This window comes from Glycine soja, chromosome 5, assembly GCF_004193775.1.
Source record: "Glycine soja cultivar W05 chromosome 5, ASM419377v2, whole genome shotgun sequence".
NCBI classification, from domain to species: Eukaryota; Viridiplantae; Streptophyta; class Magnoliopsida; order Fabales; family Fabaceae; genus Glycine; species Glycine soja.
In genome coordinates this window covers 26485055-26557143 of record NC_041006.1, presented here as the reverse complement: position 1 = coordinate 26557143, position 72089 = coordinate 26485055, and the positions used below count along the sequence as shown (strand labels likewise).

The 72089-nt window shown below is 34.9% G+C and overlaps 3 protein-coding genes and 1 long non-coding RNA gene across 22 annotated transcripts; all 4 read left to right on the top strand.

Moving 5' to 3' along the window:
• The first annotated feature begins 2458 nt into the window (after nt 1-2458).
• On the top strand, nt 2459-7767 carry LOC114412418 (uridylate kinase-like). 10 transcript variants are annotated; one of them, XR_003666735.1, is made up of 13 exons: nt 2460-2661; nt 2926-3130; nt 3273-3310; nt 3647-3684; nt 4207-4346; nt 4444-4732; nt 5457-5487; nt 5608-5700; nt 6002-6156; nt 6252-6313; nt 6713-6854; nt 7223-7276; nt 7462-7767. XR_003666735.1 is itself a non-coding variant. In XM_028376310.1 (12 exons), exons 7-12 carry the CDS (start codon nt 5680-5682, stop codon nt 7468-7470), a joined length of 345 nt encoding a protein of 114 aa, XP_028232111.1. In that variant the 5' UTR covers nt 2474-2661; nt 2926-3310; nt 3647-3684; nt 4207-4346; nt 4444-4732; nt 5457-5487; nt 5608-5679; the 3' UTR covers nt 7471-7767. The 10 variants fall into 10 exon arrangements, 2 of the variants coding, with proteins under 2 accessions (XP_028232111.1, XP_028232113.1); XR_003666734.1 differs by lacking the exon at nt 3647-3684 and having other exon boundaries at nt 2461-2661; nt 2926-3310; nt 6002-6058; nt 6133-6180; XR_003666730.1 differs by lacking the exon at nt 3647-3684 and having other exon boundaries at nt 2462-2661; nt 2926-3310; nt 6002-6058; nt 6133-6156.
• Nucleotides 7768-34090: 26323 nt separating this feature from the next.
• LOC114412417 lies at nt 34091-39282 on the top strand. Its single transcript, XM_028376309.1, has 5 exons — nt 34091-34290; nt 34840-35590; nt 37521-37860; nt 38281-38362; nt 38771-39282. Exons 2-5 carry the CDS (start codon nt 34969-34971, stop codon nt 38969-38971), a joined length of 1245 nt encoding a protein of 414 aa, XP_028232110.1. The 5' UTR covers nt 34091-34290; nt 34840-34968; the 3' UTR covers nt 38972-39282.
• Nucleotides 39283-40230: 948 nt separating this feature from the next.
• Nucleotides 40231-45157, top strand: LOC114412414 (replication protein A 32 kDa subunit B-like). Of its 9 annotated transcripts, XR_003666726.1 has the most exons (7): nt 40231-40578; nt 40758-40816; nt 40965-41047; nt 41153-41196; nt 41396-41589; nt 44961-45023; nt 45115-45157. XR_003666726.1 is itself a non-coding variant. In XM_028376308.1 (6 exons), exons 1-6 carry the CDS (start codon nt 40555-40557, stop codon nt 45118-45120), a joined length of 279 nt encoding a protein of 92 aa, XP_028232109.1. In that variant the 5' UTR covers nt 40231-40554; the 3' UTR covers nt 45121-45157. The 9 variants fall into 9 exon arrangements, 3 of the variants coding, with proteins under 3 accessions (XP_028232109.1, XP_028232108.1, XP_028232107.1); XR_003666723.1 differs by having other exon boundaries at nt 40758-40806; nt 44961-45151; XR_003666724.1 differs by having other exon boundaries at nt 40758-40806; nt 40965-41057; nt 44961-45151.
• A 1134-nt stretch (nt 45158-46291) lies between these two features.
• Nucleotides 46292-62944, top strand: LOC114412416. 2 transcript variants are annotated; one of them, XR_003666728.1, is made up of 5 exons: nt 46292-47087; nt 49133-49190; nt 49676-49720; nt 49842-49908; nt 62911-62944. It is a non-coding gene; the product is annotated as an uncharacterized LOC114412416 (long non-coding RNA). The 2 variants fall into 2 exon arrangements; XR_003666727.1 differs by lacking the exon at nt 62911-62944 and having other exon boundaries at nt 49842-49912.
• Nucleotides 62945-72089: the final 9145 nt, after the last annotated feature.

Genomic DNA, 72089 nt, shown 5'->3' with positions numbered 1-72089 from the left:
ACTGTTGTCATGTTTTGCAAACAATTGTAGGAGCATAACATTTAATTTAAGTAGGTGCTCGTGTGATGAGGCGTGCGATTAATACAGGGATAAGGTGCATAGGATTTGGTTTGTAGCTTTCAATTTCAAAAATTTTGTATCTAATTAGTTGTTATGTGGCACTATAATTTGACATGCGAGATAGCAGACATATATTAATGTACACACTATTATTTTTTTAAAAAAAAAATTAATGCAGAGAAATCCATCATGTTAGCTGAAAAATGAAATTTAACCCTTATCGAATAAGACTATACGATGTTTCTATTATATATTATTATTATTTGTAAAAACTTTATTATTTTTTTAGAGATCAGAGATATTCTTTATTATGAATGATTTTTTTCTATCAAAATATTTAATACAGATATATATACAAAATTCAAATTCAAAAATTAAAGTAACACAACCCATGCCACACGCTTAGTGGTACATAAATTCTAGTTATGAACTAGTTACTTAAAAAATCAGAATAGATTGTCATGATATATGATTTTGTTGGAGATTAGATGACTGACCAAACTAGTAAAATGTTATTTACATTTTTGTGTGGATGTGAAAGAGAATAACCCGAGTTTTATCTTCCCCAGGTGATTAGACCAAAAAGTGCAAAAAGAAACAAAGCAATTCCAAAGTAGATAAATAAACAAAATCCAAAAGTAATCAATAATTTACGTAGCAAGAATCACACTTCCCATCTGCATTTGCATATTCATGTGCTACAAGAAAATAATTTATTTGTGAATATATTTAATGACAAATATGCAATACCCATCACTGATATAATTATCAGTGAAAATTTAATAACGAAATTTTAAAATTTACATATAAATTGATTGATGACTAAAGTTATTTTTTTAGTAGGCCATTGTCACCTTCCTCGTCCTAATCTCCTGAACCCAACCGCTAATACTTAATATTTGTCACAGGTCAATGATGTTCATGTGCATTCACTGTCACCTCCTCAAACCATCCTTTCTCTGCACGTACCTTGATGTGCATCGTTATTTGTTAAAATCTATACTGCAACATGTGATTTTTGTTATTTATTATTATTAGGTAGTTCAAGATATATATAATATATTTTTAAGTCTCTTTAAATATAATTATTTTTTTAATTTAAATTTTAATAAATTTCAAAATAATCTCCGTTGTTAGTTATTAATAACTTGTCAGTTTTTTAATAGCGTATTTAAACATACATAAAAATAATATTAACTGCAAATTTTTAGTCACATGTAGGTCACTAAACCATAAAAGAGTATATTCCATGTGCGTAGCTCATAACAACATACATTAAATTTGTAATAAATAATGTGGATTCGATATGCCACCATTAGGGACAAAAATAGAAAACTCTATTTGGGGCGGCGGGGTGTGGAAATTAACACATGAATCAATAAATGATCCATAGTTAGAAATTGCCAAATAGAAACACATTTAAAACCTAACATGTAATGAAAGAACCGCTAATTGAAAGCAATTAATTAATTCAAATTGTACCAAAAATACATAATTAAAAGCAATTAATGTATAATTGCTAAAACTGTATAGCAAACGAAATAATTAGTGTTTAATATAAAAAAATGAAACAGTTTATATAACAGCTAACATAAAATTAAAAGCAATTAACGTAAAATATAATAATTATAACTAAAATTTGTAAGCAATTAAATTCATATACCGATAAATTAAAAAACATATAGCGATTCATATAACTAAATATTTTATCAACCTAATGTATAAAATTATTGTTATTATTGGTATAATAAATAAAATGCATAAATGAAAAAAAAAAAAGCAAAATAAGGTCCAAGTAAAAGAAGAAGACATGTTGTTGATTGTTTTTATTGCTCTTACAGGCTTTGAAGATTAAAAATATTGTAATTATTTGAAAGATGAATATGACTCAACGCAAGGGGAGGATGAGAAGGAACAAAATGATGTAATATTTGAGAACATTGGTATTAGATATGACTTAATTCCTTCACATACCTTATACTTTTTTCAATCAATGAACTTTATGGTTTTATGTGTAGATCAGAGAATATAATTGTTTTTAATTAAAAAAAATTATGATTTTATATGTGTGTTTGATTAGAGAATAATTGTCTTGAGTCCTGTGGAAAATACTAAAATATCCATGGCTGAGAGCTTGATAGCTGTCCAATTTTTTGATTTTTTGGTCAAAATACCATAACTGAAAGCTTGACACCTGTCCAATTTTTTTATTTTTTGGTCATTTTAGATGTCCAATTCCTACTCCTCTGCTTGTGCCACGTGCTTGGTGCTTAAACCAGTTTTCATTTTTTGGGTGTGCCACGTTCTTTGATGGTTAAAGCTTTCCGGTGGGTATGTGCTACAGCGACACATGTTTTGCTTTTTTTCACTGCAGCAACACGTGTTTTTCTTTTTTTCTCCAAAATTATTTTATCTTTCCATTTCTCTCTTTGCAGTACACACGGGAACCTGGAGAATTCTAAAATACAAAAAAAAATCGGAAGTTGAGATTTTTTTTATTGTTCTTTGCATTTCTTTTGCACGTTTTCTAGAAGTTTTTTACTCACTTTGGTGGTGTTGATTTCATGGCCACCTCTTAGTCCCAGCATCGTTGCGTTTTTGGTATTCCTCTCTCTCTCTGTCTCTTACTTCTGGTGTTGTTGTTGTTTTTCATTTGGGGTGAGATAAAGGTTGGTTTTTTGGTTCTCGGGTTTTGTTTTTTTATTACCCTTTCATTTTTTCCAACATTCTCAACAGTTTGTGTTGTTTCCTTTCACTCTTCTTTCTATTCCTTTTGGGTTTTTTTCGCTTCTTCACGTTTTGCTTAGAAAATGCACCCCAAAAAAAGAAAAAGCAAAAAATTAACAGGTTTTATTTTTGTAACAGGCTACAGTAACAACAGCGGCTTTGGCAAAGAAGTTTTCGGAGAAATTAAGAGGAAGATAGAAGTTCTTTTATTTTGATTTTATTAAAATGGTGTTTATGTTTTTTTTGTCTGATTTTTTGTGGTTTTTTTGGATGCTTCGTTGTTATTTTTTCCTTAAACTCATATTTCTGATATTGTTCAGAGTTTTATGGGATAATCTACGAGGTAAGCTATAATTTTTATGTATTTTCCTCAGTGCTTAATTATCTGGATTTGCATGCAAGGGTGTCTATGGCTCAGTGGTATTTTTAGTGCTCCCAGTTATGCATTTTCTGATCATGTTCATTATGACATTTATTGGTTGCAGGTTATGTGTTTGATCAAATGTCAATATGATATTTTTGGGTATGTTTTCTTATTTCTTATTTTAATTTTAAATTTGTGGCACTTTAAAAATTATTTATTTTTCACATGGGATATATTTTCATTCCAGCATTTTAATAGATTTGTATTTAGAATTGTATATTTATATGTGTATAGTTTCTTTTTTAAATAACACTGATATTCGAGCACTATGAATTTATATATGAAATCCTCTTTTGACATGTCTATTCCCATTGTCTGTAGGATTATTTTTAGTGCTCACAGTTATGCATTTTATGATCATGTTCATTAGGACATTTGTTAGTTACAAGTTATGCATTTTTTGATCATGTTCATTAGGACATTTATTGGTTGCAGGTTATGTGTTTGATCAAATGTCAAGATGATATTTTTGGGTATGTTTTCATATTTGTTATTTTAATTTTAAGTGTCACTTTTAAAATTATTTATTTTTCACATGGGATATATTTTCATTCCAGCATTTTAATAGATTTGTATTTAGAATTGTATATTTATATGTGTATAGTTTCTTTCTTAAATAACACTCATATTCGAGCACTATGAATATATATATATATATATATATATATATATATATATATATATATATATATATGTATGTATGTATGTATGTATGTATGTATGTATGTATGTGTGTGTGTGTGTGTGTGTGTACTAGCAATGTCATGCAATGCAAGAGATGAGCTTGGATTTGTGTTTACCATTTTCGAAAATGCAGGAAGAGCAGTGAGCATAAGGTATTATTTTCTAGGTAGAGAATCTCATATTCTTATAGTCTATGTTTCTATTATGTTTTTGTTTTGTTTGGTATGTTTAAAAATAATTGAAATATCTTCATTTCTTTGATATTATGTCTCCTTGATGTGGTAGTGACTTCAAAGATATATTTGATGTAGATCATTTCATTACCTCCTTGAGAGATGAGGTTCGAATAATAAAGATATTGCCACCTAAGGTCAAGAAAAGAGTTGAACTAGGATTATTATACTCAATGCCACCCATTAGCTGGTCTAATATCTCATACTATGAAAATCAGGTATTTTGCTTGGTTCACATTATCTTTGCACTTATCAGATTTTGACTCAGTTCTTTATTCCAAGTTAGCAACTAATTGTCCTTAACTACTTAAACAGGTCCTTCCTCTATTGCTGAAACACAAGGTCATACAGCTAAATAGAACAGATGCTAGACTTGCAAATAATGGACTACCTAGTGAGATTCAGAAGCTATGATGCCGAGTAAACTTAATGCTCTGAGGTTTACTACTCAGATAGAAGAACTTGGCAGAATGATGGTCAAGGTTTTGAGGGAAAAGCGGCCTTTCCTTGCACTTCATCTTAGATATGAGATGGACATGTTGGCCTTCTCTGCCTGTGCTCATGATTGTTACAGCAAAGAGGAGGAGGAACTCACAAGAATGAGGTAATATGAATCTCTTGCATCTTTTGAAATCAACACTGTTCAATATATATATATATATATATATATATATATATATATATATATATATATATATATATTGTCCCGCAGCAAAACGTTTCTTTTTTTTTCCACTTTTTCCTTTTGTTTTTCTTTTCTCACTTTAAATTTTTTAAAAATCGTGCAAAGCACAGGTCCCACACCTAATTTTTTATTATAAAGTTAACAAAAATAGAAATAACGATATTTTCTTATACGTAAATTTTTGGATTCTAATGATATTGTGTATTTGATTATATAAATAAAATAAAGAAGACATGTACAATTTTTTTAATGTAATAGGAATTACTGATTTATCAAGTCTATTTTTGTTAGGTTTAGTCTGTTAACAATTACCATAAGCAATTACTAATTTTACTCCTTATGATATTGTTTGTATATGTAAATTTGTTTGGGCCCCTTGGGTGGAGTATCCTCAGGTATAGGGTATTTTGTTTTTTTGAATTATGATGGAAAAAACGCTGACTTGACTGATGGATAAGGTTGTGTTTGCAAAAATTGATTGTTCAAGTGCTTATGGTGTGAAGAATCCATGATTCACTTGGGGAGGATATCACATTTTTGTGTTAATTCCTCGCAATGTATTAGATTGTGCAAGTAGAAGATTCACTTTATATTAACTACAATTTTCTTTAATATCGCATTCTTTTTCTTTATTTTCTTTTAGGTGGATTTGACATAATGCATGCTGCAGCAAGGTAATTTGAATTTCGTGATTAGGTGTTTTTGGTTTTGTTTAAGCGTAAGAAATATTTCGTGCTATTATTATTATTATTATTATTATTATTATTATTATTATTATTATTATTTTGTTTCAGGGCTTATGATCGAGCTGTGATCAAGTTTCGTGGCGTTGATGCGGATATCAAAAGGAAATCGACCTTTCTAAAATGTCAATGACGATTCAACAGGTCTCTGAATCATTTGTAAATTAGTTAGTAATTTAATCTATTATTGTAAGATAAAATAAAATTATTGTATCATTTAATTATTTTAAAAATTCACAAATATTTATTGTTTAAGAAGTTTCATTCTTTTTTTTTTTTTACGATTTTGGTTTGGCTTTGAGGATGGGTTGGGTAGCCATGCTTTATCTCGCCGTCATTCCTGCCCTCAACCGAGTTTCCCTTTTTGTGCTTAGCTTTAGACTATAAATTTAGCCTCCGAGTTTAATTTGGGGTTTGGTTTGGTTTCAACGATTATCTGAACAAGCTTCTCCTAATCGGCGACTCTTCCGTTGGAAAATCCTGCTTGCTTCTCAGATTCGCTGTGAGTTATCACTTTATTTGCTTCTCCTAATCTCTCTTTTTGTTCACTTCTTTTGTTTCTTCGTTTCGTTTCAGGATGACTCCTAGGTCGACAGCTACGTAAGTACTATTGGAGTTGATTTCGTAATTATCACTCTTCTTCTCTTTTGTTATTTCTATTTATGGCCCAACACTCATTTTTATTTTATTTTCAGAAAATCAGAACCATGGACTTGGAAGGGAAAACCGTCAAGCTGCAGATAGTGAGTATTCTCAGGTAGTGGCGTTGTCAACGATCATATAGCAGTGTTAGGACTTTCCAAATGTTATCCCTCCCATGATTTGATTTATTATTATATTCAATCCCAGTAATTTACTATTATATAATTATTTACGTGTCCTTTCTGGCCATGAAGTCATGAACATCCAAATTGAACCGATAAATAGCGCCTTATTTTACATTTTACCGGAAGTATATAATACAAGGTTTACAAGTCTGTAATTGATTGTTTATTATTACTTTATTTTGTTGAAATTGAATTGCATTTGATTTTTTTATGTTTCATAATTAGATTATAGAATGTATTTAAATATTGTTTAATGAAAATAAATGTATGTTTCATAATAATAATCATAACTGTTTGTTATGGCTGAAATAAATAAAATTTGTTGGCAGGAAGTTCGAGATTCCGTCCATGTCTCACTTGAGACTCTCAATGAACGAAAGTAGCAAGCCTTCATTTAAATGGCGAAGGGTTTTGCTCAAAGTTAGCGGAGAAGCACTTGCTGGAGACCACTCTCAGAACATTGACCCTAAGGTTACATACCCTGCTTTGCTTTCCCACTCTATTTCTCTATTGAATTCTTCTTTTTTTAATAACTTCTCACTTGCAGGAGCTGCACATTTTTCTACTATTTTATTGTGCGTTACTGCCTTCATTATTTAAAATTAGTTTTCTAATTGTTAATTACAAGTTTACATAGATATAACACTGGCAATAGATCTTTGCTATAGCTTGATTACTTAAAGGGACATACATTTTAGGGAAATGAGAAAACAAGTTAATTAGAGTAGAGTGACAATACATAATTCCTGAAAACATAATAATTGAAATGAAATGAAATATTTTGATTTGTGTTGTTCTCGGCATCATTTCTGAAATTATTGTTTTATGGTTGGATACAGATAACCATGGCCATTGCAAGGGAGGTGGCAGCAGTGACACGCCTTGGCATTGAGGTGACTACAATGGATTCTTTTATTCTAATACTTTTTTGTTTCTTTTCATATTCATAGATCATCAGAGAAAAATTCAATTGAAGAAGAGATTGAAACTTAAACCGCTGAAGCACAAACGTAAGCTTATTATGCATATAATTTCAGTACCATTTTTGTTATATGATTTTGGTTCTTGGGTATGGCAGATTTTCTAGCAAAAAATGGGGAAGAAGAGAAAGCAGTGAGACAACTCATGACGAGGCACAACCCCAAAAGGAACAACTCATGATAAGGCACAGCCGGAAAATAAATTTCTTTGAATTGCTTTATTTTGCCCTTTTTTTTCTAAATCATGCACACATCTTGGTTTGATTCGTGCCTTAGCTGTACGGACAATTGCATGTGTTTATTTTGTTATCAATTTATAAAGCTTTAAAGTGAATTGTGGTCATATCAAAACAATCTCTTCTTAACATTAATCATTAGAAGACCGGTTGATGTTTTTTTTAATAGGTTTAATTGATATAATGCTCCTAATTAATTATGCATTGCGATGTTTGGTTACTTTTTTTTCTTATTGTACTTGGTAGTCAATCTCAATTTTCTCTCTTTCTTGGTAATGCATCACTGTTCTATTGCTTACAGAATCTCTAATTTTTTGGCAGCAAAATAGAAACATCATCTCTCGCTCCTAAGTTGTACATTTTTTTTTGCTACATAATTAGTACGATACAATTCAATAAAAAATTTAAATTGATTTCTTACATGATTCAATGATTAATTCGTAATTATCAATAATGCATGTTTGATAACTTACTGTTTACCGTGCGTCACCTTTGGCCAAATTGCAAAAATTGTGGATGAAGGGTGTAGTAGTTAGATCAGCGAAATAAGAAATAAACAAAATATTATATATAATTTCTATTTTACAATATATATTGTATTGATCATATTTAAGTTAGTTTGATCTGTGAGAGTGAAAGAGAGTTTCATATTGCAATGTAGTTTTTCGTTTTCCGGATGAAAATGAAATCATCAAGAAGGTGTCTGTGTCAGTTGATTACGATACTTAATGAATTATAATTAAATTGAAAACTCATGTTTTGGTGAACTGGATGTATAAAATAGGATATGTCAAGTAGTTTTTTTTTTCTGGTGGGGTTTGAAAATTTTTATATAAAAAGAATAAAGGGTTAGTCACCTTTTTCTTTTTCAGTTAATTAATAATATTTTTATTTTTATCTTGCTGATTTTAGTTATTTCTCTTTATATTTATGGGTGAAAACAAATTATACTCTGAATTTCTTATTTATTATAATTGAAAATACTCTACCAACTTTAATGTTGAGATTCACACGGGAGACAAATCACATCAGTAGTGCAATGAAAATTAAATTTTTTTTCTTACTTTCTCTTTTTGTATTTAATTAATTAATTTATTATTATTATTATTATTATTATTATTATTATTATTATTATTATTATTATTATTATTATTATTATTATTATGTGTTGTTGATTTAACTTTAGCAAGTGTGTTTATTTTTTATCTTATTAACTTTTCAACTTATTATATATCGTTTTTGATGTTTTATTTTTTAAATCACTTTTTTCTTTTTCAGTTAATTAATAATGTTTCTATTTTTATCTTGCTGATTGCTTCCTGCATTTTTATTTACATAATATATTTCTGATTTTCTGTGTATTTTAGTTATTTCTCTTTATATTTATGAGTGAAATCAAATTATACTCTGAATTTCTTATTTATTGTAATTGAAAATACTCTACTAACTTTAATGCTAAGATCTACACGGGAGACAAATCACGTCGGTAGTACAATGAAAAGTAGAAATTTTCCTTACTTTCTCTTTTTGTATTTAATTAATTAATTAATTTCTTTTGTTGTTATTATTATTATTATTATTATTATTATTATTATTATTATTATTATTATTATTATTATTATTATTATTATTATTATGTATTGTTGATTTAACTTTAGCAAGTGTGTTTATTTTTTTATCAGATTAACTTTTCAACATATTATATATCTTTTTTGATGTTTTATTTTTTAAATCACCTTTTTCTTTTTCAGTTAATTAATAATGTTTCTATTTTTATCTTGCTGATTGCTTCCTGCATTTTTATTTACATAATATATTTTTGATTTTCTGTGTATTTTAGTTATTTCTCTTTATATTTATGGGTGAAAACAAATTATACTCTGAATTTCTTATTTATTGTAATTGAAAATAATCTACCAACTTTAATGCTGAGATTCACACGGGAGACAAATCACGCCCGTAGTGCAATGAAAAGTAGCAATTTTCCTTACTTTCTCTTTTTGTATTTAATTAATTAATTAATTAATTTATTATTATTATTATTATTATTATTATTATTATTATTATTATTATTATTATTATTATTATGTGTTGTTGATTTAACTTTAGCAAGTGTGTTTATTTTTTATCTTATTAACTTTTCAACTTATTATATATCCTTTTTAATGTTTTATTTTTTAAATCAGACATATACAATAGTGAGTAATTATATAAAAAATTATCTATTTAGCACTTTAAAAATTAATAGTGAGTAATTTTAAATTTGTGGCACTTTAAAAATTATTTATTTTTCACATGGAATATATTTTTATTTCAGCATTTTAAATGGATTTGTATTTAGAATTGTTTATTTATATGTGTATAGTTTCTTCTTTAAATGTAGTTAATAGAACATGAACATAGATTTGAAATTGATAATTTTTCTCTCTTATTTCAGGGAATTAGAGAAAATAGTGTGGTCACTGTTGAGGTGCTTGAAATTCAAGTGTTTAACTGTAAATTAACAATTGTTATGTGACCTGACAAATGTAAATATGGAGTAATTTATATTATAATTGACATGCTATGATATATTTATAAAAAAAACTATTTGACTTATTTGAAATTTCAATTCTCAATTTAATTACACTTTTTTTTTACTTTTTAACCCTTTTAGTTTTAAACACTTATTTTGTTTATTATGTTTGAGCCTTATGAGATTCATCTTAATATAGTTTGTTAATTTTGTGATCTGAAACAATTGTTTTGCATGAACATCAAGTTTCCTTAATCAAGTGATTTATGTGTATGCATAGATTTTAAATTCGCATAAAGATCAACCTTTAAAGTCTCTAAATCAAGTGATCCATACATATGCACGGATTTCAAATTCACATGAACATCAATCTTTGAAATTTGGTTAATCGAGTGACCCGTGCGTATATACACGTTACTGACTAGTTTATATATATATATATATATATATATATATATATATATATATATATATATATATATATATATATATATAGGTAGGAAAGATTATAACTTTAGAATAAGCAGGGGGCAAATATATGCATTAAAAAACATGTTAAAGGGAATTTTGCGTTGGGGTGACTGCCCCTGTTCGCTACAACTTGGTTTCCTCATGTCCTAAAATACACACTTGAAAACGAGTGAAAAGTTTTAACTGTGATTAAGTTGTGATTAAGTTTTGATTAATTTCATAGTAAATTTAAAAGATCGAAATTTATGGGATACCTTGACCTTGAGTTCCATAGGAGGACCAAAGATCTTATTTATAGTGGTTATCAAATAATAAAAAAAAACCCATAAGAAAGTCGTTTGCTTATAACTGTGATTAATTATCATCTATTATTCTCTTACCGTGGTTACTTAGCTAGCTAGCAAGAGTTAGGTTTCAACATTCCATTAGGTTTAAATATAATTTTTATTTCTTGATCAAAATAATATATTTTCATCCTTAATAAATATTCAATTTTTATGTTTGATCTCTAATAAATTTTTATTTTACGTTAAATTATAATAAAATAACAATTTCGTTCAGTTATTATAAATCTATCCTTACAAAATTTCCTAAAACATTTACTAAGTTTTCAACGAATCCTAAAACATTTACTAAGTTTTCAACGAAACTTCTTTGCCTTGCGTGTAAACAGTATGGGCCTTAATTGTACTTTGCATTGACTTCTTCGGTTTTAAGATCTTTGGCTGGTTGTGTTCTAAACGTGGGTAGTTAGGGTTTATGAAACACGGTCGAGTACAAACATTACCTTGAATTTGGAAATTGCTAATGATTAGTTAGGATTTGAAAAATTGTAGATAAGTATCACATTTAGAGCGCTTTTTTTTATTTATTATTTTGTAAGGGAAGGGTAGAGTGTAAAAATTTTAAGGATTTTTTAGATTATCAATTATAAAAAATCAACAGGATCTTAAAATTTATGGTTCTCGCAAATAATAAATAAATAAATAATGCGACATTTTTTCATAAGAAGGCTTCTCTCCGCTGTACTTTGATCTTCTTGAAAGATGAGAGAAACAAGACTTCACTCCCTTAGATTATTCTTTCTGCTTCTCTATGTTTGTGATCACTATAGATAGTTAGAGATGACACTTTTCTATTAGAAATGAGACCTTATTTCATGTTAGTGGGTATTAATCTTCTTTTATAATCATCACTCTCATCAAGTAGCCGTTACCTCTAAAAACTTCTCCTATTTAACCCAATTATAATTTAGTCCTTAATTATTAATTATTTATTTATTAGTCTCTACATAAGTCACATGTCTCTCACATGAAACATTAATTCTAACATAGAGACCACGAACATCTATTAGTTTAGAAACTAATTAATCTTATGAGTTCCCTCGCTAAATAGACTGCTCTCTACATGTGAATACAACGGGTATGCCATTGCGACAATCCTATGAGTTGTATGTGTCTTATTTTTTTTTTTAATCTTAATCTTTCGGTTTATCAGGAGAACACTAATCCGGAATTTGTCCGATAGGTAAATAAAGTCTGACCAATAATTTGTTCCGCCAAGAATCAAACTCAAATACTATTAAACGATTCAACCTTAACTTTAATACATTAATCAGTATGACCAATCACTTAGTTATATGTGTTTTATTTAAACTTATAAAATAAATATAACTTTTGTATTTATTTTATTTTAAAACACGAAAATTAACTAAATGAAGGCTATGCGAAAGTATAGACCTTAATAGTTAATTGAGTTTTACAATTTTCAATCTTTTTTGTGTCTCCGAGCCTGCAAACACCCAATGAACATACCCATAGGGTCCACGCCCACCTGGACGTGCTACGTCTACATGTCTCTCTATTTAATTTGAACCCAGCCATTGATCAAGGGAGTGATCAGTACTGTCAGTGTTGTGTTGGAGATGACCATGAACGGTGGGAGTGAAGCTATGTCAAAGTTTTGTGTCATATGTGTCTGGTGTAGAGGGTCATGGTGGTCACCACTTGATCAATAATCTCATGCATGGGGAGACAATATCAGTTTGGTTTGGAAACTAGTGGGATCGAGTAGTTGAGATGTTGACCATATATATGTTGATGTATATCAAGGTAACCTTTCTTTTTAACTAGCTACGTATGTTGGTCTAAATTGTGCTTTAACCACTTATGGTTTGGGATTTTGCACGTCAATTTCACAACTGCGCATTAATGTAAATCAGCGTATGTGCTCGTGTAAAGAAATATAATAATGCTTATCCTCTTATAGAAATAACAAATTGGCCTACTATAGAACAAATTCCATGTTTTTACTTTTTTTGTCTTGTTTGATATTATGTGAAAATTAAAGATAAATATCAAGAAATTTACAATAATTCATGTACTTCCTTAACCAACTAAGCTCCTTGTAAGAAATTTTTGTTTTTTACTAACTTAGACTCCCTTTATATTTTCCTTTATAATCACAAAGGTACATGTTAAGCAGACTGACTTTGAAATCTCAAGTACTTTCGAGTTAGGAGTGCAATATAAATAGGTCACTCTCCCTCTTTTGGATTTTTATATCAGGAACATTGTTTTTACACTATCCTTTGTAAACTTAATTTTGAATTAATTTAATTTACAAACTTCGTTTTAGTTAAAATTATATTTATAATAACATGGTTTATGTTTATATACTTTTAAGTTTTATCTCAAAAATAATTTTGATAAAATAAATATTATTTAGATAATACTAGTATTAATAAAAATTATACACACTCTCTCTCTAAAATGGGTACATGTTTTATAATACTATTACTCTTTTATTTTATTTTATTATTATAAAATATATTTGAACAAACTATATATATATATATATATATATATATATATATCATAATTTATTTGAGATCGAAAGTTTGGTGGTAGCATTAAATTATAAATAAAATTGTTTTCATATGTCAATGACCGTCACCTAATAAATGAAAAACAATTACAACAATAACAACAACAACCACGCCTTATCCCACTAGGTGGGGTCGGCTACATGGATCAACTTCCGCCATAATGTTCTATCAAGTACTATACTTCTATCCAAATCATTAAGTTCGAGATCCTTTTTTATAACCTCTCTTATAGTCTTTTTGGGTCTTCCTCTGCCTCGAATTGTTTGTCTTCTCTCCATCTGGTCTACTCTCCTCACTACAGAGTCTACCGGTCTTCTCTCTACATGCCCAAACCACCTAAGTCTATTTTCCACCATCTTCTCTACAATAGGCGCTACTCCAACCCTCTCTCTAATAGCTTCGTTTCTAATTTTATCCTGTCAAGTCTTACCACACATCCACCGCAACATCCTCATCTCCGCTACACCTACTTTATTCTCATGTTGGCTCTTGACCGCCCAACATTCTGTTCCGTACAAAATCGCCGGTCTTACCGCAGTCCGATAAAACTTTCCCTTTAGCTTGATCGGTACCTTTGTATCACATAACACCCCCAATGCTTTTCTCCATTTCATCCATCCTGCTTGAATGCGATGATTCACATCCCCTTCAATTACATCACATATTTACATATAATGGTATTTTTTTAGATTACCATGACACTTGTATAAAATATCCACTATTACATATAGTGGTATTGTTTTACTTAAAAAAAAAAAAAACAATACCACTGTACGAAAACATATCTTCAAACAAGATTAAATTATAAATAAAATTGTTTTCAAATGTCAAATAAATCATGCTATCAGAGAATCTGTAAGGTTTGACTGCCACTAGCTAGCATTAAAAAAATAAAATACCCCTGCCCGTTTATAGAACATAATCCTATTATGTCAAAGAAAAACAGCGCATAGAAGAGAAAAAGGAAATGAATCAACTGTATTATATGACAACCCCCATCAAGATAAGATGCTAGACAAGAGATACAACGACAAGTAACTACATTTCTTTGTCTAATATAGGTGTGAGATATGGTTACATCGCTCCCTCGTGATGTTAGAAAAAATTAACGACAAAGTTTGGTTACACCATGAGGAGCAAAACTAAACAAAACCAATAATAAAATGGCAGATCCAACTCAAGAAGAGTTAGAAAGAGATTGGTGACATTTTTTTTTTCAACTGCAGAAATCAAATTTAAGTCACAGGAAGTTTACAACAACTTATGTATACTGTTCAACCTAATGACTTATATCCCCTTAGATAGGTGACAATTGAATTTTCTCTTCTTATATTGATAACTATACAATTTCATTTTGTAAATCACAATTAAAACTGAAAAAAATTCATAGCTAGGCATTGCTTACTCCATTCAACATTTATTACACGCGAGTTTATGTGTGTCATGTTATAAATCTAACTCTAACAAATTACATATGTCATAGACAAAAAGTATTGGAGTGGAGTAACAAATTTATACCCAAGAACTCCTCTTATAAGTCCAATAGGCATGTAACATGATCAGATCCTAAATGACTGAATCATTGTATAATGACACCCCACCCTAAAATAATGTAGATAGTACAATACAATTTCAAATTTGCGCTGTATAACTTTTCCAAAACTTACAAATTGCAACTGAACCGAATCAGTCATACTCCCTGCAAAGCTAGTGTGCTTTCATTCTCTGAGACTCTTGGAATGGATCTAATCACCTTAACACGGAACGAAACCTGCACATAACTAGGATGCTCAGACATCATAAGTAGTGCACCATTCAAAATTAAATTGCACATTTTAAGGCAAGGATAATTGATACTATGCGTAAAAGATTATATCTGTGAATCATTTGTCTCAGATAAATGAGAGGGGTGTTGGACATTTTAGTGTAATTGATCTCTTTATTATGTTAAAATAAAAGTGCACGCTTGTTTTAATGTAATAACGAGATGTTCGATTTAGGCAAATTTTGGAAATTACATGGGAGTGACTTTCAGGAAAAAGCAGTTTTTTAAAAAAATAAAACTTCCATCAACCGCCAAAAACCACGTGTTCATCAACCGCCAAAAACCACGTGTTCTTTGATCATAAATAATCATTCTGGTTCAGAAAGCATAACGGGTGACAAAACATACAAGACCAAAACAAAACTCTTGAATTATAATCTTCTGATTTTATCTGATTGAACAATTTTGGTTGAACCCCGAAATTTGATTCAATCTGAAAGTGTTATACATGACTTCAGATTTATCCAGTATTATCTCGATTTTCAAATTAACCAACAAAAGATTGAATCAAATTTTTCGAGATGACGAACGATAGTTCGAAGATGACAAGCAAGTTTGCGAAGTTGGACAAGTTTGAAAGGCAGGATTTCAGAAGATGGCAGAAGAAGATGCACTTTCTCTTGACAACATTGAAGGTGGTGTATGTGCTGAGTACACCAATGCCGGTGTTTATGGAAGACGAAACTCTGGATCAAACAAGGAAGCGTTCGAAATGGGAGAACGACGATTACATTTGTCGTGGACACATTCTGAACGGTATGTCTGACTCTCTCTTTGATATTTATCAAAATGTTGAGTCTGCTAAGGAATTATGGGACTCTCTTGAATCCAAGTATATGGCAGAAGATGCCTCAAGTAACAAATTCTTAGTTAGTAATTTCTTTAATTACAAAATGATTGATTCGAGGCCTGTTATGGAACAATATAATGAACTGCTGCGGATTTTGGGTCAGTTTACTCAACATGATTTGAAAATGGATGAATCCATTGCATTTTCATCTATAATTGATAAACTGCCTTCTTCTTGGAAAGACTTCAAGCATACCTTGAAACATAAGAAGGAAGAGTTGACTCTGGTTCAACTCGATAGTCATTTCATGATTGAGGAGTCGCTGAGGGCTCAGGAAATTGACAAAGTCAATGATAAAAACATAGCAGGTTCCTCTTCTGTTAATATGGTAGAGGAAAGTGGAACAGTTAAGCAAAATTACAATGCTAAAGGTAACAAACGAAAATTTCAAGAAAATAAGAACAAAGGTCCAAACAAACAGACAAAATTGTCATGTTGGAAGTGTGGGAAACCTGGTCATTTAAAGAGGGATTGTCGGGTGTTCAAAGGAAAGAACAATGCTGGTCCAAGTGGGTCTAATGATTCTGAAAAGCGACAAGGTCAGATTGTAGTGAATAATTTTAATTCGAATACGAATTCAAATTATGTATCACTAATATCTAATGCATTCTATGTGCAGGATGATGACGTTGCTTGGTGGTTTGATTCGGGAGCAACAAGCCATGTGTGCAAAGATCGTCGTTGGTTCAAGGAATTTAGACCAATCGATGATGGCTCTATTGTGAAGATGGGCAATGTTGCAACTGAACCAATCCTAGGATTAGATTGTGTGAATTTAGTTTTTACTTCCGAAAAAAGTTTGTATTTGGATAATGTCTTATTTGTACCTGGTATTCGTAAGAACTTATTGTCTGGTATGGTTTTAAATAATTGTGGTTTCAAGCAAGTACTTGAAAGTGACAAGTACATCTTGTCAAGACATGGTTCGTTTGTTGGATTTGGTTATCGTTGTAATGGAATGTTTAAATTAAACATTGATGTTCCTTTTGTTCATGAATCTGTTTGTATGGCCTCGTGTAGTTCTATAACTAATATGACAAAATCGGAAATTTGGCATGCTAGATTAGGACATGTTCATTACAAAAGATTAAAAGATATGTCAAAAACAAGTATGATTCCTCCTTTTGATATGAACATTGAAAAATGCAAAACTTGCATGTTGACCAAGATCACTAGGAAACCTTTTAAGGATGTTAAAAGTGAGACTAAAGTCTTAGACCTTATTCATAGTGATTTGTGTGATTTGCATGCTACTCCATCATTAGGTCATAAAAAATATCTTGTTACTTTTATTGATGATGCATCAAGGTATTGTTATGTATATTTATTAAATATAAAAGATGAAGCTCTTGATAAATTTAAAATTTATAAGAAAGAGGTAGAACTTCATCAAAATGGGCTAATCAAAACTCTTCGTACGGATAGGGGAGGTAAGTATTATGATCCGGTTTATTTTCAATCTACTGGAATAATACATCAAACTACAGCTCCCTATACACCACAACAGAATGGTATTGCCGAAAGGAAGAATAGAACCTTGAAAGAAATGGTGAATTCCATGTTATCCTATTCGGGTTTAAGTGAAGGATTTTGGGGTGAGACTATGTTGACAGCCTGTTACTTGTTGAACCGAATTCCTAACAGAAGGAATAAGGTTACCCCATATGAACTTTGGCACAAAAAGACACCAAATTTAAGTTATCTCAAAATTTGGGGATGTAGGGCTGTAGTCAGGCTTACAGAACCTAAAAGGAAAACCATAGGTGAAAGAGGTATAGATTGCATATTTATTGGATATGTTGAACATTCTAAAGCATATAGATTCTATGTGCTAGAATCTAATGATTCTGTTGCTGTGAACTCGGTTATAGAGTCACGGGATGCTATCTTTGATGAACAAAGGTTTACATCTATACCTAGGCAAAAGGACATGAATTCCATGTCGAAAGTCTCAGTTAATATTGAGGATATACCTTCAACTAGTACTGAAACTAGAAAGAGTACGAGAGTAAGAAAGGCTAAGTCATTTGGTGATGACTTTCAACTCTATTTGGTTGAAGGGTCAAGGAATGATATTGAATTTCAATATCAATATTGCCTTAATGTTGAGGAAGACCCAAAGACTTTTAGTGAAGCAATGGCTTCAAGGGATGTTGTATTCTGGAAAGAAGCAATCCAAAGTGAGATGGATTCCATCATGCAAAATAATACCTGGAAATTGGTTGACTTACCTCCTGGATGTAAGCCATTAGGATATAAGATGATCTTTAGGAGAAAGATGAAAGTGGATGGTACTGTTGACAAGTACAAAGCCAGATTGGTTATCCAAGGCTTTAGGCAAAAAGAGGGTATTGATTTTTTCGATACATATGCTCCTGTTGCTAGGATATCCACTATTAGACTGTTGTTAGCACTTGCTGTTATCCACAATCTGGTGATTCACCAAATGGATGTGAAAACTGCATTCTTAAATGGTGAATTGGATGAAGAGATATACATGAAACAACCTGAAGGGTTTGTTATGCCAGGAAATGAAAATAAGGTGTGTAAACTGATGAAATCTCTTTATGGCTTGAAACAAGCGCCTAAACAATGGCATCGAAAATTTGATGAGGTTGTGTTGTCTAGTGGTTTTGTTCTAAACCAAGCAGATAAATGTCTATATAGCAAGTTTGATACTCATGGCAAAGGAGTTATCATTTGTCTGTATGTAGACGACATGTTGATCTTTGGTACCGACCAAGATCAAGTTGATGAAACTAAGGCATTTTTGTCTTCTAAGTTTGATATGAAAGATATGGGGGAGGCGGATGTGATCTTAGGAATAAAGATCAAACGTGGAAACAATGGCATTTCCATCTCTCAATCACATTATATTGAGAAGATATTGGAGAAATTTAATTTTAAAGATTGTTCTCCGGTAAGTACTCCCATTGATCCTAACCTGAAGCTATTACCTAATAAAGGTGTAGCAGTGTCTCAACTTGAATACTCAAGGGCGATAGGATCACTCATGTATGCAATGATTAGTACTAGGCCTGATATAGCTTATGCTGTTGCTAAACTTAGTAGGTTTACAAGTAATCCCAGTTCTCATCATTGGCAAGTTATGAATAGAGTATTCAAGTACTTAAAGGGAACCATTGACTATGGTTTGACATATACTGGATTTCCTTCAGTTATTGAAGGTTACTCTGATTCAAGTTGGATAACCAATATGGAAGATTATTCATCCACAAGTGGTTGGGTATTCCTCCTTGGAGGAGGTGCTATCTCTTGGGCATCCAAGAAACAGACCTGCATTACAAATTCAACAATGGAATCTGAATTTGTAGCTTTAGCAGCAGCTGGTAAAGAAACTGAGTGGCTAAGAAATTTGATCTATGAGATTCCATTGTGGCCCAAACCTATACCTCCCATGTCTATCAGGTGCGATAGTCAGGCTACTTTGGCTAAGGCATATAGTCAAGTGTATAATGGGAAGTCTAGACACTTGGGTGTTAGACACAACATGGTTCGGGAGTTAATCATGCATGGTGTGATATCAGTGGAGTTTGTGAGAACTCAGCATAATTTGGACGATCATTTAACCAAAGGGTTAAGTAGAGATCTCGTGAAAAGGTCGACTGTGGGATTAGGATTAAAGTCCATCTGAAATCTCTTATGTTAAGATACCCAATTCCCATCTAATATGACATTAGGTGCTGAATTCAATGTGGAAAGCTTAACATGTAGAGATTGGAACACATCATCGAAAGTATCCCAAAAGGTATGTGTTCAGTTCTGTAAGTTAAGGAGGTTGAAGTATAACTCCTCAATGGTTCTTTTGAAAAATTGCATTTGCAGGTGCAAGAAAGAAAATGACTACCTATATAAGCATGAAGTTTAGCCGCTTCAAGAAGCTGGGACTTGGCTTTGATATGCTTATGAAGGATAGGGACACAGGCTAGTAAACTAGTGTCGAGCAAGAGTAATGTTATAAACTATTGTGCAGATTATCTTCATGTATTCATTATGAATAGAAAGAGTTCAATCCTTAGTGACACCCTGATATTCGAATATTTGAAACGTGTAATTTGCTAAGATGAAATTCAATCGTCACGATATTTCATCTATGCAGTAGTTTGTGGTATGTTATGACTTTGGTGATAAACTTTCTAAGAATCGTCTAAGAAGGATATCATTTTCTAAGATGGTTTTTATGAAACTGTCATAGAAAGTCTTTCTACGACGGTTAAATAACCGACGTCGTAGGTAACTTTTAACTAATGTAGACTGACTTTTTTTCTAGCAGTGTACACTGATCCCCCAGAGACGCCTCAGTGTACTCAGCATTGTCAGTACCTAAAAGTTCTGGTTGTAAGGGTGAGTCATCTGCTCCTCAAACACTACAAACAACAGACAATAGTAAAACAAAATTAAAACATACAATCTACATAACCATTGCATGTGGTTATCTAAGCAAACAACATTCTCGCATCCTAAGCGCATAACTATTACACTTAATTCACAATAAGGTCCAATCACTACCAGCAATCCTCCCAAGTCTTGATGGTCTTACAAAAATCATGTGAATGGTAGTTAGGAGTGATCACTACATACGGATACATCGTACACTGACCTCTCATCTTCCAACTCAAAAAGCATAGTCTCAGAGCTCATCAGGAGTAGCAAAGTGAGGTCTTATCTGCTCCAAATGAGTGCACCAAATGCTAGATATTCACCACTCACAAATTTCCCTAGATTCTTCGAACCTTTCCGCCCATTACACCCCAATGTATCTATGTCCATCATTCACTTCCTCAATGCAACCTTCTCATAGAAGGAAATAGAACCATTGGTTATTTTACTCTCTGTCCAGTCTTCTTGAATCTGCCTCCACATCGCGTGCAGCCCTCGTACCACATACATCAATAAACGCGTACAAACAAGCAAACAAGAAAGCAAGACGAGGCCCGGGCCTACGTACTTCTCTCTAGGAACTAGTTGTGATCCCTTAAGTGGTAGAAACCACTTGTCAAACAAACAACATAACGATAGTAATTATAGCCATCTAAGCAAACATAACAAACAATTTGTCAAGGGTCGAACACCCCCGAACCTAAACCATAGTGCGTACAAATAAAAATGAAAATATGCAGACATTATATATATATATATATATATATATATATATATATATATATAATAGAAAATAAATTTGCATGCCACATATATAATTGCTGGAGTTCACACTTCATTAGTCTTATCATTCAATAATCATAATACTAAAATACAAGCACATATTTTAGTAATTTTATCAGCAGAGAATCATCACAATTTCAGAACATGCATCGGTCATCAGATCTTGTAGATATCTCAGCCATACAATAGAAAATAAATCAGCAGTTCCTGAAAATAAATAATTCTAAGATGATTTATATGGATGAACAAATTCCTAGTGTCAAAAATCATTCCATCGCTCAGTTTTTTAAAGTTTTGCTCCTTACTTATTTTTAGTGCTCTCAATGCTTTAGGAGTCAGATTTTTGTATATCTTATATGCTATCCTACATTTTCAAACCTAAGAAACTCATTTTTAAGGTCAAAATTTTAATAAAAACAATCCATATGTTGTAACTCTCAGTCCAAATTCATAACAGATTTTTCATTTTTCTAAAGGTCCTTAAACTTGTTTTATTTGTAACTTTTGCTAGGAAACTCTGATTTAAGTGAAATGTGAGCCTAACTCTATGTTTTAACATGCAAAGAACTCATTTTTGGCATAAAAAATTCAAGTAAAATAGCTCAACACACAGATTCAGTACATGACAACAAGCTCAAAAATTTCAAAGCAACATGTTCCAAGAAATTCAACAACAAGCATATGGTTCAAGAATTGGAGAGACCCCCCTCTTACCTCTTGTAGGCTCCACAAAATTTAGAAGGAAGAATGATGGATTTTAGATTCAAGTTTCCAACCTTCAAGAGTGCAAAATAAGGTTTTGAAACTACAAGTGAGAATAAAGCAAGAAAATGAAGTGAAAATCAAGCTTAGAGTTGAAAATGAAGGTCACTTACCTAAGCTTGATGGAAGAAGAACTCAAGAACACTTGGTAAAACTTGGAAGAAGACGAAAAATATGGTCTCCACTTTCTCCAAAAGCTTCAGCAAAATGGGAGAACTGACCCAGACTTTGGATTTTAGAAAACAACACTTATTGTAGGTGAAATAATTGGAACAATGGAATTGCAAGGCCTAATCCTTATCTTCTTAGTTTAAGTGTGACACCCTCTACCTCAATATACATATTTATATAATATGGTAAGCACATAACACACTGGTCGAAAGGTTCGACTTGTTATGATACCACTAAATGTGACACCCTCTACCCCGATATACATATTCATATAATAAAATACATGAAAATATGGAATTACATAAAATGAAATTTTATTCAATGAACATAAAAGAGTTGACGAGGGTAAAAGATTCACATTCACTTCACTATTACCAACTAAAACGTGTCAGAAACATTTTTAGCTCAAAACATCATGTAATTAAACAAAAACTCATGCCCCAATGTCACATCTTATCAAAGTATTGTGTTTCAACATCCTCTAGCATGAGATTCTCCATAGCCTTCCACCTAATCATCTGCTTCCACGAACATAAGGTTTGAGATCATCATAGGATCTAAACACAAATAGCACACAGGGAGTGAGTTATCACATTCATAGCTAATAAAGAGAAATCAGACACATAGATATACATATCATATAAATAAAATACAACTTACTTAAACACAACTCATGTTATTTCACCATTTTTCGCGTAACATCACATCTCAACACAACACATCTCATTCATTTTTCACATCATTCACGTACTCAAAGATGAATCACAATATCACTCAACCAATCAATATCGATCAATACACAAGAATTATGCAACAGATATACTAAGACTCAATCCTATATGCAATGTGGTACCATGTCAGTGAAAAACCTCGTTGGGCGTCTAGGAGTACATGACGAGACAAACTACACACTAGTAAGTCAGGTCACTCTCACTAGGTAAAATCATAGGGAGACCAGTCAGGGTCACTCTGTTTTTAAGAATGCTCCAGCCACATGGGATCAACATAGGCTTCAAGGAACATTCAAACCGAGTGTATTTAACCCCAAGGCCTACACTCCGAAGTGTTCGTCAGGGCCTCTCCCTCCTAATTCAAGTCCAACCCAAAAAACATTTTAGCATACAGACTCTATATAAACTGTACAAAACACACGACTCCTCAATTGTTCTCAAAATAATTTAATCTTGTCGCACTTGCGATTAAACTTGTCAGGTCCCTACAGTGATTTCCATCACAATACTCATCGCCCTTAAAGGGTCTTACAGTTGTGTGATTGTATGATTCATAGCTAATAACTCAATGCACACAATATCTCAATACTCATGTATATTACAATTCAATACATACTCAATTTATCACATACACTTAATCTCAATCACAATGGTATAATTCCAAAGCAACATGTTATCACACGTGATGAATCATATACGCATTACACAATATTAATATATACATGACACACACATAGACTTTACCTATGAACTATGCAATACATGTAACTACTCAATTGTTTTCAAAATCATTTTAACTCGTCGTGCCTCAAAGTGATTCAACTCGTCGGGTTCCCACTGTAGATCTCATTACAATACTCGTCGCGCAAAAACTCGTCGCCCTTAAAGGGTCTTACAATTGTGTGATTGTACAGTTCATAGCATACAACTCAATACACTCATCTCAATACACATGTATTTTACCATTCATCATAGGTTCAATTTGCCGCTTACTCACAATTTGAATTACCATTTCATAATCTCAATTTAACAATTTATACAAAATGCTTCTCACAAAATGGGGAGTAAAACCCCTCAAAAAATTCCACACAATCATATTAAAATCAATGAATCAAAATCATAGGTCAAAAACATGAAAACACCAAGAGCACTCAAGTTTATCTACCAATTTGCATCAGGACATCAATTGGTCCATCAAACAATCCAATATTGTATTTAATCATAAAGGAAAATTATAATTCAATAAACATCCCAAAATAAACCCCAATTTAATCCTCTAAGGATCCCTACACATGTTCATTCTAACCCCAATTGTGATAACTCATCCTTTACCTCTAAGCGAGCTCACGTGTGTATTTTGTCAGTGATAGCGACATCTCTAGTGGTTTCTTGAGATTTCTCAAGCTTTTCCTCTAATTACTCTCCTAGGATTTTCAAGCATTAGAGAGAAGGAGAAGGGATTGAAGCCTTCATTCCACTGTCTGCGTGTGATGAGTATTTCTCCCTTCACAAATATTAATTAAAAAATCCCAACGGTAGAGATGTGCGAGAATGAATTTAGAACCTGGTGTCCAACTTTCACGATGATCCAATGGTTGACGAGTCCGGGATTATAGTTTTACTGAGACAGGTTTTGGGTGTTTGTGGGAAAAGAGAAAGTTCAGTGCGCGGGACATTTCTTCCTCCACAGATATTCTCTCAAAAATCCCAATGGTAGGTGTGTGCAAATATAAGTTCCGAACCACGCGTTAAATTTCACGACGATCCAATGGTTAAAGAGTTCGAGATCGTCGTTTTACTTAGATAGATTTGTGTGTATGCGGGAAAAGAGAGAGTTTTGGGAAAGGAAGAAGGGAAAATAGATTTAAGAGGAAGAGAGAGCACAGAGATGTGTTGTAAATATAAAAATTGATCTATCACGTCTCTATTTATAGCTAGGGTACTCTTGGCCTTTTAATTACTCTATTATTTATTTATTTATTTTATAAAAAGGAACTCTATTTTATTTTCTATCAAACCATTATTTTAATTAATAAATTTATTTCTCCTTATTTATTTAATTATAAAAACCTCATCATTTTTTTTTCTAAAACTCTATTTATTTTTAAATATATTTTTTAATTTATTTACGAAAAATTGGATGTTACACTAAGCACTTTGAATGACCATTAATATGACTAATTGGCAGCTTGAACAACCTTTGAGGAGATTTGCACGAGCTCAGCCATGCCTTATATGGCTTCTTGCACTTTTCCAAAACTAACTATAAAAGAATAGAGTAGAGTTTTGTCAAAAATGGTAAAAATTGTTTTTGTTAAAACTGGTAAATCTTATCATAATTTTCTAGATTAGTGTGCTAACCTCCTTTGGGATATTTGTACTCAGAGTAAACCTTGCACAGAGTTCACTCACACGGAGACAAATTACACTGCAATTCAATGCACAGTGAAATTCTTGCCCAGATGGAAATCTAGCTCAAACAGTTTCTATTTCTATGTCAAGCTTTACTATACACTCACACACAACACAAAATTCTATGATTAAAAACATATAACTACTAAACTTAAATTTATACATGCACAAATGACACAACACGGAATTTCCTCTATCAGTATGAGTTGTAATTTTTCAGAGTGTTACAACTCCAACTTATTTTAATTATTCTAGATCATATAATTAGACACTTTAATTAGTCACCAACTAGTTAAACTAAAATTCTATTTTTAAACTAGTTATATAGTCATTTACGAAAATGTCCTCCACTTGAAACTCTTATGACTTAATTACCCCTTTTCTAGTTCTATGGAATCTAAATCACCATTAATAAACCTTAATTATCCCTACTTAATTTCTAACTTACATTAATTACTAATTTTCTTTCAAGTTTCTAATTTCTATTTCTAGACCAAAATCCAATCATTAAACATCTAGGTCATTAATAAGTTGACCATTATTTGATCAAAGAATTTTCTCTAAATTATCCTTATTCTTTCTAGACTTTGGCTTAAAAACTTAAGAGTTGAACCATGCCTAGGTATCCTATGGTAACATCTCATTCTTTTACCATTTCAATAGTCTAAAGACACTACCCAATCGCATAACAAAGCAATAACACTCTTTAACACACACAAAATATTTAGCAAACATAATATTCGTTCACAAATAAAATACCAAAATTTCTCATTTCAATAAGACAAATTTAGCAATTTTCAATTCAAAAGTAAATGAATATTATTGGTTTTATTTTTTGTTTTCAGTACAATCTAGCATGAAGGGGAAAAACGAACTTGGTATAGTGAGACTATGAGAGTGAGTCAATGATGGTGCACTGGTGCACAACTTCGGATGGTGATAGAACTAGATGGCGATGTCGCACTCGTAGTGAAGAGGCAAAGTTGTTGTCACAGTGAAAGGCAAAGTTGCAGTCACAAACTCACTGAGGTGGAGTCACAGTAGTGCAGTGGCACAAGGTCGTGGTGGCGTGGTGGCACATGTCACGATGGTGCGGGGAGGTAGTGCAGTGGGGCACAGCTTGACAACACTCATAGTTGAGAGGGATCGTGAAGGACTGAAGGTGGAGGGATTAGATATTTAGATTTAGGGTTCTGTTACCTTTTAGTAGTCATAAAATTAAAAAATGCATAATTCTTTTTTACATAGAAAATTATAATATATATATATATATATATATATATATATATATATATATTAAGTAACATATTACAATTATATTAATATTTATGTATATGTATATATATGTGCAGGGTGTAACAACTCATTTACTTTTTTATGCAATATTGTTTTAAAATCATTTAATTAATTAATATTACGGAACAAGTGTCATTAACTTTTAATTTCTATTTCTAAGTTGGCAAAATATCTCATCACTTTTTGTATAAGTAAGATAAAATAAAATAAGTTAAAATAAGCATGTTGCATGGAAAGCATTAAGTTTTCACATCATAATTAAATTTGTAAATAAATGAATGCAAATTAGTAATGCAAAGCCTTTGTACGTAAATAAAGTGAATAAATAGTATCACGATAGAAGAAATTTGGATACAACCCAAAGTGTAAAAGTAGTGAAATGATTGATACACATTTGTTACATCAAAAAAACATTTTTAGTGAAGATCCCGCCCCTCAAAATACATCAAAATATCAAAAAGAATCTAGGATCGGAGCATATCCGACTAAAAATATTGAACTACGCCTAAGGTATAAACAAAGGAAGGTAATCAATCCTCCTCCTCAGATGAAAGCTCTAAATCTCGTAGAAGCTCACGATACACTTCCTCCCCCTCGGGTGTCATGTTGGTGTGATCTCCTCGGTCCTCAGTGACCTATATGGGACATACTAACTTGAATCTCCAACTTAGAACATTACCTCTCACATCAAACCTCACTGGGGTCACTTCAAATTCTTGAGCATCGTGAGGCACTTCCATACCCAGATAAAAACTGATATCTTCAAACCACTCTAGTTGTCGACAAGATGTAAATCCCCAAGGAATATAGGAGTACCGACGATGATTGATAGTGATGGGCATGACATTTGGTTTATCTACTGACACCACATGCACCATTGATAGCCTATCAGGAATAACAAAGTAAGGCCTGTAAGTTCTCCACACCAAAAGAGTGCACTAAATGTCAAATAGTCACCACTCACCCATTTCTCAACATAAACCTCACAATCTCACAGATGGACCATGATCATATACCTCATTATCTCATAGATAGAATCTAACCATAACCACATCATCTCGCAAATGAAACCTAATAACAAACATGCCATCTCATAGACGGGACAAAACTAACTGTTCCTTACTCTTACTTCAATCTAACCATAACCCTGATGCCGTGTACAACAAACATAATCAAAACATTCACACAACAAGAAATCGAGGCAAGGATCAAACAAACATATTATCTCAATCTCTCAAGTAATATACATACACACACACACACACACACACACACATATATATATACATATATATATTGTCATTTTATCTGTACACGTTGTGGTTAGGGTCCGAGGGCGCCTGACCCTCGGTAAATTGTTTGCTATAATTTATGGATGGTTGTATTTTAGCCGTTATGTTGTCTGTGAATAGATGTGTTCTTTTTATTATCTGAGAGATTGAGATTGATTTTCTAAGCGTAGTAGTTTATTTGATCCTTCGCACATCACACATATAATTGTCAGAGTTCACACTCTATCAGTCTTATCATTCAACAACAACAACAACAATATACAAACCTTTCAGAACATGTATCAGTAGAAAAATTATCACAATTTCAGAGAATGCATTAGTCATCAAGGTTTGCAATTAATCTCAACAATCATATAAAAATTAAATCAATAGTTCCAAAAATAAATAATTCTAAGGTAAATTTATCTAGATGAAGGATTTTCAAGACAACATGTTCAAAGAAGTTTAACAACAAGCATAGGGTTCAAGAGTTGGAGAGAGCCTCTTACCTCTTGTAGTCTCCACAAAATTTAAAAGGAAGAATGAGGGAGTTTAGATTCTAGTTTCCAACCTTCAAGAGTGCAAAAATAAGATTTGAAACTACAAGTGAGAATAGAGCAAGAAAATGAAGTGAAAATCAAACATAGAGTTGAAAATCGAGGTCATTTACCTAAGCTTGATGAAAGAAGGGCTCAAGAACACTTGGTAAATCTTGGAAGAAGAGTGAAAATGATGTCTACTTCCCTCTTGACCAACTGATGAAGAAGAGGAAGAATGAGCATGAATGATGAGTTTTGGGGTCTAAATGAACTTATAGAAGAGGCTTAGAGTATGATCCATTGGATTAAGGTGTTGACTTATCTTAATCACTCAATTTTGACTAATGAATGACCCTTGGTCAGCCATGGAAAACGTGTACACCACTACCAAATGTGGTGTGCTTTACTTTTGAAACTCTTACTTAAAAAGGCTAAAGTAGAGTTTTGCCAAAAAATGGAAATTTTATTTTTACTAAAACCGGTAAATCTTATCCTAATATTCTATATTAGTGTTCTAACTTCCTAGATTAGTGTACTAAACTCCCTTGCGATATGTGTACTCAGAGTGAACCTTGCACAGAGTCCACTTACACAGACAAATTATAATGCGACTCAATGCAAAGTGCAATTCTTGCACAGATGGAAATCTAGTTCAGACAATTTTTATATCTCTGTCAAGCTTTACTAAACCAACCACACGCACACACACATACACAAGCACATACATAGCACGAAAATCAATATCAAAAGCATATAATTATTGTAAATAAATACACACAAGCAGAGAAGACACATCACATAGCTTTCTTTGTTGATCTAAGTTGTAATTTTTTAGGGTGTTACAACTATAACTTATTTTAATTATTCTACATCATATAATTAGACACTTTAATTAGTCACCAACTAATTAAACCAAAATTCCATTTTTAAACTAATTGTATAATCATTTACAAAAATGTCCTTCACTTTAAACTCTTACGACTTAATTACCCTTTTCTAGTTATCTAGATCACCATTAATCAACCTTAATTATCCCCACTTAATTTCTAACCTTACTAACATTAATTACTATTTTTTTTCAAGCTTCTAATTTCTATTTTTAGATGAAAATTCAATTTTTAACATTTAGGCCATTAATGAATTGACCATTATTTGACCAAAGAATTTTATCTAAATTATCTTTATTCTTTATAAACTTTAGCTTAAAAACTTAAAAACTTAACCATGCTTAGGTATCTTATGATAACATATCATTTCAATCATCTAAAACCACTACTCAATCACACAACAAATTAATAAAAGTGTCTATCACATACACATGAAAAATTGAGATGTTACACGTGATGGGTCAGGATGAATACTATACTATACTCATATTTTGAAGGTAAAAATTTATTTTCGCTTACAAATATTTTAACGGATACGGATAGGATCCAGATAGACTTTATCATCCCTACTAACACTTTACTACACCTGGACTAAGAGCCACGATGTCATATGGGCTTGCCTTCTATGTTAGTTTCTACAATATTTCATGTTGAGTATCATGGACATTATCTACCTTACGAGAAATTTGTTAAAGCAATAATCTAATTTGGCAGGATTGTGATCCATTCGCATTCTTATCCTATATGTACTCGATCTCAATTTTTTCGATGCTATATAAACTCGAGTAAGCAGTTTATCCTTTACTAACGATTTATTATAAATTGAACTCAATTGAATATCTGTGACACCCTCTACCCCTCACATATATATTAATAAAGGAATAAAAATTCAAATATTAATTAAAAGTATTTTTAAAATATTTTTAAATACAAGCCTTTCAAATGGGTAAAAGGCTCACATTCACTTTCTTCTACATCATATTCAAACTTGTCCAAATAAATAATAAAGTCATCTCGGCTCAAAGAAGGCCATTTAAGTTTCATACAATTAATATAGAACCTATATCCTAATGTCACATCCTGTCAGAGCGTGGTGTTCCCGTGTCCTCTAGCATGAGGTTCTTCATAGTCATCCACCTATTCATCTGCTCCCTCGAACACAAAGTTCAAGATCATCACAGGATCCAAACACAAACAACAAACCGGGAGTGAGTTATCACATTTCTAACTACTAGAGAGAAACAACACAACATATAGTAGCCAAATACAATTTACTTAGCATATCTCACATTATTTCATCACTTTGTCATTCATCAATCACGCTTTTCATCCATCAATCACACCTTTCAATCATCAATCACAATACACAGAAATCACACACTCCGATCAAGACATAATAACATATCAATTTCATAATAAACAATTAGCAAGCGTCTGCAATAGTTATGCTAAGACTCAAGCCTATATGCAATGTGGTACCATGTCAGTGAAAAACCTCGTTGGGCGCCTAGGAGTACATGACAAGACAAACCACACAATAGTAAGTCAAGTCACTCTCACTAGGTAATATCATAGGGAGACCAGTCAGGGTCACAGTGTTTTGCGAAAATGCTCCAACCATATGGGATCAACATAGGCTTAAAGGAGCACTCAAACCGTGTGACCCCCAAGGCCTACACTCCGAAGAGTCCGTCAGGGCCTCTCCCTCCTGATTCAGGTCCAACCCAGAAAACATTTTAGCACACAGATTCTATCTATGAACTGTACAAAACACACGACTCCTCAATTGTTCTCAAAATAGTTTTAACTCGTCGCCCTAAAAGGGACTTAACATTAACTCGTCGCCCTTAAAGGGACTTAACATTAACTCGTCGCCCTTAAAGGGACTTAACATTTACTCGTCGCCCAAAAAGGGACTTAACATTAACTTGTCGCCCTTAAAGGGACTTATAGTCGTGTGATTATACAATTCATAGTTCATACTCAATGCACACAATATCTCAATCACATACATACACAATTTATCACATACACTCGATCTCAATCACAATGGTATAATATCAAAATAGCATGTTATCACACCTCGTGGATCATATACACTTTACTTATGAACTATGCAATACACACATTTACTCAATTGTTTTCAAAATTATTTTAACTCGTTGAGTTCCCACAGTGGACCCCATCACAATACTCGTCGCCCTTAAAGGGTCTTACAATTGTGTGATTGCACATTTCATAGTTCACAACTCAATACATACATCTCATCTCAATACACATGTATTTCATCATCCGTCACATGTTCCATTTATCACATACGCACAATTTGAATCATCATTTCATAACCTAAACATAACAATTTATACAAAAGATTTTATCACAACATGGGGTGTAAAACTTCTGAAATAGTTTCTCACAATTGTATCAAAATCAATTAATCAAAATCATGGGTTAAAGACAAAGACATCAAGAGCACTCAAGTTTATCAATCAATTCTCATCAGGACATCAATTGGTACATAGAACACAATAATATTGTATTTATAATCATAAAGGAAAAGTTATAATTCAATAAACATCCCAAAATAAACCCAAATTTAGTTCTCTAAGGATCCCTACACATGTTCATTCTAACCCCTAATCGTGACAAACTCATCCCTTACCTCTGAGCGGACTCACGTGTCTTCAGCCAGCGATAGTAACATCTCTAACAGTTCCCTGAGATTCCTTCATTTATTCTTCCGACTGCTCCGATAGAATTCCCAAACGCCAGATAGACAGAAAAGAGATTGAAACCTCCACTTGTACGTCTTCATGTGATTCCTTTTTCTCCCTCCACTAATATTATCTCGAAAATCCCAACGGTGAAAGTGTGCGCAATTGAATTTCGAACAACATATCCAAATTTCATGAAAATCCAACGGTAAACAAAACCGGGATCATAGTTTTACCAAGACAGTTTTGGGTTTCTGCGGGAAATTAAAATGCTACAATGCGAAGGGTTTTCCTCTAAGCTCAGATATGATTTTGAAATTCCCAACAGTGAGAATGTGCGAAATTGGGTTGTGAATGTGGTACTCAAATTTCACGACGATCCAACGGTGAACGAGTCCAAGATCGGCGTTTTTCTGAAACAGGTTTGGTGGGATGCGGGAAAAAGAAAGGATTTTGAGAGGAGAAGTGGAAAAACGAAAATGAGGCCGGAAAGAGATACCTGACTTAACATAACTATTTATACATAGGGTATTTAGCCTATTATTTGCTCTATATTTATTTATTTATTTATTTTATAAAAATAAACTCTATTTTATTTTATATCAAACAAATAAATGAGATGTCCTTTTTATTTTCTCTCAAATCATTATTTTAATTAATAATTATATCTCCTTATTTATTTATTTATACAATTTTATCATTTTTCTAAAACTTTGTTTATTTATAAATAACCATCCTTTCCAATCTAGATTAAAAAAATTGGGATGTTACATTATCAAAGTGGGTTTTATAAATATTTTGCGCACTTTGCAAGAAATAAACAACAATATTAACAATGACTGGATCTTACATGCAAGTAAAGCGTAGCAGGATCAAGATCATTTTGCAAATGATTATTTACAAAATACCCTTCTCTTTATTTACCAATTTGCTATGTCCATTTACCCATACGTAGTCAACGAGAAAAAAAAATACAGTGGATTTTTTTTGTCAGCAAAGAGAATATATATATATATATATATATACCCTGAAAGTTTTAGTGTACAGGTTCCAAACTCGAGAGCCCTATGAAAAGTAAATCCCACCAATGATTACACCATATTTAACACATAAAACATGAAAAGATTAAATAACCATTGTAACATCAATCCCATCCATGCATACAAAGTGATTAAGTCAATGTTTATTTGGGACCGGAGTATCTTTTAGTTAAAGGGAAGGACTAATTTTTAAAATATTAAAATTTATTTAAAAAATTTAACTTTTTTAATATATATTTTTTCATATGTACGAAATAATTAAATATCTAATTACATAATTTAAAAATAAGACTATCTATTAATCATTCATATTATATTGGCTTGTTATTAAATCAATGTGTATATATATATATATATCATTGAATTTTAATGGACTATAATAATTATATAATTTGTATCAAACTAATCATTAACATTTTTTATCATTTAAAATCATATTTTAAAATGTTTTGTAAGACTTTTTGGTTTGATTATGATATGATTAACAAATAATTATCTCTTAAATATGCATGAGGAGATTGATATCTTGATCATGATGCATAAGAAAAATAACTATTTGAAAAAAAGTCAATCCCTAAATATATCTTTATACACGAGAGATTAGTTTTTTATTCTTATTTAAAAAATACACTTAATTAAAAAAGAATATTTAAAAATAATTTTTTTACATGAATTCTTTCTACTACAAATGTCATGAGAACAATAAAACTACGAAAAACAAACCCACAAATCTCACCGCTAGTGTAATTCAAATCCAAACCAAATACGCCCCTTTCATCATGTGAAAAATAATAATTAAAATGTCACAGTCCTGCGGTCCACTGCATGTGAGTGGCATTTGGAATTTACACACGACATGACAAGTGCAAGGATGGGTTTCTTGGAATTCTACAAAATGTTTCACAGACGATGTCCACGTCCTGCTCCCTCCAAATCCACCTTCCTCACTCTCATTATTCCACCTTCAATGAATTGTTCTTGTCCTAAGAAAAATGGTTACTTCACTATGGGGTTGTACTAACGCGACATGTCTACTCTCACAATATATTAACATGTCCACATTCCGGGAATGTCTATCCCAGCGCAAATCGTTGCTTAACCCCGATTAACACATCAGGGTCACTAGTCAAATTCCGGTAACACTCCTCTTCTACCATGCTTAGCAATAAAATTAATTAGTATCTTCTGATTTTCTAGTTTCTTCTTTGTTGTCACGTTTTTAATATATGTTTGTTTAAGTATTATTCACGGGAATCGATCAAATAAGATTATTATGAATAGTAATTTTTTTTTTCTTTTAAGTATGTAACGTAATTACATATATTAAGTGATTAAGTTGGAATAAGTTTTAGGCAATTGAGTACTCAGAAATAATATATATTTATCAATTGTTAGTTGTTACCCTCGTTTTCTTTTCTGTCACATATTTTAATACATGTTGGTTTTATAGGTATTATTTATTAGAGGTCATTCTGTCGAATAAAATTACGATAAAACTTTTTATATCATGAATATTTAACCTAACTGTGTGTTCATTAGCATTCGGTGGTAATATGTGTTTGTCAATTGATAGTTGTTACCCTCTTTTTCTTTTGGTGTAACATTTCAAAGTGGTGGTTGAGTGATGAAGCATGACTAGTCAAAATCTAACGTTGGTTTCTTTTGGGTACAACGAATCTGATCAGATTTAAGTGCACCCCGAGATGTCCTCACGTAAAAGCAGAAAGACGGTTAACAATTTAGCATAGATGGGTCAAAACAAGTTAACCTTTCCATTTTCGTAGTGGGATTCTGTTCTTGCTTTCTCCAGTGTCATGAAGAAGAGTTCTTCATCATCATTCCAGAACTTGGGATCTTTCCCAAGTCCAGGGGCACCCTATTACAGAGAGAGAAGCATTGGGAGCCAAAAGGGGTGGTGCTCAGAGAGAGTTTCAAAGCCTTCAAGTAGTTCTGGCAGCATCAGCAGAAGGCACACAATGGCAGGGTTAACACCCTTTTGTGGTGGAAGAACAATGCCATCTAAATGGGACGAAGCTGAGAGGTGGATTTGTAGCCCAGTTTCTGCCTATGCTGAGAGCAGAAGTTCGCATTCACAGCTTCAGCGAAGGCCAAAGTCAATAAGTGGCCCAATTGTGCCTCCTGGTGTGGCTGCTTTCTACTCAAATTACTCACCTGTGCTGCCACTTCGCCAGGGTTTGGTTGTGAGGAACTTGGTGGTGGGTTCGCCCTTCTCAACTGGGGTGCTGGCACCTGTTGCTGTTTCTGTTCACCACTTTGATGCACATGATGGCACTGTTTTTGGCTATGACTTGGACAGTGGAATGCAGTTTTCTAGCCCTGTTATCAATGAGAATGGCATGGTGTTTTCTCCATTGTCCACTGCTGCACCCACGTGCTCTGAACTGCCCTGTAACCAATCATCTCCTATCTCTGAAGGTAAATCACTGTCTTGTTTTAATCCTTGTAACTAGGATTTTTGGCTTTTGGATGGAACTCAATATTCATACAGGCTTCTGTACTTTAGATGGGTTATGAAATTATTCTTTGGTTTGAAATTTCATCGTCACACTTAAATTCTTTGTGCTGTTCCTAAGAATATTATATGGGAATCAAATCTAAATTTTTTCTTTTCCACGAATTTAACATTACTTGTCAACTGAACTGCACTTAATGACTATGGAATTGCAGTGTCAGCCTTAGAAATTTAAGAGTCTTCGTATTACGACCAATAGCTGAATTAGTTTGAACAAATGTAGTAGGAGAGATAATTTCTCAGTAGTACTATAAAAAGCCTTGAATATTCTAAGGTTGAATTTCTCTAATTAGTAATTATATTGCGTATTCCTTGTATATAAGATGCTTTAATATATGTAATCAATTGGTTAGTATAAGGAGAAACAGTTTCTGACACTTGATGGCTACTGTTTGTGCCTAGATTTCAGGGGATAATTAATGAATGTGCAACGGGTTGTATTCAAATAACATTTGCGAAAGTATGACTTTACATGAGTTATATTTTGTGTTTTATATATTATCCAATTATATAATATTATGTTTATCATATTATATATTGTCCTAAGGACCTTTTTGTAAATTGGATATTTTATTTTTATTTTTAATTTAATTTAATGTATTTTAAAAAGACACTTTAACATTTAATTAATTCTTAATATTCTTAAATCTAAACCTAACTTTTCCTGCGTCCTATCTATCTTTCACACGGTCATCACCTATTTGAGCACGGACTCCACAAGACCAACAAGCACAAGAGCACTTTCCGATCTGTTATTCCTAATCTTAATCCCCAGCTAGCATATTATCCTACAAAACCCCATAGGGCCATCGAAGCATGCAGAAAGTGTTACTTTCAAGAGAAGAAAATACTAAACCCAACAGAGTGCAGCCGGTACAGAAAATCAAAGCATGATAACAAAGAATAACCCGAGTCCAGAGTTGGTTCAATGCAATTAACAAGTCATCATAGGAACTTTGCTTTCCTTTCGATTTTCTAAATTTTTTTCTTCAAGATCATGCAAAGCATAGTTTTGGATGTCTATCTGTTGAACAAGTTGCTGATTCTGGAACTGTAAGACTCCTGCGTCAGCCTGGAGGGAGCATACCATTCCCCGTTACATAATTAAAACTAATTAAAAACTAAGATTGATAGAATGGAGGAAAGATTAGGTTTAGAATTAGAAAGATTAGGAATTTATTAGAGAATAAAGTGTCTTTTTAAAATACATTAAATTAAAAATAAAAATATTAATTTATAAAAAGATCCTTAGGCTTTAATTAAAAAAAAAATTACACTTAGTCATGAAAATAAGTCATTTGATATTATATGATCAAACAATATATAATATATATTAATATGACTTATTGTAATGTCACACCGAATTTTTTTTTCAAAGTATATGCATTGTTTAATCATTAATTTGTTAATTTAATTTGGCAACTTAAGTCTTGGGTTGTCCACCACTAGCAGGTAAATCCGTGAAGTGTTGCAAAGTGCTTTTATATTGTTTTAACCACTAGGATGAGGTGGTCACCACCAGACATTTGTTTAATTAATGTCTTTGATTCCTCATAGAACAGTGAGCTATCACTACAAGTTTGTAGTTTTTGATCTTTTGGATTTTTAATATGAAGCTAATATTTAATAGAATTTTGTCACACTTAACACTGTATGTTTCTTATTAAAATGTATTTTGTGAAAATTGAATTTAGATTTATCTTCAAAATTTCAGCTGTGTATTATTATCTAAGTCAGACTAATTAGATTCTACCTCATAATCTACACACCTTTGTTTGTTGAGATTCGAAAATCTAAATTAATGTTTAAAACGATTTTTATTTTAATTTACAGATGAGAAGCATGACGGAACGATGGAGGGGGAAAACGTAGCATCTCATTCCTCAAGGTGTGACAAAGGTACCCAAATGAGTCCAGGAGAGATAGAGAATGATTCACATTCCTCTCCAAAATCTTGTGCCACTTCAATTGTGGATCAACAACAATGCCATTCTTCTAAATTAGAGGTCAGAGATGTGGAAGTTGACAGCCAAGCTACAATTGTCAGGTGGTCCAAGAGGCATGCAACCAAATTGGCCAAAAAAGACACTCTACACAGCAAAGATTTAAGAGAGATTAGTGCAGAAGCCCAAGCATCATGGGATATTGACGAGTCAAACATTGACACTTCCAAGTATGTTGCTTAAATACAAAATATCAATTTTTTTAAAATTCATGTTACATTAATCATTTTGGTTCCTTGGTTAAAGGGTTACATTAGTCATTACGTGTTGTTTTTCGTCCTGTTCAATTAGAATTGAAACTTTTACATCGGTAATCTGTAAAAAATTTTAATGTAAATTTTGTTATGCAAATTATCAAGATAAAACTTTAATTCTGATTGGAAAATAGTACAAACGATACCTAAACACTGTATCTATGTTTTCTCCTTTCTGGATATAAAATCAGTTTGGAGGCTGCTAAGGAATGTTTTTCAGTTCCTTGGATAAACATGAACACGATATTTGAATCTCTTAAACATTCAGAGAGCGAAGTGCATATAATGCTATTGTATTACTTATGCATTTATCCATGAACTTCTGTTTTGGCGCAGGTTACAGAGAGAGGAAGCCAAAATCATTGCGTGGGAGAATTTGCAGAAAGCAAAAGCTGAAACTGCAATACGGAAACTTGAGGTTTTTCCTATTCATCGTAACTAGTATATTGTATTTTCTTATATCATGCATGTATGGGGTCTAACACAAATTCATATTCATATTATCATTAGTTAGAAGAAGATATTAAATCCATTAAAGGAGGTTGCTATGCTGCAGTATAGACTATAGTAAAGCTCAGAAAATATATGTAGAAAGTGTATATAGTTAGGAGTATATTCTTTTGAACACACTCTTTTATTGGTTGAAATTTATTGAAGGTCATGAAATTTTACAGGTCCACTTCATATTTAACGATTTTATCTGAATTTTATAATTTTTAATAAATTTTAACTAATTAAAGAATGCGTTTAAATGAGTATGTTAAAGGGTATGTGATCTTCAACACAACAATTTAATCTCTTCTGACCATGATAATATTCAAAATAGATGAAATTGGAAAAGAAGAGATCATCATCAACGGATAAAATTCTAAACAAGCTAAGAAGGGCACAGTTGAAAGCTGAGAATATGAGAAGCTCAATTCCTGTACAACAGAGCCATCAGGTTTCCAAGTGCAGAGTATTTTCGTTCTCCAAATATGCTCAGATATGGTCTCCAACCAGTTGCTTCAGAAGCCATGATCAGTGATCGAACCCAAGTAAAATCCCTCAAGTCATTGAGGTTTTGACCAGTTCATAAAAAGTATACTACGCTGTCTTGATGCCAATTTGACGTAATTTGGCATGTGTTAGAAAGCCTTACACCATTATTTGCATCTAGGTACCTATGTATTCTGTGTATATAAAAGCACAATGGTTGTGATTAACTTTTTTTTACTTCTTTTATAAACATTCTTTTTTTTTTCTCGTTTTCTTTATGAGCACACCAAGTACTCGTAGATGGTGATTGAGGAGAAATTATTACAACGTCGAGATTACCATAATCTCAGTTAATCTTTACATGATGTACATAATTAAATTTTATTAATACTTTTTATTGTAAATTAAAAACTTTTTTTTTATAGTTACATAAAAGTATTTCCATCATTTATCACTTACATGAAAAATTAAAATTTATTTTGCATTCAAAATACACCAATAACAAATAGAAAAAAAGAAAGATTTGTGTATTTAGATATGTATTCTTGAAGTAATAAAATTTTTTCTGTGTGTATCCAGACTGACATCAATCTTTGTTACAACTCTTAGTGAAATTTTAAAGAGCAAACCCTTTGTCTACTTTTCTAAAAATATGCTTGAATTTTTCTAATTTGTGGCTAATACACTTTGCTCTTAAATAGATGATTTATTTATAATGTTAAAGAGATATGGATTTTGACCTTTCTCAATAAGGAGAGATTTTATTTAAAATAATTTCATATCTCTTTATCTTTATATTTTAAAATAAAACTATCTCATATCTTTTTATTTTAAGAAGTTTTCTGATATAAGACAGGTAATTCTCAAAAAAATCACAGACTACTTACGATAATTAATCACATGATCTGATCCTGATATGTAGCACTAGAATCTTATTTTTATTTGATGGACAACTTCCACATTTATAAAATGATACTCTTTGTTTATATTAATTATATTCTTAGTGCCAGTAAAAAATATAATAATATTCCATTAAAATATTTATTTGATTAAATTAAATTCTTTAATTTAGTTATCAAATAAATTATTTTCTTTTGCAAAGATTGAAATCTCGTTTGTATGTGATCCATAGGTTCAATATTAAATCGGTATAGTAATTAATCATAATTAATTTACTAACCAAGGTAGTCATCTAGCAATACTCCTTAACATCCATATAATATGAACACTACTAAAAATATAACTTTTTATGACGGGTATTTAAAGTCGATTGTCGAAAAACTATCATCATTTGACATACAATGACAATTTTGTAAATAATGTCAACTTTTTAAAGATGGTTTTTGTGAAATCGTCTTTGAAACCTCAAAACAACGATGAATTTCAAGAGAATCGTTGTCGATTTGGTGTATTCAAAGATAGTTCGTGAAAATCGTCTTTGAATCAGTACTAAAAAAAGACATCACTGCGTGACCTTTCCTTATACTACTAATTCACCCTATTGCATGTGCTCTCGATCAGCCACTATTCCTTGTGACCTTTCCCTATACTACTAGTTCAAGCAAGTTTGACGGCAACACAGCCTTCTACGATGGCAGATCCGTGCCTTCTCCTCAGCCTTCTCACGGCCCCATGCCTTCCTTCTATTCCTCCAAGGTCACTTCTCCATCTTTTCTTACTTTATTTTTTTCTTTTCATAATTACAATCACATTTAACCTAAAACTACGCAACACTAATTAACCCTTAGAGTTGTACTCTTCTTTTAATTGCAAGTGTTTTGATAAAATAAGACAATATATGCTTTAAGTTGCATTTATTTACCCCTATTTTGTAGAATCGTGATGCTCAAACCTTGCTTCCTCTGATAGTCAAGCAGATATACGGTGCGTCTCAGTAAGTGACAATAAAACGAATTTGATTATGGTTGATGGTGTAGACCTTAACAGTGTGCGTTCTCTATGAGAATTAATTTTAGCTGTTGACTTTGTTTAGGGTTTCGTTGGTTCTCATGTTCTGACCTTTTTGAGTCAATATTATATAGTCTTGTAGGAAGGGTGTGCATCAAAGTTGGAGGAATTACTGACATCACTTTTGTGCCTAATGATGATACTGGGAAGATTGAGTGTAATAAATGGTTATTGCTATTTAATTTTTTATAGTCTCTACATTTTTTTTCAATTCTTTTGTATCATTTGCTTTTGTAAATTATGAGTTATTGTTTATGTGTAGGCTTCACGGAGATGTTGAAACAGATGAAGCTGAGGGGGCATCGTGTATGTTACTACTAAATTGTATTTCCTGCATAGGTTTTCATTTTGCATTGCTATGTATAAGTTAATTTTAACTTATAAGAAAAGTTTAATATATTTTTCCTCTTTTTTTTTCTAGAAGTGTTTACTTAGAAGTTTATTCAAATTGGACTTTAATACTATATTTACATAATTGGTTTTTAACCTTTATCTCTAAATATAGAGAAGAATGGTCTGAAATAGAATATGGAAGCAATGGTGGAGTGGTCTCGAAGCTCCAACACTGAAGTGAAGAGAGAGAAACAATGGCCAATGTTTCAATTCCACTCTCGCAAAACGGTTTCTCCATACCCAATTACTCAACAAAACACCTATGTTTCACCCCTTCAACTCCATCACTCAGAATTTCTTGCCCTGGTCCAACTCTTTCTCTCTTAATTAATTTGTTATATTATATGATATAAACAATGCTTATTGCTTAGTAATTTGCTTCATTCCAACCTGTTACTGCTGCTACTCAGGTTTTAATTGAGCTTAAAATTTTAAATGCATTTGCTAGGATATCTTATTTCGATCTATGGAAGTTCAACAAAGAATCATATAATAATTAATAGACTGCTAGGTTCTTGGGGTTTCCTGAGTTGCTTGCAATCAAGTAATTAAACTGCATATTTTAGAAAGAAAACTGTTGGGATTGATATGCCTTGAATCCCCAATATTCATTGTTAAGCTCCCATTTGCAAACATAAGTTAAAGGAGACCACTTGTTTGTTTGTTCATTAGTTGCTTTGTGGAACTGTGAAGATGATCAACTAAGGTTGGAAAAAATGAAGTGACTTCTCTCATAATGTATCTTTTGATTCCTTTCATGTTAACATGATATAATCAACATATTTGGTTGATACAGCTGATAAGGTGATTTTTCTTTGGTTACCTACTTACCATAGGAAGGAATGATGGATAGCTTGTGGTTTTGAGGATGTATGGTGATTGATGAAATAGTTAATTTTTTTTGAAGGCAACAAATATGTTCAAATTATAACACAGCTTTTGACATGTTAGGACACATGAGGCAAACCACACTACTTTGTTTGGAGTATGGTTCCTTCTATACATAGGGTTTGATTAGGAAGCCTATTACAAGTTTGGTTAAAATTAGATTATCTTTAGAAACATTTATTTCATTATTTTGATGGTCTTTGGAATAAATCCTAAGAGCCTCACATTGATGTCCTTCACAACTTTGCATATTTGACTTGCCTCGGGGAATCACAAGGCCTATTTTCATAATATATTCTTCTTTTCTTCTCTGATAAAAACAAAACTTTCAAATTATTCAGTTTTAGTAGCGTGTCATGTCAGTTATAAATGTTAACGAAAGTTTAAATTTGTGAAAGACAAATATGATTTACACATGTCTTCAAAACAAGCAGTTGAGGAGAGAATGCAACACCCACTATGTTTTCCTTGCAGAGGCCAATCTTTCTAGAGTTGTCATGGCTGATCCTCTTAATTGTTGTACAAAGCCTAAGAATAAGATATTTAAATTAGTTATTAGGTGAGAAAACTTACCAAATGTAACTTTACTTGCATGTGAAGCATAATTGTGTAGATTGAATAGAGAAACAAACATGCTCTTAATTTGGCATCCTGTTACTATGTGTCGCAACCTACCCTACGACGGAAGTGCAGGCGAAAAGCCAAAAGAGCATCTTCCAAAAAAGAAAAACGCGTGAGAGTCGCTACCAATGTTTATTCGAAAAAAATGTTAGAAAAACAAAATAAAGGTTTGAGAGTTGTTTACGTATGGAGAAGGTATTAGCACCCCACGCGCCCGTCACAAGGGACGTCGGCCTTTAATCGAGTGTGCAAAACATGACTTCAAAATTGTGTATTTTTCTTTTTTATATTTTTTTATTTTTTTGGGATCGACAAGGGAGTTGCCCTTGCTCCTATGTATCCTCAGGTGCGATGAGAAATTCAGACCTACATAGTTCTTTAAGTCTGAATGTTTGTGTGTTAAATTGATTTTTTATGCTTTTGAAAGATTCATTTTAATTGCAAGCAAAAAATCGTTTAAGGCGTTGGACCTTAAAATGATGTTTTAAATTTTGAAAAGCGGAGAGAATGGTTAAGACGTTGGACCTTGAAATGATCTTTTAAATTTGAAAAGTGGAGAGAATCGTTAAGGCGTTGGACCTTGAAACGATCTTTTAAATTGGAAAAGCGGAGAGAACCGTTAAGGCGTTGGACCTTGAATTAAGGCGTTGGACCTTGAAACGATCTTAAGTGGTATTTGATAAAAAGAAATTAGTTATGAGTTGGTTTTATCTTGGTTTTGTTTATTAACTTTCAATCTCCTTAAAATATAACACTGGTGATAAGTTAAGATTGAACTTTACAAAGGAAAACGAGATCGCCGATGATAGATGGAGAAGATAGATGTGCACATAATAACAGGGGGCACTACTAAAAAAAGTCCTTTTTACGACACCTATTCTACGACGGTTGTTTATAACTGATTTAGAAAGTGGTACGGTGACATTTTTGTAATTATTGTGACTAAAAATGCATTTTACGATGCACATTTTAAGACAGTTATTGAAAACCGCCTTAAAATGTTATACGAATTAAATTTTTCGCCGGGTTTTACTGAACAACCATCATAATTTAAAAATAAAAAATAAAAAATTATATAAAGATTAGGAGAAATCTGAAGAGACTCTTGTTTCTCTCTCCACTCTCCATCATCTTTGCAAGTCCCTCGCTCGCTTCCTACTCTCACAAACCGTAGCTGCCACCATGGACAATAACAACCTCTTCTCCGATTACTTCTCTGACGACCTCGATTCCTTCCCCTACCCACCGCTACAACCATGACCACAACCACCATCACGATTTCGTCACCCTCGAGCCTCTCTACCTCTTCCCTTACACCTGGTGGCTCGAAGAAGTTGATGATCGAGGAGAGGCCGTGCTTTATATGGTGCCATGCAATTTCGATTCCGATTCTGTGCTTTATATGGTCCACTTTTTGGATCTCACCGTCACCGCCACAACACACGGGAAAAATATCACTTGCTCCCCATCCCTTCCATTTCGATCTCTATTCTCCCTAACACTCCTCTCTCTGTATATGAGTTCTAGGGTTTTGGGGATAGAAAGCATAAAACACATACACCACGTCGTTTGATTTGAGGGTGGCGCAAGATGCTGGGGCACCGCTTGAAGTTGAAGAAGCACGACGTCGATGGCGGCGGCAGTGAGAAGCAGCTCCAGCAAGACCCCTTCGAGGTCCTCAGCATCTGCGCAACTCCACAAATTAGGAAATCAAAACCGTGTACCGCAAAATGGCGCTCAAGTGCATTTCGATTCCCTTCTTGCTGTGTTGCTTTGTGTTTTTTTTTTTTTTTGAATTTGCGGTGTTGATGCTTTTGACTGTGTTGAAGAATGAAGATAGTACTGGAGTCTCTGCTGTCATATATTGGATTGAGTTTTTTTGAATATTGAGTTTTTTTTGCGAGCATACCAACCCAATGGGTGGGAAAAATATCATTCAAGTAATTTTATGGATTTTTCTCCAGCAAAAAAGCAAACTTTGACTAGTTATAATGAAAAAAGGTAAAAATTGCCTGAGAATTTGCATTGAAGGTTGTAGCTCATCAATAATAATCATTCCTTACAATTACATATGTACTTTTGGTTGAAAGCTTTTTGGCTATTTCTATGCTCCCCAACTACTCTTTCAAAGAAGTTTTGTATCAATATGCTATTATATATGTGACCAGGCAGTCATACCAACCACTGGAGAGTTTGTTTACCAAGGATCAAGGGGCCAACAGTTTTCTAGTGTAAGGCCTGTGGAAGAGAATATGAGGAGACTGTAAGTATTTTACATATGGACTTTTCCTTCATGTATTATTGTACTTGCTTTCTCTGCAGGATTAAGTAATTACATAAGGAAGCTGAAGAGCTATGGAAGTAGGTCAGTACAAATAAATGCTGCCTTATTAATGGTTTCATGCATATTTTGGATAATGCTTTATAAAGAATTGAATTCATTCTGAACTTGAATGGAAGAACTTTTCACATTTTTGATTTAACATTGCGTTTATCTTTTTTATATGCACATGTTGATTTAATTCTGTTAGGAAGTACATTATTTCTTAATTCTTAGCAAAAACGTTGCATACAAATACACATGATGTAATCTAAGCCAACTTTTGTTCAAAGTGTTTTGCTTGTCTTATGAACTTCCCCTGCCAAATTTGTATGTTTGGCACTAAATTTATTTTGTGTTTGTTTCTTGTTGCAGCAATGGAACTTGCCCTGTTGTTGGAGAAGCTGACAAATGAAAAGTTGCTTAACTTGCACAGTGTAAGATATCAAGATTGTTTGGTCCTAGTTTTGGATTCATAGCATGTTTGGATTTGATTCAATTTTGTCATAATCAATTCCAAAACCACGTTGGAAGCTAAAACAACAAATGGTTACTTCCACTTTTTCAAAATTTCACCATGATTTTAGGTCTTAGAATCAACCATAGTAGCTATCCAAACCTGCATGACATTTGTCTCATTTATGTTCACTTTGATGTTTTTAAAGTGGAAATACATATATTTGAACATGTTGGATGTTGTTTGATAGGTTGCCTCAAAGAGCAATGATGCGCAATTGTCAGATTTTATTGAAAGCGAGTTTTTGGGTGAACAGGTAATGTGATGTTGCAATTTATTAAACTTTTTATAGGTTACTGGCAGAATGGTTTGCACATGATTATATGCAAAGCACTGCAAGGAAGCTTTTGTCAATCTAAAACTCAGCACTTTTTTTTATTTGGGTAGGTGGAAGCCATAAAAAAAATCTCTGAATACGTTGCTCAACTTAGAAGAGTTGGAAAAGGACATGGTAAGAAATTCTAATTCAGCTACACGCAACTTGGTTGAATTTTTCTTTCCCTAGTTCTTTCAATGAAAGAAATTGTGTATTAGCACAAAAAAAAAAAAAAGGAATCTAAACGCTTTGTTTTCTTTTATGGCCTCAACTTTCAGGTGTGTGGCACTTTGATCAGATGCTACTCCATGAGGAAGGAGTAGCATTTCACTTCAGGTGTATTTAACTTGCCAGTATTCAAGCATTTCACTTCTATACACAAACTACAATTAAAAGGAAAAGTGTATTTTTATGGTTACCGCTCGATCTTTTTACTTCACCTAAAAGATTTCTTTATACCAAAAGCACTTTGGGCTCTTGTGAATAAATCTTCTTCAAACGTGCAGTCATAAATAACTTTTCAAGTATTATAATTTTTAATCTAAACTGAAACATGGTATAACACTTCTATCTCATTCAATGTTGTACTCAAGCATCCCTGTGCTGCAATACTTAGGTAATGAGAACTGATTTGGTTTACTTGTTCAACTGATTTGATTAGCATTCAATTGATACTTTATATGTTTTCTTTCTTCGGAAAAGAAAAGCATGATGACTGTTTAGGATATATTTGATGTATTGAGCCACCTTTATATTCTAACTTCATACATAATCTTAGAAAAACCAGCTGCTTAGTCGCTTAGATGACTTCATGGTTCCCTTCTCCAATGGGCCTAATGTGGTCATTGATGCATATGCCATAGTTGCATCTGTCAACTTCATTTTAAGGGAAGCTTTTTTCTTTTTCTTATACTCTTACTGGGTTCACAATTATTTTTCAATTCTCATGGTATTTTTCTTTTTTTCATTTTTTTTTCTGTGTGTGATGCTCTTTTCTAAATTGTTAAAGCCTATATCTTCATTATTAATTCTATGTAAGGTAAATTATCTATAATTTGTTACATAACAGATTACATGAAGCCTGATCCAGAGACATACAATTGGGTTATTCAAGCTTATACTAGAGCTGAATCTTATGACAGGTAAATACAATGTAAATATTATTATTATTATTATAATATTTTTCTTACTTATATTTTCCTTTATTTACTTGTTTCTTTTAAGTATGACTCCTCCTGACTTTGTTGGAGTCCAATTTAATATATATTTTTCTTGATTATATTATTCAATCTGCCAGTGACACACTCACACTCGAGGCATGCTGCTCCAGAAAAAAAATGCTATGCCGTTAAATTTTATATGGATAAGGAGATATATAGTGACATACTATCATTTTCTATTAAGCCATGATTATCAACTACCTTTCCATTTTATTTTTTAGTTAATTGAATTTTTAAACTAGTATAAAAAGCATTTTGTAAAATTTATTTATGTTTCACTTACTCTTCTGCATCTACCTCTAAAGAAACAGGGAGAAATTTCTTTATTTCTTTATTTTTCATGTCTATTTAACTTAATTAAAAAACTCCACTTCTGTTAAAAAAAAGACTCCACTTTTTTTTATTTTTAAATCAGTATCCTAAGATAAATAATAGTCAACGTTTAATTTTTAATAATAAAAGTATCAGTTTATTGTCTCCTTAATTAACGTTGCTTGAATACTGCTTATTTGATCTTAATGTATTAATTTAACAAAAAATATATATTGATGCAGTAAATAACTTTAGTGTATGCCTATCACGGTAAGTATATAATTAAACTATATACATAATATTTAAAAAATTTATATTATCATCTAATTATAAATTATTATGTATGATAAAATAAATGGTTTTTTAATAATTATTTTAAAAATTATAGTATCTAAAATAATTTCTACAGTAATTATTTAACAATACTGTAAAAATCTTATAAAAATCTTTACAGATGAAAATTAAACTCATAAGTGTCCCAGTAATTTCTCATTCTCAATAGTGTCGGGTGAATATTCCACGAAATAATTCATGCATTCTAGATTTTTCTAAAATACTATTTGTTATATTTAATGATTAATTAATTTCCTAGGTTGCTAGGTCACTCCAAATTACAGTCACTATCATGGTAGTTACCCCTTTATCTGTATGCATGGAAACTATAGTTAGGAGAAGATCTAATTCAATTGATTTACATTTGCAGTTTTGTTTCTAAACAAATGCTGCAGTAAATCAACAGAAAGACCTAATAATTTAATCTTCAGTGGAGCCCGTGTGAAAGCAATATCAATTGTGGGTTCAAACTTAGCTTTCTTCTCGGTTATGCAAACTAAGCTTGATTTTGTGCCTGAGAATGTATCAACCTTAGCTTGGCTGTGATGCGTCCAATTTTTCTCTAGACCAGGTTAATGTCGTCAATGAGAACAAATGGAAAGGACCATGTTGCATATATTTTGGTAATTAGGGAACTATATTAAACATTTTAATAATGGAAGTACCAAGTTGATCTAGGAAGTTCTACTCATGTCAATCACAGGAATGCAACTTCTTTGTGTACGTGAACTCTTTATTTTCATTTATTTTTTGTATAATTATATTTCAGCTTTTTGTGCTATATTTTCTCTTTGGAGTGCCACAAATATGAAGAATTTCAACAAATTGAGTTTACTTTTCTTGTTTGTAACAAGGGCAGGAGAATTATCATTGATTATCTATGTCAAATTTTTGTAACTATCACATCTTTGACACTTAGCACTTAATAATGTCTAGACTCTTGACAACAGAATGATTAAGCTTCCAACCTCTTCCTCTTAGGCTGCTTTTCATCCACACAAATAGCTCAAACTGACATTTATAAAATTGAATTTAAATATGATCACCTCACCATTACATAATCTATGAATCTAATTTTTGAAGAGGCATCAACTCTTTATTTTCAATTATGTGATAGATGATGTTTCAAGAAGTTTAGAGAAACCAAACGTATTGCATGGTTTTGAGATAGTTATTTGTTTAAATAATCCTTATCACTATCACAGATGAGAGGATAGCCTCAATGCTGCCATTGGAGGCAGAAGTGTTACACGCTCAAATAGTATTCCAGTCTTGAATCCTAGCCTTGACCACCTCTAACTATGTAATTTGTGTTTTTCCAGTATTAATGCCATGGACCCTAAATCATGGAAGATCCTACAACTGTTGTGATTGAGACAGGTATGGTATTTACTTGTATATCTGCAGTTATAGAATGCTTAAAAGGGATGTTGGATGCTTTGTTGTATTACATGCCTTGTTATGCATCTCTGTTAGTTAGTTTTAGGATGGTTGAACCAGGATTTTTTTGTGTTTTCATTTTCTTGTCATAGAAGTAAGCATTCTAATCCAATTATTTTATTTCTTTTCCCTAATGAATGGATTATGTTTGATCAATTGGCCTTAGACCATTCTTTGGTTGTTTGAAATTTTAAAGTGCATGCCTTTTGGGTATGAGGAGAGTCGTAGTTTATTTAGTTTTTCAAAACTATTGGATGCTTGGAAAGTGTTTTGCTGTGCTAGTTGCATGCAACTTGTTTCCATTTGAAGTATATGATATCATGCAATTAGATGATGCAAAGAAAACTATTATACTCAATGTTTGTATTTGTTTTCATATAAAAAAGCAATTTGATGATGCTGATCCTTATCTTTTTGTAAAACAGATTTTCAATGGTGTATTTCTCAAAGTGACCCAACTAATATTATAGGTACCCAGCTAATATTACCCTGTATTTTGATGCGCATATGACTTCGAGGCATCTTCAATTTCAGAGATCTGAATGACAGTGATTTCAATTTTACGGATTTATTTGATATTTTCTAATTCAGGGACTACATAACAACACCTTGCATATTCAGGGAGTATTGATTAAAATGGAGTTTACTCATTTCTCAGGTGACACTTGGGATTTTATCTTTTACAGAATATTGATTTTGAAATGTGTAACTGCATGTATTGGGTTTCATGTTCTCACTTATTTTCCACACATCTATTTCTACATTTTATTATGCAATACCTTCTATTTCTACATTTTACTTTGATAGATTCTTTTGCATCCTTCTCGTTCACATTTATTTGAATCCTACATCCTCCTTTCCAGGATTTATATGTAACTTGTTTTAATGATGTGATTATTCATTTACTATTTTCATTGTTGAATTTTGACCAAGGTTTATAAAGTAAGTATCATATGAGACATTAGATTCAATTATTTTGAATATTGTTATTGCCATTCATGAAAAAAGGGAAAAAAATTAAAAAAATTAATAATTCTACATCGGTTATTAGGAAAAATAATGTAGAATACTTTATCATGGGGTAGCATTCTATGACGTTTCAAGCCCACAACTGATGTAGAATTTCAGACATTCTACATCGGTTATTCAAACAACAAATGTAGAAATATGACATTCTAAGACGGGTTTAGAGACCAACCCGTCTTAGAATGACATGATTCTACATCGGTTCGGCGCCACAACTGATGTAGAACAGTCAGAATTCTACGACGGGTGTGGCTCGAGACCTGTCTTTGAACCCAAGCCATTCTAAGACGGTTGGTCAACCGATGTAGAAAGTCGCGGGTCTTTCAATGACGGGTGATAACCGATGTAGAAAGACACTTTAAACCGATGTAGAAAGGTGATTTTGTAGTAGTGGGAGACCCCTAAGGGTACATAGATCACATACAAATTTTAAAAAACAAAACTAACCAACGGTCTCACGAAGAACACTGAATGAAGAACGATGTAGAGATTGATCACACTTAGGGCAAAGGCAGCTCGCCCGGGCGAGCTGAAAATTAGTGTTGAAGCAATGAGCTCACCCAGGCAAGTTGGTTTCTTCACCATGAAGCTATTTGGTGGCCCAGGCGAGCTAGGGTTCAGGAAAATCAAGGAAAAGACCATTTTGCCCCCCTTTTTTGGTATTTTTCGCATTCTTGATCAAAACATTGAATGATCCTTTGTTTCGCACTATAACTGGCAAAAACCAAATTAGGGTATGACAGTTGCCCGTCTTTACTTATCTTTTATTGGAAATAAAAGGGAAGTAAAGATAAGGATACTAGTTTCGTTCGAGTGACCTTGCTATTCGACTGGGCAACTGGCAAAAACCAAGGAAGAAAAACCTATAAACAAAAGAACATTGAAGTCCTATATAACGTAAAAAGGGAGGACATGGAAGTCCTATAGAGCCGAAGACATTTGACGTTTTTTTTAAAGCATAGAAATAGAGAATGTTGAGTCCTAAGAAGCACAAAGACAAGGACATTGAGTCCTATGAAAGGCAAAGACAAGGACATTGAGTCCTATAAGGATGAGGACACTAAGTCCTATGAAAGACAAAAGACGTTGAAGTCTTATAAAGTGTGAAAGGCAAAAGACATTGAAGTCTTCGTAAGTGTAAATGACTGAAGACATTGAAGTTTTTGAAATGTAAATGAAGACATTATGGTCTTTTGAAAGCGTAAATGACTGAAGACATTAAATTCTTTGAAATGTAAATGAAGACATTGTAGTCTTTTGAAAGCATAAATGACTGAAGACATTGAAGTCTTTGAAATGTAAATGAAGACTTTGTAGTCTTTTGAAAGCGTAAATGACTGAAGACATTGAAGTTTTTGAAATATAAATGACAAAGGACTTTGAGTCCTATGAAAGCATAAAGATAGAGGACTTTGAGTCCTATGAAAGATAGAGGCAAAGCGAGGACTTTGAGTCTTGTGAAAGATAAAAGCAAGGACTTTGAGTCCTATGAAAGATAAAAGAGAGGACTTTGAGTCTTGTGAAAGATAAAAGCGAGGATTTTGAGTCCCATGAAATCATAAAGCAAAGGACATTGAGTCCTATGAAACAAGCCAATAGGTACTAGTACCAAAGGGCTCAACCTTATGAGAAAGCAAGAGGTTGACTCTTTGAGAGGGCCTCTCATCCTAAACTCAAAAGATAGGGCATTAGATTTAGGAAATTGGTATATAAAGAGAAATCTATGCACTTATAGCCTAATATGAACATGATTTTTGGGATGCAGATACATGCAACCTTCATCTTGAAATATAGTAAATGTAGGCTTTGTATCTAGTAATGCAAAAGGTTTTGAATCATGAAAATTGTGTAATGCTCATAATCCTTTCCTATTTTTGTGATTTTGATTTTGATTTGATTTTTTTTCTTGTTTATTTTTTTTTCTTTTTTTGTGGAAAACACATATTGATTGCCTCATCCTATCTTTTGCAAATCTCTTTGGGGACTCCCTTAGAGTGTACTTTTTGATTTAACCACTTGACAATTTTTGGGTGACGGCAGTGGAGCCATTTGACATTTAATCAATCAACCAAAATGTTGATCCTAGGGTTTTCCCCTTTCTTTTTAAAAACTTCGATTATTCTGCACAAAAAGAAGACATAAGGCTTTGGGATCGATCGTGCGCCCCATTGAAGGATGGAAATGGATTGTCACACTTTGGTATGTGACCAAGTGAAACTTTCCCAATTTAAGATCGTAGACTGATGTCAAGGGTCTGTCGATCCCGTTGAAACTTGATGACATGGGCTGATCTTGAAAGAATTTATACAACAAAGGCCACCCTTGGATTCAAAAGGAATCCTAAGGAGTCTGCATGAGCGACTAACATCAAATGTACCCTACTATTACAGTTGTTTTTGGGCATTTTCTGAGCTCCTGGTCGAAGGAGTTTTCTTCTCAAATATGCAAGTGCAAAACCTCGAGGATTCTCTTTTTGTTATATATATATATATATATATATATATATATATATATATATATATATATATATATATATATATTGAGCAATCACAAGTGTGTGCGGGTTTCATTCCAGAATCCCAACGTAAAAGCAAAATTAGTCATTCCATGATCCACATGGGCTTTATTGGGCTTGTAACGTGGTCAGGGGTAAGAAGGCCATGAAAGAAAGGATTAGAGAGGCTCAAAGAGTGTTTGAGGGTTATATGGAGTAAGAACCTTGAGAGTCTTGCTTGTACTTTTGTTCCTTTCAACTCTTGGGTTGTGCTCTACTCCTTTTGTCTTATACATTAATCTTTATCGCACTTTTGTGCCTTCCTTGTAAAATCTAGAGATCTTTTGTCTCTCTTTTTCTTCACTTGTCTTTGGTGGACTTTTATTTTCCTTTTTCTTTTCATTGTTGCCCAACTTCATGCATGTGTTGTTTGCATTGCTCTTCCCGCCGGTTTAGCGGTGGTTCCTACTCAGGGTTCCTATTTTGGTTTTGTTGTTTTTTTTGTGTTTTTTTAGAAAACAAATATACTTTGGCTCAGAGGGGGTAGCAAGGGATAAATTAGTGTTTGGGATGTTGAAACACGACCATGTGACATTTCAAATCTTTATTAGATACTTTTGTAGTTTGAATTTTGGGACCAAACCCCTGATAAACACACTCCTGATTGTTTCCCCCCTTTTTATTTTTATTAACCCTAATTTTTGCTTAGGCCATCCTTTCGGGATTTCAACCTACCGGGTGAGAACTTCTGATCTGCCCCTAGGTTTTCTTGAGGCTCATGCATGGTGCCTTTCATTGCCCTAGTGTAGGGCTCTTAGGTATCTATTGTTGTCTCTTGTCATGACCTTGTAGCAAGAAAAAATGAAAGAAACTATGTAGGTTCTCGAAAATGAATTTTCAAGGACGAGAAATATTTAGAGGATTTTCAATTGATAGATTAAGTCAAATGACTCTTGTTCTTGATAACTCACTTTTCTCTCAAAAAGACAACTTTTAAGAATGATAAAATGAGGCCACATGAATGTTTGTACTTCTTATTTTTGATTTAAAACACAGTCAATCAAATGTTTTTTTACTTTACTCGCGTTTACGGCACCCCCACCAAACGTGTAGAATGAGCGATTTCTAATTGAACAGACTTGGAGATCAACTCAGGAACGCAGGTCACTTGAGCAAACAAACCAACGACTTATATTCACATTCCAGTGAAAGTTAAATAAGCAAAGATGTAATTGTGAGAGAATGAGAGACAAAGACATCAAATTTATCCATATTATTAGCATTGTGACTGTTGTTTACAGTAATGACATAAACTTGAAAATCCTAATGAGTCATTAGAGACATCTAATAACAACCTTCAAATTGCCCCATGCATAGTGTTGCTTGCCAATGTCAGAATTCACAAGCGATTATCTTTCTCAAATTTTAGCCAGCCCGCATCAATTAGACTTTGCACCTTATGTTTCAGGGTCATACAATGCTTAATGGAAAGCCTTGGAACTCCTCCATGATAAGCACATGTTGCATTCGAGTTGTATCCTCGAAAAAATGGAGGATGAGGAACCTTGGCTGGGATTATGGCTACCATTGCATTATTGAGTAGATATGGGAGTAAGTTAACATACGACACCGAAATTGGGGTGAATTCTACAGGCTTATTTGTTGGAAAATTCCTTCCCTAGTTGGTGTTTTGGTTCATGTTAAGGGTGATGTTTGGTATTGGATGTGCAGCAGGCGAGTTCTGTGGCTGATTTAGGGGTGGCCTTTGTGGATGATTGGGTGTTCTTGGCTGATAGGATGGTGGGTAATGAGAAGGGCTGATATTGGCTGAGTGTTGACATTGTTGAGCTGGTGGGAAATTTGTCCATGTAGGGACAGTAGTCACAACATGGGTTCCTCCCTTCTTTTTATTCTCACCATTTTCCCTAGGCTTCATATTCATCAAAGTAGGATAATCAAATTTGCCTCTTCTCAGACCCACTTTGATCTTTTCGTCGGTGAAAACCAAATCAGCAAAGCTTGAAGGCATGTAACCCACCATCTTCTCATAGTAGAACACCGGTAATGTGTCTACTATCATTGTTATCATCTCCCTTTCCATCATTGGGGGCACTACTTGAGCTGCCAGATTCCTCCACCTTTGGGCGTATTCTTTGAAAGATTCATGCTCCTTCTTACACATGTTCTGTAGCTGCATTCTATCTAGAGCCATATCAGAATTGTACTGATACTGCCTAATGAAGGAAACCATTAGGTCATTCCAAGAATGAACTCGGGAAGGTTCCAGATTATTATACCAGGTGACGGCTGCCCCAGTAAGACTTTCCTGGAAGAAATGCATCAACAATTTTTCATCTTTCGAGTATGCCCCCATTTTCCTACTGTACATCTTCAAGTGATTCTTGGGGCAAGTAGTCCCCTTGTACTTATTGAAATCTGACACCTTGAACTTCAGAGGGATGACGAGGTCAGGCACTAGGCACAACTTTGCCATGTCAGTAAAAGCATAATCTCCACCTCCTTCAATGGCCCTCAGCCTTTCTTCTATATGATCAAATTTTTCCCTTTCTACCATGGCAGGAGGCAGTCTTTCCACCACAAAATGTAACTGTTCTGGTTGTGGGTGATATTAAGGGCCCCCCAAAGTGTTTGGTAGAGGTATGCCACCAAATGCCTGCCCCTCAGTGGCATATCTGAGGCGAGGCTTGGAGTCGGCTAGAGGGCGGTCTCGGGGTACTTCATGTGTCTCCCCCATGGGTTGAGGGACCTGTGCTTGACCAGATTGGGGTTGTTGGCTTTCAATGAGAATAGGAGCAGAGTTATCGATGTTCTCATCAGGAGCGTGTACAACATTGGGTGGTGTATAGTTGATAGGCAAGCCATATAGTGGGAAGGAATGCTTGCTCTGGACCTGCACAAAATGGGAGCCACCCGTACTTCCCAATGCTTTGCCTCCCTAACCTACCATGTCTGAGGCTGGGCAATTTACTTGGTTGAGGCCAGGTGGGTGAGTTGGGTCCACCTCAATGGTGGCACTTGTAGTGGCGACTGCAGTCGTGTTGACCTCCATCATTTTCCTCATGCTCATCATGGCCTTTTATCATGGTGGTCATCTGGTCTTTCATGGCCTTCATCTGCTCTTGCACCTCCTCTATTTCACTCATTACTCTAGCTCTGACACACGTTCGGTAAGGGCATCGTAAAGCGTGTTCTTTTCTTTTGATTACTATGATTACAGTTCTAATTTCAAGGAAAGAATGTAATGAGTAATGCCACCAATGTAAAAATAAAAAAAGCATGGATGTATGTGAATGATGCATTGTTGAAGTATTGCGAATTTTATACAGGACATAGGGCCGAATCAATTTAGATTTTCATTAAAACATGGTTCATCACATATTGTCTGGAAATAAAACATGGATGTCAACAATCCTTAATTTTGTAAATTATTTAGCTCAATCATGTGTTGGCAGTAGACAAAGAAGCGATGTAACTCGATCCATGTTCTACCCCAACTTTTGCAAGCTAGTTACTTCCATACTTGACCTTGACTTGATGAACCTTTCCTTTAAAACATGTGCTTGGTTCAACCCCATAATCCAAGGAATAGAAATTTTGATTGTCAATACTTCGATAACCTATCATAGAGATGAATGACTAGGGCACACTTATGTTATGCATGACAAATGTAATTATGAGATTGACATGAGATGCTCGAGGAACCATCATTTCCTAGTTAACCATGCATTAGGTACCATGTTCACATGATTTTCAATCATTTTTTTAAGAGAAATGAGTGTATAATCCCAACATGGTTGGTTTATAGCCATCATCATGGTATCCAACACATGTAACTAAGAATGTGGTGTAAACTTTCATGCTTCATTGTGACTTTCTCTTTGTTCTTTCTTTTGTTTTTGTTTGTTTTTTTGTTTTTTTTTGCAGTGGAAAATGCAAGGATCATTCATGAGTGAACATAACATGTGAACGATGAAAATAGAATGTATGCAATTGGCAGAATAAAAGCATGCTAAACGAAGATGTATGATAATGCAATGACTCATGCAAATGCAATGCATGAATATGATAAATGATAAATGATATGTTCATTACGATGCCATGAAGAGATGTATGATGCGATCAAGGAATAAGCCAAAGTGAGTTTGCTATCTGCCTCCCTTAATTTAGGAACCTAATGGAAAGGATCCAAAAGTCCCTTTCTAGTGACAACTCCCAAGGGCTTCTAGAGATATCATTCTCTTAGGTAATACATTGTGGCGATAGGGGCTATCAGCGACAATGCATCACTAAAAGAGAAAAACTCTAGATGAGACTTCACCATTATCAAGCGAGTGAAAAACCTAGCATGACCACAGATCGACCTCTACTCCTTATGGCTCACATAGACCCAGGTATAGGGCCTAATATCTCAATGTGTGTACAAAGGTGTAGGTGCTATATGTACATAGGACAAAAATATTTCTAACTATGAATGTAATAGATAGATAGACACACACCAAACAAATAACATAGCAAAGTTTATACACAAATATGGACAAAACAAAAGATAAAAGAGAAGAGGGAGCATAAATAAAGAAGAAGTCACAATAAAACACTGCACACTGATCGAATGACTTAACTCTCAAACAGTCTCCAGTGGAGTCGCCATCTATCGCAACCTACCCTACGACGGGAGTGCGGGCGAAATGTAACACCCTAAAATATTATTAATTATAAATCAATGTTTAATTGTGTTTATTGTGTTATTTGACTATATGGTTGACTTGAATGAGTTGAGGTATGGCTTGAATTAGTCATGTGTGAATTTCTTGATGTGAATGTTGAGTTATGTGGAATTTTGTTGAGCTAAGTTGAAATTATGAGATTTCAAATTTTACCTAAACCTATTTCAGTAAAATCGACATCTCGAATTCATTAACTGTTGGATCATTTTCAAATTTTGTATGGAGGTTCCTAAGAAAATTCTACACTCTGACCATTGGGATTTGCGATATAACATCTTGAGTATGAGATATGATTTTTTTACCGAAGCAAAAAAACTTGAGCTTGATCTGCTCGCTCAGGCGAGCCAAACTCACCTGGGCGAGTGTTGTAGGCTGCAAATATGTCCAGCAGCATAAAAGAGCCATCTTTTTACTCCTCCTCTTCCCCTAAACCCTCCCCCAACACCCCCAAGCTCCTCCTCCACCACCACTGACCACCGGTGACTGCCACGAGCTGCTTTTGCTTGCTGTCAGATCACTGCACGGAGAAGAACAATTTAATCGGAGCGGAATCTTCAAAACTCAACTCAAGGATTCGGTAGAGAACGAAGCCTCCAATCATTCCTTCACGGTTTCTTCGAGAACCTTGCATTTGGACTGATGAGCGTGAACGAGAGAGACCTCTGAGCGATGCAAAGAGGAACTGAAGGAGAGCTCACGATAGGTGAAGGGAGTTTGTTATTATTTACAGTTTTTAATACCATAGTTAGGGTTAGGGAACCTAAATATGGGGATGTATGCATGTCCCTATTGCATGCTGGTTTTCAAGAAAACAATGTTTTTGACTAATGGGATGCAATATATCTATTATTGATGAATAACATTATTGTTTCTATTAGACTTGTGTTGTCTGAAGACCTGGGGAGTGTGAATCTCAGGCATGAACTATATATGTATATGCGGAGTGTAATCTACTAATGATATTTCTATTGATGACATTAATTGACATGAGGTGACATCGATGTTTATGATAATATTGATATGAGATGATGTTGTTATTGATGACTATGTTAACATGAGTTGATGTTGTTATTGATGACTATGTTAACATGAGTTGATGTTGTTATTGATGATTATGTTAATATGAGATGATGTTGTTGTTGTTGTTAATGCCATTTAGATGAGATGATGTTGATGTTGAGAATGATGTTGAGATGAAATGTTGATGATGTTGAAAATGCACTGTGATGATGTTATGTTGTGTATGTACATGGGGGGTGTAGTGACCTTGTTGGATATCCCTGGTGGGAGAAAGAGTGGTTAAAGAGTTTTAAGCATCTCTAGAGGGGGATGACTTAGAATCTTTAATTATCCACGGTCAGTGCATTGATGGTGCCCATGTTTCATACGCTGTCGCAACGTGCCCTTTTGCAGGCGAGCGAAGGCGAGGCTCAAGGGTGCGCTTTCCAAAGGAGGAAAGATGCGCGGAGTCGCCACCAACGTTTATTTGTGGAAAACGTCAGGAAAACCGAAGGAAACTGGTCAAAATGAAAATTCTAAGTTCGGGAGTTGTATTTACGTTTGAGGAAGGTATTAGCACCTCTCACGTTTGTCTCGAAGGACAACAACCTATTTTTTAGAATTGTGGAAATTGTATTACCTTAACTTTTATTTATTTTTTATTTTTTGAGGTCGACAAAAGCGGGGCTTTTGCTCCTACGTACCCTCTATCGAAGAGGAAATCAGACCTACGTAGTTCTTTTTTATGCGTGAATCAAGTGATCGATTTTTTTACTTGAGGGGTGATCATTTTAAGGCGTTGGACCTTAAAAATGATCCTTTTTACTTAGTAAGAAACTGAAATGATAAACTTTCAAAAAACCTATTTTTGTGGACGAGCTTGACTAGGCGAGTTTGATTTTAGCCTTAGTTTCACTTTAGTTATTAGTCAATTCAATTAAGAATGAGAAATCCCAAAGAGAAAACGTCCGATTGATTTTTCGCTTTACTTTACTAAAAGGTATTTTTTATTATTATATTATTATTTTACCTCTTTTTTGATTTCCAACGTGGTTACGGCACGACCGAACGGTCGGAATTCATTTTAACCGAAATTAACGGATGATACAATTCAAACGATCGGTGAAAATTTATTTTATTTTTAGATTAAGCGAGAAATGACTTAAATAAATGGCTTAAACACGTCAAAAGGGGGTATAAAAAACAAATGAAAACGAGAATAAAAATACATGAAACAAAATGTGGACCACCACGGGTACATAGAATGAATTGAAAAGCTCGGTTTGAAGTACTTACCCGTTGAAGACTGAAGAAAACGAAGAACGAACGATGAATCTTGAAGAACGGTCGAGAATCTTCGCGTAATTACTCACGGAAACGTTATGGAAATGTTACGGAAGCGCCTCGGCTTGGATTTTCTTCACGGAAATAATTTTCCTCAGCAATTTCGAGAGAGAGAGAAGTGCCAAGAAGGCTGAACCCTTTTCTTCTTCACTCCTCCCCCTATTTATAGCAAAATAGGGGAGGAGCTTGCCACCCAGCTCGCCCAGGCGAGCAAGGTTGCTTCCTCCAGAAGCAATGTAACATCCTGGAAATTTCTACCCGGAATTTTTGGAAACGATGTATTTTGAATGATTATATATATATATAAGTATTATTCAGTGTATATGCATATATGTTCTTGGTAAGGGTAGGAATAGTAGGGGCAAGATACGCGGGTTAGACTAATTAAGGAAGAGAAATCCATAACTGGGAGGTTATGGGTTAATTCTTAATTAATTAGTTAAAAATCATCGTTTTGTGTGCGACTTAGAATTTAACGAAACCAACCTCTGAACCACGCTCGGGGTTTTATTCTGAGCGTTTTGATATATATATTGCTTACTTTCGAAAACTGGCCCCGACGGACGCAGAGAAACACGAGGATTTGGAACCAGAGAAACGACACGCAAACCGAGGCAGGATTTTAGCGTTTCAAAGGTCAGATTTTCCTCACTTTTGTGACTGAGTATGGGTCACAGTCAAAAAGGGAAAGTGGGCCTTTCTTGCTCCACTCAAATGGAGACATGTGGCATTGCTTAAATAAAATAATAGAAAAAGAGAAAAACCCTTTTATTTAAAACCAAAAAGCAACCCTCTCTCTCCTCACTCAGCCCCACATTTTCAGAAGCTCTCTCTCCCTCTCCCTCACGTTGCTTTTCTTCCTCCCTCATTCACCATTGAAGCTCCACACAAAGCTTCAACCTTTGGTGCTCATTTCTGCCCCAAATCGTGAAAGGAGAGCATTTTCGGGGTCGTGAAGTGCGTGGCTACGAGTGGGACTTCGAAAATTCAGGTTTGGGTGGACTTCTTTCTCCTTTGATTTTCGTGGGTATGGGGTTTTGGGAGATATGATGGGTAGTCTTGCTAGGGTTCTGCTGTGTGATGATTATTTGTGAAGACTTTTGTTGAAAGCTTGTTGAAATTGCCATGTTGGATGAGTTAAACATACCCATTATGTTTTAGGGTTTTTGTGATGATGTTTGTGATGTTTATATGCTGAAATTGCTGATGGAAAACTATTAGAGATGAAGGGTAGAACTAACCTAGGGTTAGAAAGTGAGAATGTGATGTTATGAGTGGAAAAAGAGTGAGGCTTTGAGAGTTGGAAGGTTAAGTCTGAATTCTGTGGTAAATGGAGGTTAAAGTGAGTTAATCCTAGCTTGAAATGTCATTTAGGACTTATGAGAAAGCTTGGACTGTGCTAGAGAGAAAAACAAATGACCAAAGTGAACCAAGAGCCATTTCTAGGGCGAAATTGGGTGTTGAGGGGTCAAATTTTGATTCGGTGGAATTTTTGGTGTAAATTCAGTTTGAGCAAGTTTAGATTGATGTTATGGACTTGTGTGAGGTGAGAGTTTGCTTCAAATTTACCTCATTCTAAATTTCACTTTTCAAACCTAGAAAACCCATTGAATTGAGGGGTTTTGGACACCTAGATTTTGTGTTGCTGTGGTTTGAAGCTTGGCTTTGGTTTAGACATGTTTGATACATGATTTGGGACTTGTAGGATTTGATTTGAGCAAGATTGGATGAGGGGAAGTGTGATTTTCGAAATCTGCACTTATGCAGAATTTTGCTGTCAAAATAGGTGCAGCAGGATTTTAGCTTGGTGCAGAAAATGCTTGTGTGTGGTTGGCTGTGGAAAGAGTAGTACAGAATGAGTTCTGGATGTTTGCTAGTAGATCCCAACGGTCACAATGTAGGCTTATGCACTATAGACTTCCAGTAAAATTTTGGAGTCGATCCAACGGTTAACGAATTGGATCGAAGGAATTGTTACTGTGGTCTTTAAGTGAGAAAAGCTGTGATTTTGGTTGATGTGTTGAGCAGAGTTTTCTGCCTTTGCTCTGTTTTGCTTGGCTGTGATAGCTTGTGCTGTTTGAATGTTGTTTTGCTTGGATGTTGTGGAAGCTTGGGAGGATTGATGGGGAACCGGTGTTGAGAGAAACGAGGATATGGGCTACGTGGGAGTACGTGAGCTCAGTTGGAGGTGGGCAACAGGGGATGGTGGGTTTATGCGCGCATTGTGGATGTGGAAAACTTGTTATGCACCATCGCCCGACCGCCACCTAGTACCACATGTGATGGGTACCCCATAATCCTACAAGCTTGAGATGAGGAAGTGTTGAAGGGTGAAACTTCCTGCTTTTATTGTTGACCACAGAGTGGTACCTGGAGATATGTCGCGGGGGTCAGGAGACCTTGGGGACGTCAGGTGGGGTGCTATTGCCCGAAACCAAGCTTGACCAATCCCGACCCAACCCGGGCATAGTCGGCCAGTGAGAACCTGTGATGTACCTAAACAGGCGAGCTCCTGGCAGTCAACAGATAAAAGGAACAAAGACCACAAAGCAAGGAGGCTTGTGGTGGCTGGCCAGCTGTGAATTTTGTGTGATATGTGGATTATGGCCTCTGGTAATCGATTACCAAGGGTGGGTAATCGATTACAAGGCTTAAAATTGAAGACAGGAGGCTAAGATGGTCTCTGGTAATCGATTACCAAGGGGTGTAATCGATTACCAGGCTTGAAAACGAAGTCAGGAAACTTAGGGAGCCTCTGGTAATCGATTACCAGCCTGTGTAATCGATTACACAGAGGGATGGGTCACTGGTAATCGATTACCAGGTATGTGTAATCGATTACACAGTGCATTTTTGCATATTTCATGTCCTGAGGCTGTGTAATTCAAGTTTAGCCTCTGGTAATCGATTACCAAGGATGTGTAATCGATTACCAGAGATGGAAAGCCTTAAAATACCCCTTTTACTTGCATGTAGTGGTTATGAGACAAATTGTGTGCAGCACAGTTAGATTCTCGTGAAAGAGTCTACCCCTTTCTCTTCTTTCTTGTAGATCGTGATGGCGGCGCAGCTAATCCGTGATCGAGTAGAGATGGAGTGCCTAGAGGGAGCTTGGGAGACCCTCGAAGGCAACACGAGGTGCCGATTTCGGGGCACCATTCGATTCACGGCTACTTCTTTGGTGCATCCAGATGAACCTGCACGGACGCTTCAGCGCACTGTGGAGTGGATACTACCCACGCCTACACCATATCGTCTAGTGGAGCCCGTTCAAGTGATCGAGGTAACGTCATCCGAGGAAGACCCTGAGGAGGATCTGGAGGAGCTACCTCCTGAGCCTGCTGTGGATGCCCTTGACTTTCTAGAGGGTGATGAGGATCCACTTCTTGAGGTGGATTCTCCCGAGGAAGTCATGTCGGCATCTGAGGCAGACTCTACGGAGGATAGTGGCCCGAGGGAGATGGCGATCAGCGGAGGCTCTTCATCCTAGTGGACAACTTTTTGGATTAGTTTTGTATACTTTTTGAGGGTGGGTGTATCTAGGACTGACTGTTAGGTTTACTCTTTTGTTTTTGTATGGGTAGACCTGATGTATAGGAATTTGATGATTGCATGTGGCTGAAGCCACCACTATGAACACCTTTGCTCTGGATGACACTATGTATTTTGTAAAACTCCCATATTTTGGACAGCTTTAAATGATGAGTGCATTTATGATCGATCTTGTTATTTGAAAAGAAAGCATTAGCAACTTTATTTGTAAAAGAGTTTATCGACCGTATTTTATTCTTTTATTTTCACGTGACGACCTAAAGTAATGGCTGGTACATTCTTCCTTTTTGAAAAGGCAAAATAGTTTAGAGATTATGAGCGGTAAGAAAGAAATGACTCCGAACAGAGTTGTGAACTGGCCATTCAGGACTCTGTAGTGAGGATTTTCCTTCTAAACCTAGTTATGGTGAAAAGAGAAAGAAATGAAAAAGAAAAATAAAAAAAAAAATTTACCATGGTTTTTGTTATTTAAATTATTACTATTAAACCAGTCATTAATTTAGGGACGCCACAAGCAACAGCCTTCTGGAGTAAGGATCTGGAAAGCCCAAGTGGGCCAAATTGCTATTTGTACCCCCTTTTTACTAAATGCACCCCCTTCTATTTTTTTGGTAATTCTTTTTCCGTAACGTTACGAAACTTTACGAATTTCGTAACGATACTTATTTTCCTTCCGCAAGGTTATGAATCCTTACGGATTATATATTTACTCTTTTTTAGCTTTCGAAGAAGTTACGGAAACTCACGGATTACGCAAAAACACCTCTTTTCGATTTCCGCCACATTACGGAATTTCACGGATCGCGCACGCCTGCTTCCTTTTGATTTTTGACACGTCTCGGGACTTCATTTATTGTGCAACAAAGGACGCCAAGTATCTCAAAGCAGCTAACCAAAGGTTGCATGTCATCAAGTAATAATTCCCGGACGAAATTAGGGTATGACAGTTGCCCCTCTTTACTTACCTCTCATCGGAGATAAGAGGAAAGCAAAGATAGGACACTGATTTCGTCCGTCCTTCCCTTTCCGTGATGACGACTCTCGTCTCTACTCCTTCTTTTTTTCTTCTGCACAAAACAAAATACAAACAACAACAAGAACAACAAATATAATATACATATACACATATTTGGCGAAGGAACCGATCCGGAAAACAACAGAAGAACATGTTTCCCAGTCACCAAAGGCTTCGCGCTTGATAATGGAGGACACATGAACAGCGCTAGGCAATGACATTCATGGGGCTCCGAAAAAAGGGGAGAATGGAGGATTGCCTTGAGGGTCCGCACTTAGGCAATCATGAAACACGGCTCCAAACTCGAAAGTAGAGGACACATGAACAGCGCTAGGCAATAACATTCATGGGGCTCCGAGAAAAAAAAAGAGGGGAGAATGGAGGATTGCCTTGAGGGTCCGCACTTAGGCAATCATGAAACACAACTCCAAACTCGAAAGTGGAGGACACATGAACGAAAACGCAATTCATGGAGCTCCGAAAAAGGGGGAGAATGGAGGATTGCCTTGAGGGTCCTCACTTAGGCAATCATGAAACAAAGCTCCAAACTCGAAAGTGGAGGACACATGAATGAAAACGCAATTCATGGAGCTCTGAAAAAGGGGGAGAATGGAGGATTGCCTTGAGGGTCCGCACTTAGGCAATCATGAAACACAGCTCCAAACTCGAAAGTGGAGGACACATGAACGAAAACGCAATTCATGGATGTCATACCCTAATTTCGTCCGGGGACCTTTGCTTGGTGGCATGCAACTTTTGTTTGGTCCTTGTGAGGTGCTTGACACCCATCATTAGGCAATTTGTGAAGTTCCGAGACATGCCGGAAATCAAAAGAAGGTATTGATGCACAATCCGTAAGGTTCCGTGACACACCGGAAATCAAAAGGAAGCATCGTTGCACAATTAGTGAGGTTCCGTAACATTCCGTAAGTCAAAAAAGGGGATGATTATGTAATCCGCAAGGTTCCGTAACATTACAGAAAGAAAACAAGTATCGTTGCGAAATCCGTAAGTTTCCGTAACTTTACGAAAAAAGAATCACCAAAAAAGGGCAGGAGGTGTATTTAGTAAAAATGGGGGATGCAAATAGCAACCAGGCCCACTTGGGCCCTCCAGAAGATTCCTCCAGAAGGATGTAGCTTCTGGAGGAAGCAACCTTGCTAGCCTGGGCGAGCTGGGTGGCAAGCTTCTCCCCCAATTTTCTATAAATAGGGGGAGAAGTGAAGTAGAAAAGGGTTCAGCCCCTTAGGCACTTCTCTCTTTCTCGAAATAGCTGAGGAAAATTGGTTCCGTGAAGAAAATCCAAGCCGAGGCGCTTCCGTAACGTTTCCGTGAGTGATTTCGCGAAGGTTTTTGACCGTTCTTCGACGTTCTTCATTCGTTCTTCATCGTTCTTCAGTCTTCAACGGGTAAGTACCTCAAACCAAGCTTTTTAATTCATTCTATGTACCAGTGGTGGTTCACATTTGGTTTCATGTATTTTTATTCTCGTTTTCATTTACTTTTTATACCCCCTTTTGACGTGCTTAAGCCATTTATTTAAGTCATTTCTCGCTTAACCTAAAAATAAAATAAATTTCCACCGATCGTTTGAATTGTATCATCCGTTAACTTTGGTTGAAATGAATTCCGACCGATCGGTCATGCCGCAACCACGTTGGAAATAAAAAAAGAGGTAAATAATAATATAATAATAAAAAAATACCTTTTAGTAAAATAAAGCGAAAAATCAATTGGACATTTTCTCTTTGGGATTTCTCATTCTTAATTGAATTGACTAAATAACTAAAGTGAAACTAAGGCTAAAATCGACTCGCCTAGTCAAGCTCGTCCACAAAAATAGGATTTTGAAAGTTTATCATTTCTGTTTCTTACTAAGTAAAATGGATCATTTTCAAGGTCCAACGCCTTAAAATGATCACCTTTCAAGTAAAAAAGAATCACTTGATTCACGCATAAGCAAGAACTACGTAGGTCTGATTTCCTCATCGCAATTGAGGATACGTAGGAGCAAAAACCCCGCTTTTGTCGACCACCCCAAAAGATCGTTAATGGTCCAATGCCTTAACGTTTCTCTCCTTTCAAAAACAAGAGATCGTTAATGGTCCAACGCCTTAACGTTTCTCTCCTTTCAAAATCAAAAGACCGTTTAATGGTCCAACACCTTAAATGACCTTTTGTTCAATAAAAACATATTTTGCAAAAAAAGACAAAAACAACTTAACCAAACACTTTGTTCCGAAAGAACTACTTAGGTCTGATTTCCTCATCACAATTGAGGAATACGTAGGAGCAAAGGGAAAACACCCTTGTCGACCACAAAAAGCGAAAAATATAAAAAAGGGCATAAAAGATATAAGAACGTAAAGGGAACGTAAAAATCAAAGTCATGTTTGCACATTCGATTAAAGGCTGCCGTACCTTGTGACGAACGTATGGGGTGCTAACACCTTCCCCATGCGTAAATACAACTCCTGAACCTTTCACTTAAAAGTTCGTAGATTGCGTCTTTTCCGTTTTTTCTGACGTTTTCCTCAAATAAACGTTGGTGGCGACTCCGCGCGTATTCCTTTCGTGGAACACGCATCCCGCGAGTCACGCGTCGCCCTCCTGCCGAAGGGTAGGTTGCGACAATGGAGCTTCGAAAAAGGGGGAGAATGGAGGATTGCCTTGAGGGTCCGCACTTAGGCAATCATGAAACACAGCTCCAAACTCGAAAGTGGAGGACACATGAACGAAAACGCAATTCATGGAGCTCCGAAAAAGGGAGAGAATGGAGGATTGCCTTGAGGGTCCGCACTTAGGCAATCATGAAACACAGCTTCAAACTCGAAAGTGGAGGACACATGAACGAAAACGCAATTCATGGAGCTCCGAAAAAGGGGGAGAATGGAGGATTGCCTTGAGGGTCCGCACTTAGGCAATCATGAAACACAGCTCCAAACTCGAAAGTGGAGGACACATGAATGAAAACGCAATTCATGGAGCTCCGAAAAAGGGGGAGAATGGAGGATTGCCTTGAGGGTCCGCACTTAGGCAATCATGAAACACAGCTCCAAACTCGAAAGTGGAGGACACATGAACGAAAACGCAATTCATGGGGCTCCGAAAAAGGGTTGGCAGGACCGAACAGTCCACCGGGTTTTTCCACCTAAAAGGAAAACATGCTTTTTGCAAAGAAAAATAAATCATTCGCGAGAGCACCACATCTTAGAGAAACAATATACTTGTGCCAAGGGTAATCTTCCTTGTAACCGAGAATGAAGGGTAGGATGTCAACTTTTAGCTTTCAAATGAACATGCGGGGGAAACATCGGGCTAAGCTGAAAATAAATCACTCATAGTGTATAAAACTCACAAGGCAAGTGTTTTATCCTATTCCCAAACCACAATTGCACCATGACTCTATTTTGCATGCGACTTCCTATCGAATCAAAGATCAAACGTACGATCACAGACCAATAGGATTTTCTTGAGGTTAGGGTTTTTGGAGAGGAAGCTGGGTGTTTCGGTCTTTTCCTCTTTGTTCATGTGGGGTGGGATATTGCCAGTCGAGAATGATTTTGAGTGGCAATCTGGCTTGAAGAATTTCTGTCCTCTTTCTTTCATTGATCGAGAATTGCTTCTTTTCCCCTTTTACTTCCTTTCGATCTTTGATCGGGAATCCTTCTTTCTGTTTTTTTCTTTATTTTCATTTTTTTCTTTCTTTCCATTTCTTCCTTTTCTTTCTTTTCACTTTTCCTTCCCCATCCCTTTCTTTGGGAAATCGGGTTTAGCATTCTATTTGCTCTCCCTTGAGGAGATTCCGCTGTCCTTTGCTTCGGGGGAAAGAATGAGGATTCCTTTTTTACAAGCCAAGGTTCAAAAAGGTCTAAGGTTGTGTTTCAATGGGGTCTTTTATCGCGGGAACCCCAATCTTGATATCTGGGGCGAAACAAATTTGGGTGTCAAGGTGTCGATTTCGGGCCGAACTTCCATATTATTCCATAAGGCACGCGTGACAATGATGATTTGAAAACAACGTTCAAAATTAGTCATGGCTACAGCCAGGTGGGCCCTCAAGCATCCCATTTATGGCATTGTGATACTACGATTGGGAATTTACACAGACAGACCCAACGTTTCCAAGTTATGTTCTTTCATCAGTTCAATGCATTTATCCATCCTTATCTCGGTTCATTCCGGAAAATAAACTCTTAGCATCAGTCCCTTGTTTCCAGAAGATGCGTTTGCTCTTTACGAATGATTTATGCTTCTTAACTATAACATGTCGACCTTCGCAGTCTTTCTTTCTCTTTACTTTTTTGTTTTATTTTTATATATGTTCACTAAAACTATACACCTGTGGTCCTTTATGAGGAAAACCTTTCTTTGTACATCTATATTTTCATACATGACAAACTTTTTCTGTACACGCATTAGAACTCTTCTCTTTACGTCACACGGTCTATATACAAACCCTATTTACATTCAAAGATTTTTCATTTTTCCCAACACACACTTATAGTTCACACCAAAGTTTCTTCATATACACTCGTTGCTCACACACACAAGAATTCCTTTCCACGCATCATTTACACACAAAGACCTTCTATACACATTTTCCTTTTACATACATGTATAGATAAAAACCTTTTTCTTTTCTTTATGAACATGACTTTTATTCACAACGCTTCTTTCTTTTTATTAGGATTTTTGGTTCAATTTATTTTTAGGACGACGTTCCTAAATGAAAAACTCTACACGGTTCCGGAATTCCAACAAACACTATTGATAACAATGAAACAAGTACCGACGTAACAACTCAAACGATATGTATGTACAAAACAAAAGTCAAAACATGAAACAAACGTTAGTCCCTTAGTCAAACAAAAATATATAACAGGAAAAATAGAAACAAAAAGAAATATGGATCAAGGGATCTCCCAATCATGTGGCCCCGCTCCCTCCTAAGAAATCAAGTAAATCGGTCATCTCCTCGTCCTCGCGGGCCTCATCTGCCTCGTCGGGAGCCTCTGCTGGTGCCTCTCCTGCCCGGGCCTCAAGCCAATCTCCAGGCCATGCGACCTCTGCCCTGAACTGGTCCGGAGTAGGGCACGGAAAAGAAGTAAAGCCCTGGCTCTGCAGGCTGAGACTCATCTGATAAAGACAATCATGGGTCTGTACATGTGCCCGGTGGTTGGCCACCTGCTGGCAAACCAAATGCCGCAAATACTGCTCTGCATCAAACGATCCGGCTGGACCGGCCTAATGAGGTGGCGGCGCGTCTGCGGCCTGCGGAGCATCCCCCTGGGCCTGTCTCTGTGTGCAATACTTCTCAATAAAATCTCGGGTGATGGGCGGCCGAATCACCTTGCTAGGTGCGACAGGGACTCCGAACGACTGGCAGAGTTTTGTGATTAAGGCGGGAAAACCCAGGGCCCTGTTGGACTTATCCGGGTCCAGAGGGTGCCTGGTAGGCGCCATACCTGCAAATATATAGATCGCATCAGCGATTAACTGAGCCACGTGATTGCTCATCCGCGTCAGGATGGCGTACACCAGCTGACACTTCGGCAGGGGGAGGTCGGAATTATGGTCGCTGGGCTGGATGTTGCTGAGCAGCAAAGTCATCCAGATGTGAGTCAGGATGGTCATGTTGGTGCGCATGATCCGCACCCGTCTCCCGGCAGTAGTCCGGGCAAAATCCTGCCCCGGTATACATAGCAACTGGGCGATGGCCTCCTCATCGAACCCATCGGACCGGTTCCTCCTCTGGCCATACTCGCACTCCTGGCCCTCTTCCAGCACTAAAGGGTATCCCAGGAATTGGCCGATAGCATCTGCATCAAACGGGATCCACTGACCCCTCACCCAGGACCTCATATCTCGCACGCCCTCCTCTGTAGGCCAAGCATTGGCATAAAATTCGAGGACTATGTCTGGATCGAACTTGGCCATGGGGGTGACCAGTGATGCCCACCGCCGACGAACTATCTCTTCCCGGAAATCGGTATACTCATCGTCCCTGAGCTGGACGCGTCGCTCCCGGAGAAATGACCATCCCTTGATGGCCTCGAAGCGCTGCTGGTGTTCAGCGCTCCTAAAGCAGTGACTGTCATACTCGGGAGCGGAACTGGTTCCTTCGGCCGCTTTATCCTTCCTGGATCTCTTTGAGGCAAGTTTCCTCGGGGCCATCTCCTGCGAGAACAAACATTCGGAAGTTAGTTTGCCTCCCAGGAAGCACTCTTTTAACGTCATTAGCTTGATGCATGATACCTCAAGGGTCTGGATCAAATTTGGTTCCTACCTATAGAATCTTTTCCTCAAACTCCTTCACCTGCAAGTAGACATTTTGGTCTAAAAGTTGTTTTTCTTCATCAAATAGATTGAAACTGATCTTTTGATCTTTGATGCCCATTTCCAACTTTCTTCTTCCCATATCCACCACACAGGTTGTGGTCAGCATGAAAGGACGTCCCAAGATCAATGGGATATCAACATCTTCCTTGATGTCCATGACCACAAAGTCGGCAGGGAAAATGAAGTGCTTTACTCGGACCAAAAGTCTTCTATCACTCCATATGGTCTAGTGATGGAGCGATCAACTAACTACAGAGTCATTCTGGTTGGCATTATCTCCAACTCTCCCATCCTCTGACACATAGAGAGCGGCATCAAATTTATGCTGGCTCCTAAATTAATAAGAGCCTTACCAATTGAGACTGTACCAATTGAGCAAGGGATAGTGACACTTCCTGGATCTTTGTGCTTGAGTGGAAGGATGCGTTGAATCACAACACTACAGTTTCCCTCCCCTACAATTGTGTCACTATGGACATACTTACTCTTTTGGGTTAGCATATCCTTCAAAAATTTAGAGTAAAGTGGCAACTGCTGTAAGACTTCTCTGAAGGGCATGGTGATCTCTAGCTTCTTGAAGATGTCAAGAAAATGCACAAGATGTCTTTCTTTGTCCTTCCTAGAAGGTACCAATGCATATGTCTTTCTTCTTTTCTCTGGACTACTCACTCTTACTCTTTTTCTTTTCATCCCTTTTTTCATTTTTTTTTCATTGTTTTCTTTTTCTTTTTCTTCCTTTTCTTTTTCTTTCTTTTTCTCATCATTTATTTCATTCTTATTCTTGCTTATTGTATTCTCATTCTCCTGGTCATCCTCTTCATCTTCTATCTCCTCAAGTTCACAAAAATTGTCCTCCGGTTCACATGCTGGTTCAGTTACCAGCTGTTGTTTATCTCCATCCACTATCTTCTCATCCTTTTCTTCTTCAGCCATGGTTGCCAGTTTTCCACGGGTTATCATAGCTTTACACTCTTCCTTTGGATTGTTTTCTATGTTGGCTCCAAATTTTGAGGAAGAATTGTCAGCTATCTGTTTAGCTAACTGTCCCACCTGGATCTCCAAATTTTTAAAGCCCAACTCAATAATCTTGTGATTTAACATTGAAACCTGCATGAATTAAGCAAGAGTCTCCTCCAGCTTTGTTGTCCTCTCATAGAGGTTAGGTCCTTGTTGTGGTGGCCTATTTGATGGTCCACCCTAGTCTTTGTGGAATTGATTACTAGGGTGAATCCTCCACTGATTTTGCTGCTGGTTGTAATGCTGGCCCTGTTGAAATCCAGAAAATCCACCTGCATTAAAATTCTGCCTTGGCTGGTTCCCCA

Bases quoted from the DNA above. Each gene is read 5' to 3' on its own strand.
- LOC114412414 (XM_028376306.1), top strand. From the start codon at position 40,555: ATGCCTTCCTTCTATTCCTCCAAG. The intron at 40,579-40,757 runs GTCACTTCTCCA...CCTATTTTGTAG, and splicing joins CTTCCTTCTATTCCTCCAAG to AATCGTGATGCTCAAACCTT. The intron at 41,197-44,960 runs GTATGTTACTAC...ATATGTGACCAG, and splicing joins TGAAGCTGAGGGGGCATCGT to GCAGTCATACCAACCACTGG.
- LOC114412417 (XM_028376309.1), top strand. From the start codon at position 34,969: ATGAAGAAGAGTTCTTCATCATCATTCCAGAACTTGGGATCTTTCCCA. The intron at 35,591-37,520 runs GTAAATCACTGT...TTTAATTTACAG, and splicing joins ATCATCTCCTATCTCTGAAG to ATGAGAAGCATGACGGAACG. The intron at 37,861-38,280 runs GTATGTTGCTTA...GTTTTGGCGCAG, and splicing joins TCAAACATTGACACTTCCAA to GTTACAGAGAGAGGAAGCCA.
- LOC114412418 (XM_028376310.1), top strand. From the start codon at position 5,680: ATGTCAATGACGATTCAACAG. The intron at 5,701-6,001 runs GTCTCTGAATCA...TATCTGAACAAG, and splicing joins TGTCAATGACGATTCAACAG to CTTCTCCTAATCGGCGACTC. The intron at 6,314-6,712 runs GTAGTGGCGTTG...ATTTGTTGGCAG, and splicing joins CAGATAGTGAGTATTCTCAG to GAAGTTCGAGATTCCGTCCA.